The 72,089-nt window shown below is 39.9% G+C and overlaps 2 protein-coding genes across 2 annotated transcripts; both read left to right on the top strand.

The window, feature by feature from the left end:
* Nucleotides 1–9,671: 9,671 nt before the first annotated feature.
* LOC127663035 (stress-70 protein, mitochondrial) lies at nt 9,672–34,234 on the top strand. Its single transcript, XM_052154429.1, has 17 exons — nt 9,672–9,895; nt 13,636–13,694; nt 13,782–13,869; nt 14,632–14,813; nt 16,964–17,088; nt 17,172–17,245; nt 19,780–19,886; nt 21,732–21,894; nt 22,005–22,097; nt 22,220–22,429; nt 23,538–23,765; nt 24,511–24,615; nt 28,110–28,227; nt 28,595–28,689; nt 29,394–29,486; nt 29,581–29,721; nt 33,059–34,234. Exons 1-17 carry the CDS (start codon nt 9,812–9,814, stop codon nt 33,134–33,136), a joined length of 2,043 nt encoding a protein of 680 aa, XP_052010389.1. The 5' UTR covers nt 9,672–9,811; the 3' UTR covers nt 33,137–34,234.
* A 1,843-nt stretch (nt 34,235–36,077) lies between these two features.
* rhogd (ras homolog gene family, member Gd) lies at nt 36,078–42,820 on the top strand. Its single transcript, XM_052154452.1, has 2 exons — nt 36,078–36,308; nt 38,934–42,820. Exon 2 carries the CDS (start codon nt 38,959–38,961, stop codon nt 39,532–39,534), a length of 576 nt encoding a protein of 191 aa, XP_052010412.1. The 5' UTR covers nt 36,078–36,308; nt 38,934–38,958; the 3' UTR covers nt 39,535–42,820.
* The last annotated feature ends 29,269 nt before the right edge of the window (nt 42,821–72,089 follow it).

Below are 72,089 nucleotides of genomic sequence, written 5' to 3' on the forward strand. Positions count from 1 at the left end.
CGTTGAAGAGTTATAAGCCAAAATAACCATTTTTGCTTTCTCCTGACCGGTAGGGGGCAGTGTGGCGAAACGCTGCAGGTGACCTCAAGGCATGACGGCGATGACACATATCAAGGTTTGTCACAGTCCGTCAAAGTGTTGCAGAGATACAGCATGAAGTCCATTATGGCGTGCTCGCCATCAAATTGCTATTCAAATGGCTAATCAAATGGCTATTTCTCAGGAAAGATTTCAAACACAAAAACATTTTGGTGAAATCGGGCAAAAGGTGGAGGAGTAATGAATAGCAAGTTAATAATAATAAGTTTCCTTAAAATTCAAAACGGCTGAAAATCTTGTTGACTGTATGAGCTCAGGAATCAGAGGAAAAAAAGTATTTTGTCTCTAGGACATACAGTTCAAAAGTTATTAGCATTATTAGCAAGTTATTAAATTTGACCTGTTTGTGGCACTAAAATTTTTGAGTTACAGACTCCAAATTTGCTGTGGTATCACTTCAGACTGTCCTCTAGCTGTGTGCAAAATGTCATAACTTTCCTGCGAACGGTTCTGTGGGCTGCCATAGACTCCCATGGCAGGAAAAACAAAATAGAAGAAGAATAAGAACACCAATAATGATTACAATAGGAGTCTTCGCCCTTTCAGGGCTCGACCCCTAAAAACAGAACGAGCATGACTAGCTACTTCCTAGCAACGCCCTGGCAACCACCCACAACACTTTAGAATCATGGCTGTGCGTTTTGCACAAACAAGCAACACTCCCAGTTTTTTGCATCTACTTATAACTTGAGAGACAACTGAAATGTTGCTTATTTTATATTCTTCTGCTACTTCACTCTGTTTTTCTATGCCTTCAACTCTCTGTGTCTCTGCACTGAAGTGTGTCCACAGCTCACTCCTGGACCATCTGGAGGAGTGTGTCTGAAGCTCTGCCTGAATCAGGGTGTTATTGTGACTCTATTGAGGGTGACAAGGTGCTCTGACTCTTGTGCTGGGTCACTGTCAAACAGGCAGCTGGTGTTTCACAGATTCTCCTGCCAGACCAATCGAATTTCTTATGCTTGTTTACTCATTTGATCAGCATTCTCTGGTCACACAGAATTCATATTCTGAATATACAACATAATAAGCAAATGCCTAGACATGACCTCTGATGATGCACCACCACTTTGATAATGTATAATAATCACTCTTCTTATACAGTGTGTCTAGAGTCATTCCAATTATAAAGTCACAATGTAGTTTTCATGACAAAGAGTTAAAGGTTTAGTTCATGCCATCCCATTGTGTATGAAAATATATCTGCAGAACACAAATCGAGTTTTGAAGAATATCTCAGCTCTGTAGGTCCATACAATGCAAGTGAATGGTGGCCAGAATTCAGAAGGTCCAAAAATGACATAAAGGCAGCATTAAAAGTAATCCATAATGTAGATCTGTTTCTCACACACACCTAGTCACTTCAGAAGACATGGATTTAACTGGAGTCTTATGGGTTACTTTTATACTGCCTTTTGGCCCTGGTCACCATTCACTTGCATTGTATGGACCAACAGAGCAAATATATTCTTAAAAATCTTCAGAGGAAGAAAGAAAGTAATACGCATCTGTAAGGTGAGTAAATGATGTGAGAATGTTAATTTTTGGTTGCACTATCTCTTTAAGTAGGCTTTTTTTTTTTGCTACTGTACCTTTAACGCTTGTAAGTAAAACGATCTTCACTGTATTGTGTCAGATGTTAAAATCAGACTAAAATGCACACCGACTGATCTGATTCCTTTGCAAGTCATGATGTAAATGACATTTTCCTCTTGATTTGACCCCTTTAAAGCATTCATATGTTTGCTTTTATGTTATGAATAAGTATAAAACTACAAGTGAACTTTTTGCCTGACATCATTTACAGCAAGAAATAAATCAATGCATTAAATACAGCACAGAAACAGTCCTGCAGATCGATGAAAAGTACTAAATGATACCAGTAATGCTCCACAAAGCATCATACATACAGTCTGAAAAACGCTCTATGACAAATGGCTTTGATTCGTGACATTTTCAAGAGCATAGTCATAGTTAAAAGAAATAAAAGTTTTGAAAAATTTTGAAAAAGTTTCAAATGTTCAAAGAAAGAGAGAGAGAGAGGGAGGGAGAGAGAGAGGGCGAGAGAGAGAGGGAGAGAGAGAAAGAGAGAGAGAAGGAGACAGAGAGGGAGAGAGAGAGAGGGCGAGAGAGAGGGAGACAGAGAGAGGGAGAGAGGGCGAGAGAGAGAGGAGAGAGAGAGAGAGAGAGAGAGAGAGAGAGAGAGAGGCGAGAGAGAGAGAGAGAGAGGGAGAGAGAGGGCGAGAGAGAGGGAGACAGAGAGAAGGAGAGAGGGCGAGAGAGAGAGAGAGGGCGAGAGAGAGGGAGACAGAGAGAGGGAGAGAGGGCGAGAGAGAGAGGGAGAGAGAGAGAGAGAGCGAGTGAGAGAGAGGGCGAGAGAGAGAGGGGGAGAGAGAGAGAGAGAGGGAGAGAGAGAGCTCAGAGCCATGTATCTCAAACTATTGAACAGGTTATACTATTTATGTTCATTATTGTGATTGCCAAGATAAATGCCCTTGGATTTGACTGTAATAAATTACCTTTACTTAAATTACTGCTGCAAGAGGGCTGAATATTTTGTCCATGTATGGGACAGAGTGTCTGCTGAATCAAATGGGCTTTGAGATTTGAGACTCGCTGGATAATTAGTGGTGCTTGCCAAAGGCAAGGCATCACTATTGTTATTCGCAATAATTATTATTCTTCCACACAAAAGTTTGGCGCGTAACTTGTCCCGCAACTTTTGTCACACACCCCTGAGTGAGGCGTCAAATTATGTGGCCTATTGAGGAGAGGTGTGCTATGACTTTTATAAGCGATCGGGGGTACGGTATTTGCCCCAGGGGCAAAAAAGCGGCCGAAAAAATCCCATAGACTTAACATTGCGACAAACTTTGACGAGTCACAGCTCCAAGCGAGAATTTCGCAGAAACGTGTCATTTGCCACATTTGAAGAGGCTGGCAGGCTCTGTAAGAGCATACCTCAATATGGGGTAAAAGTTGCACCCCTGGGGGGCAGGAGCTGCCCAAAGTTGCCCCATTGACTTACAATGGTGTAGGACGGCCCATGAAATGAAATTGCATAGGGATTTTGTATTGAACATAGCTCTGGATCACAGTGTCATAGAGACAAGGGGGCGGGCTCATTTTACTCAGATGACCAATCAGTCTCTCAGGATCATTGTGAAGCTATCAAGCCACGCCCTAGCAACCATTTAGAGCACCTTAGCAACAAGTCCCATAGACTTCTAATGAAAGAGTTCAAAGGGATATCTCCGGATAGAAGTGTCATAGAAACACATAGGCGGTGGGCCGGACCTCGAAATTATGAATTTAATACTTACCTCACAGCTGTGTAAGTCTTTTTTTACTGAGGTCATGTAATAAAATCGTATAAGTACTACAGACATTGTTTCCAACTTTGTTGTTTGCACATTTGACGCAAAATGTCCTTACAATCTCTTACTTTTTTAAACCGGCAAATAAGCAGGAGTACTAATCATAACACTAGAAAACCTCCCGTTTCCTTGACAACCAATGTAAATAATGAACACAGATGACCAGGAAGCTGCGTTCTTGAAATTACAATTTTGCTGTAAATCATTAAAAATGTAAATTTAGTTCTGTAGTTCAGTAATACTGAGGTAAAAATGAGGTGTTTTATCCATTTAGCCTCAAATGTAAAAAGCCCTGTAACCCCCTTTCCCAGACAAGTTGGGCAAAGATTGTTCAATGTACAAATTTATGGGTGAACCTGCAAACCACAGAGAGTACAGTAGCTGAAAAAGCCGTATTGGCATTTAACTTAAATTCGAAGACGTCCAAGATGTGCCGGCTAATGTTGGATTTCACAGAGAATGCTACATGCTCTTCACCAACAAAGAACACATAAGAAGAGCACGTAAAGAAGATAGAAAATGCAGCTAACAACAGTGAAGGTTTGTATCAAATGTATAATTTTTATATAAAACGTTTCATTTATATACGTTTAACCCCTTACTAGTCAGCCCCAATTTTGGCAAGTGATGCATTCATGACATCCCCAAAATAAAAAGGTTGCTGCTCAGAAGTCATTCTGAATATACACATAACCAACATATATTTAGAAAGCCAACCCTTGAGAGTTTACATTTCAAGACTCAAAATTAACCAGACTGTTATTAATATTGAGATATATAAGCTCAAACATAGAAACAAAAACAACAAATATTAAGAATATATTTATAAAATGTATAAAAATATTATGTGAATTTAGGATTGCAACTTATAACCACAACTAAAACATGGGGATTTTTTAAAGACAATCATCCCGCACATCCTATTCAATATTCTATAATACAATCGAATATTCGAAAATCGTGACTCATCCCTAATTAATATAGTATTTCAGTGCAAGTGGATGACATGACAAGTAGCAAAAGGCAGTGCAATATGTGTGTAAGTGGGGTCAAATGTTCATAGCAAATTTAAAAATAAAAAAATAAACCAATGTAGCAGCATCATAGTGTAAACTACCAGTGTATTTGTGCAAGAGTCAATCAGCTGCCCTTAGGTTATTGGAGGGTGGGGGTGGAAGGAAGAGGCTCTCTATGATTCCCCTATAGAAAGTTAAGAGGATGGATTTGTGGGAGATGAGCCTTCCTCAACTGTGGGAGGAAGTGCAGAGGTTTTTGGACTTTCTTGGCCAGGTTCTGTTGGTGGTGTCGATAGATCAAGATGGGTCATCTGTGATGTGGATACTAAGCAACTCCGTGATCTTGACCTGCTCCATTCATGGTGCTGTTGATGTGATGATTGTCAACGATCACCTCTGTAGTCATTTGGGTGTGGAGAGATATGATGTTGTCCTGTCCGTGTCTGTGTGTTAGATAAACAACTGAATTATATTCAGATAAATAAACACAGAAAGCACACATTACTAGATATTTTTAAATCACATTTTTCAGCTTGACATTTGTATTAAGATGCTAACCATCTTAAACGAGCTTGACAAGACTACTGCAGTTCTGACCACAAATCATTTTGTTAAATAGCTCAAAAACAGCCATCTTTAAATAAAATATTTATTATACTACCATGCACAGAATTGTGCCATTGTATAAACTGTGACAATCAACCACAAATGGCTTATATAACTCCATGACTACCACTATAAAGTTGTATGTTTGTTTTGCTTTGCACTCTTTTTAGCTGATAATTAGTCTAGCTTACTTGTAGCCTAGGTAGCTTGCTATAAACCAATCCAACCTTGACATACCTGTCAAATTATTTCCTACTGTCTTCCCGTTTAAATATTTACCCGTAATTATCCCATATTTGAATACTCTTTTCTTAGTTCATTGTGTACGTACCGAATGATTTGGATTAGCCTAAGCAACATACCGTTAGACCTAGCTTTACTGCTCCAATACCAACATTCTTTCGTGGCTACTGTTCTCATCAACGACAACGCATATATTCACGACGAAGTATAGCTTGCAGTCTTAAATACAACTTATATGAAAAGCATTAAGATATAGGGGTGTATAATCATTGTAAAACAAATCTTAACTTTGACGTTGTCTTGCCGAGACACACCAGTCTCTCCAGGTTGGGTTGTGTACACTCATTTGGCTTCAGACTGAGGCGAGTCACGCGACGCCGGTTCAACGAATAACGTGATTGGCCAAATCAATTCAACAAGGTAACAACACCAGCGTTGATTGGATCTCACTCCGGCCAACGTTTGTGATCAGCTAGTGAAATTAAATCTATTTTTATACTTTAATGTGCAACAATTGGCGTTGGAAACAATCGGTAATCTTTTTGTGAATTATTCATACAGACAAATAAAAAAAATGAGCCAGACAGCTGCTGGGTAACTATCAAATCAAAAACTAAACGAGATAGACGGACTCGGCCCACCGCCTAACAAGGGTGGTCTCGTTTGACTCTGGGCAGCAAACAGCCAATCATGAATCACCTCAACACTTCCTATCCCCTCCCTAGCAACCATTGTCGAGCACCTTAGCAACCAAAATCCATAGAGGGATATCTTCCGTTCTGAATGTCACAGAGGCATGGGAGTTGGTTTATATCATTCATACTGACAAGCAGCCTTTGGAGATTCATGATTGGCAGCTACCAAGCCACTCCCTAGCAGCTAAACAGAGTACCCTAGCAACCGTTTAGCAATAACTATATCTCTGCACCAGAAAATCATAGAGACTTCTGGGTTGATTTATTTCAATCAGGATGGCAAGGACACTTGATAAGTATCACTATGGTAACTTCCTAGCAACCAGATGGGGTTACCCTAGCAACCGAGTAACAAATCACATATCTCTGCATCAGAAAAACGTAGAGACTTCTGGGTTGGTTTATTTCAATCAGGATGGCAAGGACACTTGATAAGTATCACTATGGTAACTGCCTAGCAACCACATGGGGTTACCCTAGCAACCGAGTAACAAATCACATATCTCTGCACCAGAAAATCGAAGAGATTTCTGGGTTGATTTATTTCAATCAGGATGGCAAGGAGACTTGATAAGTATCACTATGGTAACTGCCTAGCAACCAGATGGGGGTACCCTAGCAACCGAGTAACAAATCACATATCTCTGCATCAGAAAATCGAAGAGACTTCTGGGTTGATTTATTTTAATCAGGATGGCAAGGAGACTTGATAAGTATCACTATGGTAACTGCCTAGCAACCACATGGGGTTACCCTAGCAACCGAGTAACAAATCACATATCTCTGCACCAGAAAATCGAAGAGACTTCTGGGTTGATTTATTTTAATCAGGATGGCAAGGTGACTTGATAAGTATCACTATGGTAACTGCCTAGCAACCAGATGGGGGTACCCTAGCAACCGGGTAACAAATCACATATCTCTGCACCAAAAAATCATAGAGACTTCTGGGTTGACTGATTTTACTCAGGATAGCAAGGAGACTTGATAAATATCACTATGGTAACTGCCTAGCAACCAGATGGGGGTACCTTAGCAACCGAGTAAAAAAACACATATCTCAGCAGTTATAAAATGCTATTTGACGAGTTTTGCCATGGCAAGCACCACTCACATTTTCTTCAGGAAATGTACATTCTAGTTTTAAATGCAATGCAAATCGTGTCAAAATAAGTTATGTGGCTCCAGTCCATATGTAGTGTCTATTGTTGTGAGCTTTTGATTCTCCGGAGCTTAAACACGTTACTATATGGTTGTTAGGGTTACTATATGGTTGTTAGGGTGTTCTGGGTGGTTGCTTACCGGCACAAGTCAAAGGCCCATCCCCAAGTCTCTATGATATTCTGATATTCTGTTTGTATATGGGATTTATTTGTTTATTTTTGCTCATTTTATCATCTGCCAGCCGAAAATCACAAGTCTGATTTCTCAGAACAGTAACAGCGCACCTTTCCTCAACAAGCTGCACAATTTGAAGTATCATTAATTAATTTGTTTCCTGGCCTGAATCTCAGTCAACACCTGTTTATGGCCCAATGACACGATTCACTGAAGCGAACGCCCCCATTTGAGTGTCATATTCAAGAAAGAACAATCCCTGACCGCACTGAACAACCTGGCTTCACTGGGATATACATTTCCCATCTCATTTAGTTCATTTAAAGGGAAAATCTATTTCTATGTGATGTATTATTATCATGTTATCATGTTTGTAAATATGATTTTTGTGCGATAAAATTGCTTACTAACATTTTACATGTAAAGTTATAGCCAATTTTACAACTTCGTTGCCATGACGACGTGACCACCATAGTGTTAACCCTAAAACAACGATTTAAACAACTTTAAAGCTCAAATAATACACGAGTTTTCACAGAATAATTAATGTAAGTGCTTTTATAAAATTACAAGCTTCACTTTCCTGACTTTAAACCCACCAGAAATTGGCCCCATTGACTTCCATTGTAAGTGCCTCACTGTTACCTCGAGGGACGACTCAAAATAAATGTTTGTAGGCATGCTAATCGATAGAAAATAGCTTTGAAGTTCAGGGGTGCATCACTCCTGTCAGTCTTACATGGTCCAAATGACACAGGGCTCTCCGGAGTGCCACTAAATACAGCTATTTCCTGTTTCCTCTGTCCTCTGCCCAGCATGCATCTGTGCCCATGTCATCACACCCCCAGAGGTTGAATATCAGGTTTAAAAAATGTACATTTTTTCTTTTTCTTTTTTTTTTTTTTTTTTACATCATATCAATAGATAATCCTCCCACTTTACAGGGTCAGTTCAGTGGGGGCCTGAAATATGTAACACAGTGCATACATAATATTTGCATTTGAGTAAGAGAGAAATGAAGTATCCCTGAGGAAGGGAGTCTACTACTGTAAGAATGTAAGTATGGTCCTGCAGTATGCACCTATGAGAAAGAGTTATTTAAGATATATAAGAGTAGTAGAGAGAGAGAGAGAGAGAGAGAGAGAGAGAGAGAGAGAGAGAGAGAGAGTTTTCCATCCTTTCCAAACAAAGACAAAAATGAGAACACACTTCAAAGTCACAATCTACTGTAAATTCAGTAGGATGGCTCCCTCTGGAGGACCAATTGTTTCAAGATTTCTCCCTTTTAGAAAAAAATGATGTGAACTTCTAGAGTCCCTTTTTTTGATTGCAATGGGAATTTTATTTGACAAATCTAACCCAGGATTGCAAGACCCAAAAAATCTTTATGAATGCATAAAGAGGGCCAAAATGACCCCTATTGGTGTCAATGGATTTTTTTCAAGAAAATGTAACCTGTTTATATCTTTATCTTCAAGAATTAGATTGTTCACAATGTTTTAATGTTTATTTGTCCACTTTTAATGTTTAAAATTAAAAGATAAAATTCAGTAGTCTTTAAAATAATTGCAACATTTCCTAAACCGACTCTTTCTGAGCTTCTGAAAGGGGGCTTCCTTCCCCGAAGATAATGAAGATAATGCATATGAGTTATTTTGACCCCCTTTATGCAGTCTTGGGGTAGAGATAGAATTACTATTATTTATTTATTTTCATAAATATGAAAATGACATTGGTGAGGGTCAACAAATAAACATTTTGAGGCTTTCATGGAAGATCAAGGAAATACATATTATCAATTAGACCCATTTTTGCATTTTAGGGTTAAAATCGATATAACATAAATAAATTGAGTTTTCAGGAACATCATTCTAATTGTACTGTAGAATTTCTCAACATTTTGACATTGTCAACATTATTCGGCAATATTTTAATGTTTGCTTTTAGCAAACTGGACTAACTTATTATTATTGTGCGGTATTTTTTATATTTTTTATATAATATCTCAAATAAAATAAAATAAAATAAAAAAGAGAGACTTATTTGGGAGTGCTGTATGATGTAATGACCTTCACGAGTGCATCATTTGACACCCACGCACATGCCTGTTGTGTAGTTCATCCGTAACAAATACATATTTATATTCTGACCTCAAGTAAATATAAATTCTCACAAACATAACTTTTAAACACACATTAAATTATAATAACATTCAGGAACGGTATTATTTTAATTCATAGTTTAATTTTGAATTCTGATCAGGCGCCTTGTGACCACCTGTGGGGGTCCTTCTGATCGCCATGTGGTGTTGGATAATTCGAGAAGAGCGTCAGTGAGATTTCACCACCGCAGAGGCCTAATTTATCTGACATTCAGCTGCTTTATAAAGACTGACTGTTCAACACGTAGTTAAATAAGAATAATATTTAATCTGAAGATGTTGTCCGTAGCGAGAACAGCAGTCAGAAATGTGTCGTGCTCTCAGAAGAGTTCCGGCAGTGTGTCTGAACTCATCAAGAAGGTGAGTGATGCTGAATTACAACATACTGTGAGATCTACTGCATCCTTGATATGTGCTTGAGGTTCATACTAGTTTATCTTTACTTATAAAGGGACGATTGTTGTTTTATAATCCATGATCTGAGTGCATGTACATTTGGTATTGTGATCTGGTGTATGTTACATGGCTGCTGTAGTTGTTAGTAAGTTGGTTTCAAGACCGTTATAGTTTAACCCTTGTGCGACCTTCGGGACATTTTTGTCTTTTTCATATGTTCGACCATTTTGGCTGTGTTAATGCCAACGGCATACATTTTGTCAAAGGTGTGTATTTTTGGGGGAATTTTGCCATTTCAAACTCCGTTCCTAAAATACATCTATAATACATCTGCAATGCAATGTGGAAACAACATAGTTACTCTCAGGACCTTCAGGACAAAAACGACACCATTGAAACGGCAATATTTGACCCCAGTGCCATTAATATATAAACTCATGAATTCTATGATATTATGCTTTAAATCCGGAGCACTGTCTTACAAAAATGTTATATTGTCCACCAGATGGCGCCATTTTTCTCATGTGTAGCCTGTGGAGCAAAAACATGCTTTTTCCCTATTTTCTGTTTGCTGTATTATAGAGCACTGCAGGCCAATTGAATAAATGATGCAGCTAAAATTGTGGGGCTGTGTTGGTATGGATTTCAGAGGGTGTTGTGTATGTGTATTAAGAAATTTGTTGATGTAATAAAACAACAGTGGCATTATGTAAACAAACTGGCATTTAAAGGGTTAAAATTCTGAAAATGTATTTATATTTGGTTGTTAAGATCAGGACTGATGTTGGTTAAAATTGACGCACACGGGTTAAAATATTTCATATAGTTATTTCTGCCCCCAATTTGTCACTTTAAACCTGTCAGAATAACAAGAACTGAGTTAATTTGGAAAGGCCTCTTTGCTGTTCACGTGGTTAAACTGCTCTCTGGTTGTGTTGTTGTGTAAGTGATTTGTTACAAGCTTAATTTCACTGAAGATTTTGCACCAGCTGTGGAGGTCATTCATTGGTGGATTTAGGCAGAGTGGGTTTGTATGACCTTCATGAACTGTCCCTGAAACATTCCCTCTCCCTGTAACATGGGATGCTTAACTGTCCACTGCCTGAACCTTGCACTTAGTCTCACCGGAAATGAACAGCCACAAGCTTTCAGCTGGACTGCGACGCCTCTCACTGACCTCTGTCAGTATCATCTTGGTCATAGGATGGACTATTCTCGCTTAAAATGGAAAACATAGACAGTATGTGTTTCTTGTCACAGTCTCCTTTGGCTTTCTTACTGTGGACCTAAAGACAGTGTGTGTGTGTGTGTGTGTGTGTGTGTGTTGAAAGCTATTTGGTTTGTTAAATGAAGCTGAACATTGTCTTTGTGTTTGTTTTTGAGTCGCCACAGTATACAATAGACTGGAATGTCTTAAGGTCAATATGAGGTCAAAAATGGCAAAAAAGATTTCATTCAAAGGTGTACACTACAGTCACAAAGCACAACTGTCTCTAACAAGGACAGAAAGAGATGTGGAAGACCAGATGTGCAACTAAACAAGAGGATAAGTACATCAGAGTCTCTAGTTTGAGAAATAGACGCCTCACATGTCCTCCGCTGACAGCTTCATTGAATTCTACCCGCTCAACACCAGTTTCATGTACAACAGTAAAGAGAAGACTCAGGAAGTCTTATGGGAAGAATTGCAAAGAAAAAGCCACTTTTCAAACCGAAAAACAAAAAGAAAACGTTTGAGTGGGCAAAGAAACACAGACATTGGACAACAGATAATTGGAAAAGAGTGCACAGTGATCCGAGAAGCAGGAAAGATAACTCAATATCCGGATGAGTGGTCTGATAAGAGGCAGAGCGGTTATTACTGAGAAATATGTCAAATCGCTAAAGGTGGTGCCATTGACCAATCAGAATAGATTATTCCAGAGAGCAGCGCAGTAAGATAAATTAATGCTTACCAAGATTAATAAGTGCCTTTAAAAGTCATTGTTCGTTTATGATGTTGAATGCGTTTACTAATGATAATAGAATCTTCTAGTAGAGTGTTACTTGTTTACCCAATGTAATTGTACTGCTGACTTGTAACCTAGCCTCCGAATATACAATATATACATATATTTCTACCTTGAAGTAGAGGTCTTCACGGGTCCACCCGAACCTGAGGACCGGTATTAAATGGCCAGCCAGGTCCGGGTCGGGTCCCCTTCTTGTACTTGGTGTCTCAGGTCTGTTAACATCTGCAGTGATGCGACGACTTTACCAATTGGCAATTGGCTGTTCTATTTATAAGGCGGGACTTGTATTGGTGTTTGACAGATGACGTAAACTGAAGTGCATTATTGGCATCGGTGCATTTTTTGAGATATTGTGGTTGGGAGTTTGTTCGCTTTGTATTTCTAAAATCTATGGTCAGACACGTCTCGGAGAGCACAGATGACGACAGTTTAGGGATGCTAATGTCAGCGGCTGTGGCACTGAACGAGCAATCGTTGTTCTAGTTCAAAAGGGCAAACAGTGGAAGTTATCGCATTATGCGAGATACAAAAAAGTTGCATTGATCATCTGCCACCGTGACCGCAATTGGACTTTGAAGCTGAAATAATGAGTGGATTATACATGCTCTTTCAATCAGCAAGTAAATTAGCTTGTTAATAGCAATTCGCTGTGGGATCTGTGCCAATCAGGTTCAATCGGGTCTGTGTGTCCCGGCCGAGTCTGGGTCCAGATTTCAACTAATAGGTTGGTCCGAGTCTGTTCCGGCTAGTGCATTTCTCGGTTCTGTCCGTGTCCAAATGTTCAAATAATAGATTGGTCCGAGTCGTTTCGGCTAGTGCATTTCTCGGTTCTGTCCGTGTCCAAACGTTCAAATAATAGATTGGTCCGAGTCGGTTCCGGCTAGTGCATTTCTCGGTTCTGTCCGTGTCCAAACGTTCAAATAATAGATTGGTCCGAGTCGGTTCCGGCTAGTGCATTTCTCGGTTCTGTCCGTGTCCAAACGTTCAAATAATAGATTGGTCCGAGTCGGTTCCGGCTAGTGCATTTCTCGGTTCTGTCCGTGTCCAAACGTTCAAATAATAGATTGGTCCGAGTCGGTTCCGGCTAGTGCATTTCTCGGTTCTGTCCGTGTCCAAACGTTCAAATAATAGATTGGTCCGAGTCGGTTCCGGCTAGTGCATTTCTCGGTTCTGTCCGTGTCCAAACGTTCAAATAATAGATTGGTCCGAGTCGGTTCCGGCTAGTGCATTTCTCGGTTCTGTCCGTGTCCAAACGTTCAAATAATAGATTGGTCCGAGTCGGTTCCGGCTAGTGCATTTCTCGGTTCTGTCCGTGTCCAAACGTTCAAATAATAGATTGGTCCGAGTAGGTTCCGGCTAGTGCATTTCTCGGTTCTGTCCGTGTCCAAACGTTCAAATAATAGATTGGTCCGAGTCGGTTCCGGCTAGTGCATTTCTCGGTTCTGTCCGTGTCCAAACGTTCAAATAATAGATTGGTCTGGATCGGTTCCAGATAGCACATTTCCGGGTCTCTTCAGGTTCAGGGACACATTTTTGAACCTCTAACTTGAAGTACCACGTAAATGGCTCATTAGGCTATGTGGATATGGTTATTCAGCACCATAGTATTTATCATGTGCCATGGTGTTACCTTCTGCTCCCATCACAGTACCATTTCATCGATAACCTAAAGGCTGATTTCTGTTCCCTCAGGCATGTTGGAATGGATTGACACAACAAACTCTCCAGACGGCAGCCAGACGCCATTATGCGTAAATTACTTCTACATCTGTACATTAGTTATGATTTGTGATTTGATTAGATGATTGTGTGAGATGCTCAATGTGTTTATTTCTCAGTTCGGAGGCGATCAAGGGGGCAGTCATTGGAATCGACCTGGGAACCACAAACTCTTGTGTGGCTGTCATGGAAGGCAAACAAGCAAAGGTAAACTATTTTGACAACATATTGTATAAGCGTAATGCAACTGAAAACTAAAAAGAATATACTAAACTGAGAAGGGGGCATCACCATATATAGTGTGTGTGTACACATATGGGATTTTATTCATTTTGGACCCTTGTAGCCTCAAAGCTGTTTTACGTGCAACCAAAATCCCAATAATAACCAGGAAAATGAAGATTCGGTGCATAATGTGGACTTTTATCCATTCATATACCTTTGCATGCCATATTCTTTATGTAAGCTATGCATATGCTCCTGAATTAGGCAAATAATGCATATTATTAATGAATTCATATTTTAATTGCATGTAAAACAAAAAGTGTTATTCACGTTTTGAATAAATTCGGCACGCTATAATTTTGATTACCGAACAATTTTAACGTATCAGATTTGCCTTTGCATTCATGCACAAGAAAGTAAATGTTTCCGCAGTTGGAGTACACCTAAAGGGAATGCTGTAATTGACACTTTCGTGATTATATAATTGCGACAACTGTGATTTTGTATTCTCGATTCATTTTTCAATTAAGCGTGCAGCCCTATTCCAAACGAAGCTCAAGAAAGATATAGCTTTACGTGTTGCCGGTCAACACGAGAAGTGATACAAACAGTGAAGTATCCCAGTAAATATCAGCACTCTTTACCAATTTAATCAGAGGACTGGAACTGACTGTTTTGTAATAAGACATGTCATTTATTGCATTAATGTAATGTGTGAATGTGGACAATGTGCTCTTGTAACAGGTCCTGGAAAACGCTGAGGGTGCACGGACGACCCCATCCGTGTTGGCCTTTACTGCTGACGGCGAGAGGCTTGTTGGAATGCCGGCCAAACGTCAAGCTGTGACAAACCCCAACAACACCCTCTACGCTACTAAACGTCTGATCGGACGGCGCTACGATGACGCTGAAGTTCAGAAAGATTTGTAAGATACTCGCTTTACTTTCATGAAGTGAAAGTACTACTAACGTTGTGTTTGGTACTGACAAACTGTCTTTTATCATTTGTCATGATGTGAAGTGTACCAGTCTTAAAACCATTTGAAGCTAAATAATTATGCCTTTTAGATAAGCCTCGACTACACATGAGCAACTTTTGCAGAGTTAATTAGACCCGTTACTGGCATCATTATTTGATACAAGTATGTTTACATGCCATCAAATTCATTGACTAGCTGTAATTAAAAGTTCTTAATCTCTTGCCATTTTCCAGTGGACTTTTTTTAATAACGAGATTAAACTTGCAGATTCTGGCTTTATTGCAAGAGGAACTTAAGTGTACATTGTCAGTGCATTATTAGACCATACATACACTCACCTAAAGGATTATTAGGAACACCTGTTCAATTTCTCATTAATGCAATTATCTAATCAACCAATCACAGGGCAGTTGCTTCAATGCATTTAGGGGTGTGGTCCTGGTCAAGACAATCTCCTGAACTCCAAACTGAATGTCAGAATGGGAATGAAAGGTGATTTAAGCAATTTTGAGCATGGCATGGTTGTTGGTGCCAGACGGGCCGGTCTGAGTATTTCACAATCTGCTCAGTTACTGGGATTTTCACACACAACCATTTCTAGGGTTTACAAAGAATGGTGTGAAAAGGGAAAAACATCCAGTATGCGGCAGTCCTGTGGGCCAAAATGCCTTGTTGATGCTAGAGGTCAGAGGAGAATGGGCCGACTGATTCAAGCTGATAGAAGAGCAACTTTGCCTGAAATAACCACTCGTTACAACCGAGGTATGCAGCAAAGCATTTGTGAAGCCACAACACACACAACCTTGAGGCGGATGGGCTACAACAGCAGAAGACCCCACCGGGTACCACTCATCTCCACTACAAATAGGAAAAAGAGGCTACAATTTGCAAGAGCTCACCAAAATTGGACAGTTGAAGACTGGAAAAATGTTGCCTGGTCTGATGAGTCTCGATTTCTGTTGAGACATTCAGATGGTAGAGTCAGAATTTGGTGTAAACAGAATGAGAACATGGATCCATCATGCCTTGTTACCACTGTGCAGGCTGGTGGTGGTGGTGTAATGGTGTGGGGATGTTTTCTTGGCACACTTTAGGCCCCTTAGTGCCAATTGGGCATCGTTTAAATGCCACGGCCTACCTGAGCATTGTTTCTGACCATGTCCATCCCTTTATGGCCACCATGTACCCATCCTCTGATGGCTACTTCCAGCAGGATAATGCACCATGTCACAAAGCTCGAATCATTTCAAATTGGTTTCTTGAACATGACAATGAGTTCACTGTACTAAAATGGCCCCCACAGTCACCAGATCTCAGCCCAATAGAGCATCTTTGGGATGTGGTGGAACAGGAGCTTCGTGCCCTGGATGTGCATCCCACAAATCTCCATCAACTGCAAGATGCTATCCTATCAATATGGGCCAACATTTCTAAAGAATGCTTTCAGCACCTTGTTGAATCAATGCCACGTAGAATTAAGGCAGTTCTGAAGGCGAAAGGGGGTCAAACACAGTATTAGTATGGTGTTCCTAATAATCCTTTAGGTGAGTGTATAAAACATATTGAATGTTGAAGTTTGATATGCTGAAGTTTTAAATCTCAAAACTATTATTTTCTCTGGCTGCTGTTCAGTCTCTATTGCGCACATGGTGGGTCTCATGTGCGGTTTGTCTGGTTCAGATGACAGTGAGTGAGCGTTTTCGGGCGATGTGAAGAGATGCAGTACGGCAGCTTGCCCGTATCTCTCCCACGCCTGGTTCACCACTTGCGGGTGAAGTCTCCATTCTCTGTACAGTAAATCCGCTCCTGTGTTTATTATGCCTGGGACATGTGTAGCGTGGAAATGAATTGGCTTGCACTGCTCCACACAATCGTTTCTGTGCTGTCGAGCATGCATCTCCTTAAAATTTATGTATGACAATTTTAGCCTCGGGAAGTGATAAAAAACATGAATGAAGTTCTAGGAATTTAAGAAATAAGGACTCTGCGTTAACTGCTTTTTAATAAAATTATTGCGTTAAACTGTCTACTATAAATACTACTATAAATCTATGCATTTTGGGGGGGTTTGTGATGAGCTGTGCTGTAATTCACAGGAAAAATGTGCCTTATAAGATCGTGCGTGCTTCTAACGGTGACGCCTGGCTCGAAGCTCATGGCAAACTGTACTCGCCCAGTCAGGCCGGAGCCTTCATTCTGATGAAGATGAAGGAGACGGCAGGTGAGTCCTACAAAAATGAAGATTTTTCATATATTAGGAAAAACTGCAGCAACTTCTTTTAAACCTTCTTTTCTTTCCTTCAGAGGGCTACTTGGGTCATACAGTGAAGAACGCTGTCATTACGGTGCCTGCATACTTCAACGACTCCCAGAGACAGGTTAGCACGACTTTAATTAATTTCTCTATTTTTGTGTATTTTTTTTTATACTAAGTTTTAGATCTTCTGCTGAGATCTAACATAAAACAAAGGCAACGTGAGTAAACACAGAATACAGTTTTAAAATAAATATTTTTTTATTGAAGCAAAAAATGTTATGCAACACCTATATCACCCATGTGAAAAACTAACTGCCCCCTTAAACTTAATAGCTGGTTGTGCCACCTTTAGCAACAACAACTGCAACCAAACGCTTCCGATAACTGGAGATCAGTCTTTCACAACGCTGTGGGGGAATTTTGTCCCATTCTTCTTTACAGAACTGCTTTAGTTCAGCCACATTGGAGGGTTTTTGAGCATGAACTGCCCGTTTAAGGTCCTGCCACAGCATCTCAATCGGGTTCAAGTCAGGACTTTGACTAGGCCACTCCAAAACTTCAATTTAGCTTCTTTTGAGCCTTTCAGAGGTGGACTTACTCTTGTCTTGTGCATAATCCGGTTGCGCTTGAGCTTCAACTCACGGACTGATGACCGGATGTTCTCCTTTAGGATTTTCTGGTAGAAAGCAGAATTCATGTTTCCCTCAATTATTGCAATTCGCTCTGGCCCTGAAGCTGCAAAGCATCCCCACACATCCCACTACCACCACCATGCTTGGTATGATTTCTTTTTGTGGATTTCTGTGTTTGATTTATGCCAAATGTAACGGGACCCCTGTCTTCCAAACAGATCCACTTTCGACTCATCAGTCCACAGAACATTCTCCCAAAAGGTTTGAGGATCATCAAGGTGTGTTTTGGTCAAATTCAGACGAGCCTTAATGTTCTCCTGGGTTAGCAGCGGTTTTCACCTCGCCACTCTTCCATGCTTTTCACACAGACCCAGTTGGTATTGGATAATTTCTTTTTTTCTTCTCACTTGGAGTCGCAAGTTCGAATCCAGGGCATGCCGAGTGACTCCAGTCATCCTTCCTAAGCAACCAATTGGCACAGTTGCTAGGGTGGGTAGAGTCACATGGGGTAACCTCCTCATGGTCCCTATAATGTAGTTCTCGCTCTCTGTGTGGCGAGTTGTGCGTGGATGCGATGGAGAATAGCGTGAAGCCTCCACACACGGCCTCAAGGACGCAGTGGTGGTGGCGTAGTGGGCAAAAGCACATAACTGTTGATCATAAGGTCGCTGGTTCGATCCCCACAGCCACCACCATTGTGTCCTTGAGTAAGGCACTTAACTCCAGGTTGCTCCGGGGGGATTGTCCCTGTAATAAGTGCACTGTAAGTCGCTTTGGATAAAAGCATCTGCCAAATGCATATATGATATATGCACAAGCCACGTGATAAGATGCGCGGATTGGCGGTCTCACGGAGGTAACTGAGATTCGTCCTCCGCCACCCGGATTGAGCAGAGTCACTACGCCACCACGAGGACATCATTTAAAAACTGTATTTAGTGTTTACTCCGATTGCCTTTGTGTTATGTTAGATTTAGTTTTTGATTTTTGAAACGATTTAGTATGATATATATACACTCACCTAGAACTTTATTAGGAACAGTATGGTCCTAAAAATAGTTCCCATTATGGTCTTCTGCTGTCGTAGCCCATTCGCCTCAAGGTTCGATGTGTTTGCATTCTTAGATGCTGTTCTGCACACTCCAAATGTACAGAGTGGTTATCTGAGTTACTGTAGCCTTTCTGTCAGCTCAAACCTGTCTGGCCATTCTCCGTTGACCTTTTTCATCAACAATGTGTTTCTGTCCACAGAACTGCCGCTGACTGTATGTTTTTTGTTTTTGGCACCATTCTGAGTAAACTCTAGAGACTATAGTGTCTGTTGTGCATGAAAATCCAAGGAGATCAGCAGTTATACCAGTCAAACCAGCCTGTCTGCCACCAACAATCATGCCACCAATTTTCCCTATTGTGATGGTTGATGTGAACATTAACTGAAACTCCTGACCCATATTTGCATGATTTTATGCAGTGCATTGCTGCCACATGATTGGCTGATTAGATAATCAAATGAATAAGTAGGTGTACAGGTGTTCCTAATAAAGTTCTAGGTGAGTGTATATACACAAAAACAGAAGAAATCGGGATGGGGCAAATACTTTTTCACAGCACTGTATGAACCGAAAACTTGTGTTTTCCAGGTTAAGAGTCATGGAAATAAATAAAACGTCAAAAAGTAATTGACTAATTGCTACTGTGAATATAAATCGTCTAATTATGCACAGCTTTAATATTTAATTGGCTTGACTTTGAGTAAAACTTGCTCTCAAGCCATTGAGCGGTTCAACTTGTTAGCAAATGTTCTTTTTGATTCTGTTCAAACGGTTCTCAAATGTGTCTGATTCACTTGGGAATCAATCTGAATCCAAATGATTCAAATGTCTAGAAATGTCAATGAGACGTCATGGAATTGCATCTGAAGCTAGAATACCTCTTGTTATTGTTTTGTGGTGGACACTTTAAACTAGATGTCATTGGTCAGATGGCACTCTCTTTAATATGTGGTGTGTTTTGTTTTTTACAGGCGACGAAAGACGCGGGTCAGATTGCAGGATTAAATGTGCTGCGTGTGATAAATGAACCGACTGCTGCTGCTTTAGCCTATGGACTTGACAAGACTCAGGACAAAATGTGAGTATTATTTACTCTCATTCAATTATTTCATCATTTATTAGAGGTAGACCGATATTTCTGTTTTATAGATTTATCTGTGCCAATAGTTGCTTTTTGGAACAATCAGGAATTGGCAAAAATCAATGCTGATAATATTATTATTATTATTCCTCTTGAGTTCTTCTGTGGCCTCTATAGGGTCACAAATCAATCTCAGACACCTCATGGGGATTTGCTCTAAATAACTCTTTCATCATTGACCATATTCATCCATATTTTAATCCTTCAATGCATATTTTGATGATTTAATCGAGCGTTTTAAATTGGAGCGAGTGCACGCAAAGTAAACTGTGAATATATGGAAACCTTGAGCCTTATTCTTCATTAAACCTCATCTGGTGAAGTCTATTATAATACTAAACACTTCATCAGTTGTGTGTGTAATATATAGGCAATAAAAAGCTTAATTTGGTACTATAAATACTTTTTATAGTTTTGTAAATGAGTCAAGTCTCTGTCATTTCAAAATAAGAGTCCCTGGTGTATTTGGGTCTTGCTTCTATTTAAAAGTCCCGTATTATGCAATAAATCTAATTTCTTCTGGTAATTAATGGGATTTTGGATTTTTTTTCCCTCTTTATTTTAGACTATTGCTACTTTTATGTCTGTCTGTCAAAGGAACGAAAGACTAAGAACATTTTCAAACATTCAATAAGGTGTGGGCGATAGGACCAAAATCACAATATGAAGAATTTAATATCATGATAATTATATATATATCACAATATGGTTAATTTTGTATAACAAAATAAATTTTATATATATATATAATTAAATCATTTTGTAATGCCTATTTTTGTATATTCCAGTCAGTGAATTAAATACTTTTTCTATGAAAACTACTTCCTCTGAATGTTTGTCTTCAAGTTCAAAATAAAGAGAAAATTATATAAAAATAAAAATGCTAAATTTCACATTGACACCTTTCAGTCTGATGTTGTTGGCTAGTATTGTTATTATAAACTTTCCTCAAACTCTTCTCAAAGGAAACGATACACAAGTAAAAACAATTACCAAACAAATACTTCATTAGGCTCTTAATGATTTAAGTAACTCTTTAGAGAATATATGAATAACTGAAGGCAAACATGGCCAGATTGTTTCCAAAACTGAAGGTATTGAACAGAATTTTATTAAGGCCGATCATGTGTAGTTTAAATCAGTGTCGATTGTGCGTAACCACGCTACAGACAATAAGCCAAAATGTACACCGTCGTCACATTTTCTGCCTGTGTGTCGCCCATCGATTTTAAAAACTAAAATCAGCTGATGGTAAAGAGATACTTCATCCAAAAATGTTAATTCTCCCATCATTTACTCACCCTCATGACATCCCAGATGTGTGAGACTTTTCTTTCTTCTGCAGAACACAAATTAAGATTTTAGAAGAATGTTTCAGCTCTGTAGGTCCTTACAATGCAAGTGAATGGTGACCAGACCTTTTGTAGCCCCAAAAAGCACATAAATGAAACATGAGTAATCCATAAGACTCCAGTGTTTAATCCATGTCTTCAGAAGTGATACTGAAGGTGTGAGTGAGAAACAGATCAAAATAAAAAAACTAAATCTCCATTTTCACTTTTACATCTGAAAGTGAAGGCCTGGTTCACAATGATTCCTAAATTATTAAGAGTCTGATAAAAGAGTAACAATATCTGTTATGAAGTAGGAAACAAACAAACATATTTACTGTAGAAGAACAGGTATTTAATTGCGAGTAAATTATTGTATTGCATGTTGGTGTTCTTCAGTTTCAGACAATGTTTTGTATCTTGACACATGATGGTTTTCATGTCATAACAGAATTGCGGTTTATGATCTTGGTGGTGGGACGTTTGATATCTCTGTCCTGGAGATCCAGAAGGGGGTGTTTGAGGTGAAGTCCACCAATGGAGACACATTTCTGGGTGGAGAAGATTTCGATCAGCACTTGCTCAGACATATCGTCAAAGAGTTCAAGAGGGAGGCGAGTGTCCCGATAGTACACCTAAATAGTTGCAATTCTGTTATTAATCAAAAATGTCAACCTGATTTGTCCTATTTGTGTGGTCTCAAGCGACGTGTCTGTCATTGCAGTCTGGTGTAGATCTGACTAAAGACAACATGGCACTGCAGAGGGTTAGAGAGGCGGCGGAGAAAGCCAAATGTGAGCTGTCTTCCTCTCTCCAGGTAAGTGCGTCTTTCAATCATCTTCTCAGCTCTGTTTGATTCTCTGCTTTTGCATTGTGGCCATTTTCAATAATGAAACGGTCTGTCATCAGCTATTCAGAAAATATATGATATACCCACAGACTGATATCAACCTGCCGTACCTGACGATGGACGCGTCTGGCCCCAAACACTTAAACATGAAGCTCACTCGCTCTCAGTTTGAAGGCATCGTGGCCGATCTCATCCGCAGGACGGTCGCACCCTGTCAGAAAGCCATGCAGGATGCTGAGGTTTCCAAGAGTGACATCGGTGAAGTGCTGCTGGTCGGTGGAATGTCCCGAATGCCCAAGGTAAGAGCTAGATTCACGTGGAGTGGTGGAGTAGTGAGCTAAAGCACTGATCTGGTAATCAGAAGGTTGCTGGTTCGAGCCCAACAGCCACCACCATTGTGTCCTTGAGTAAGGCACTTAACTCCAGGTTGCTCCGGGGGGATTGTCCCTGTAATAAGTGCACTGTAAGTCGCTTTAGATAAAAGCGTCTGCCAAATGCATAAATGTAAACGTTAATACAGCCTATATGAAAAATACATGAAAGGGACATGATCGTTGCAACACATGGTGGTAAAATTAATTTACATGCTTCATTACACGTTTTAGTGCAGTTTCTGTGTGAAATGTCCAGCAGGGGGCGCCAAAAGCGAGTGAAATTGTGCCGTAATCAGACGAGGTTTTAAGGTGAATGTTAGTTGTTGGTTTTAAGGAGTAAAATGTATCTCCCTAACTTAAAACTTTAACCTAAACCTTACCAATAGTGATCTAAAATCTAAGAGGTGAACAAAACAGACATCCTTAACCGATAGTGTCCCAAAAGCAAATGCGATATGAAAAGCACATTTTCTGAAGCAACCAAGTAATTTTGTGTCACTTCTATGACGCTTTCTTCTCACGTGTCAGCTTGTGTGGTTGGCTGGGCTTAAACCACGGACGTCCAAGTCCAAAGTTCATCACACTATCAGATGAGCTACCGTGCAAGCTAATAACGTTGAAATGAGTGTGTTAATGTAGGTGGTTCTGTAATGCAAGCATTAAAATGAGGCTGTATAGCAAGTATTTTTATATGATGCTTAATAGCAGAGCAGTGTGTGATAATGGTGAAAAATAAGTGTTTAGAACATCATAATCAGTGATACTCGTGATTTTCATGAAATTTAATAAAACACACAGTTGTTGTAGTTTCTCTAGTGTTCATTTAACCAGGAAACTGCAACGAAACTTGAATTCGGCATGTTAGTTTGCTAAAATGTTGTTATAGTAACGTTCATTCTATGAGGCTAGGTTGTGTAAATAATGCTAGAGAACAAAAAGTGAACTGGTGCTTGATTGGAACAATCCAGAACTGAGCAACTCTTTCTAAAGAAAGATGAAGTGTCTTCATTTGCATCTTCTTTTCCCTCATCAGGTCCAGCAGACGGTTCAGGATCTGTTTGGTCGAGCTCCCAGTAAATCTGTGAATCCGGATGAGGCCGTGGCTATTGGAGCGGCCATCCAGGGCGGCGTTCTCGCGGGAGACGTCACAGACGTGCTCTTGCTGGATGTTACGCCGCTGTCTCTAGGTATCGAGACTCTGGGAGGAGTCTTCACCAAACTCATCAACAGAAACACAACCATTCCTACCAAGAAAAGCCAGGTATGGAAATTCGAGATTGAATAAAGAATCATAAAATGCCTGGGTAGCTCGGCAGGTAAAGACGTTGACTACCTCACCTGGAGTCGCGAGTTCGAATCCAGGGCGTGCCGAGTGACTCCAGTCATCCTTCCTAAGCAACCAATTGGCACAGTCGCTAGGACGGGTAGAGTCACATGGGGTAACCTCCTCGTGGTCGCTATAATGTGGTTCTCGCTCTCGGTGGCGCACGTTGTGCGTTGATGCCGCGGAGAATAGCGTGAAGCCTCCACACATGCTAGGTCTCTGCGGTAACGTGCTCCACAAGCCACGTGATAAGATGTGCGGATTGACGGTCTCACGGAGGTAACTGAGATTCATCCTCCGCCACCCGGATTGAGGCGAGTCACTACGCCACCACGAGGACTTAGCGCGTTGGGAATTGGGCATTCCAAATTGGGGAGAAAAGGGAAGAAAAAAATAGAATCATAAAATGCAATGACATTATTTGTCCTGCTTGTTTGTATTTTGTTTATATTGATAGCTGAGATGTTGTTTAGTTGCTGCAAAGCTGCTTTGGGAGGAAATCATCAACAACAACAACAACTGTTTGAGTATATTTAGTTACTTGTGTTGGTTTTGGCTGTTTGGTTGAAATGATGCTTTTTGATACATTTATTAGAAAACAAAATACTGAATGAAAGAAAAAAGTATCAGTAGGTTTATATGTTTGTGTTGGTGATGTGGTGGTCTCTTGTCTGTTTGTCAGGTGTTCTCCACCGCTGCTGATGGACAGACCCAAGTAGAGATCAAAGTGTGTCAGGGCGAGCGAGAGATGGCTGGAGACAACAAGCTTCTGGGACAGTTCACACTGGTACATGTTCAGATTGAATGAACTATTCAGATGTTGTGTATAAGGGATGGGACAATACTGTATATCGGATTTCAATATATTACAAATTTAAAAAATTACTAACCATATCTATTAATGATATTTAATTAATATTTATTAATAAATGAACCGGAACACATGTGCGAGTCTGAGATGCACGTTGAACTCTTAAAGTGCCAGTACCAATTTGGCACGCGTTATGCAAATTAATTTAAAATCAATGTTGTTACTTGTAAATTGTACACATTATTTCAAACATTGACAGCTCATATCATTATTATATATATATATATATATATATATATATATATATATATATATATATATATATATATATATATATATATATATATATATATATATATATATAGGGCTGTCAATCGATTACAATTTTTAATCAAATTAATTACATGGTGTCCCGATTAATTAATCGCATATACAAATATTTGCTGACAAAGCCACTCCTATAACAATAATTCACTATATAATGATTATAAATATTTATATCAATATATAATTATATACAGTGTGGACACATTCCCAAAAAAAGTGAGGGGCAGATTAATCTACGGCATTACAGAAGGAGCAAAGTGGATCTATTTCAGGGAGCATGTTTCTTAAATAAAGATTGACTCGGTGTAACAGTTTAAAGTACACCTCCTTAACCTTGTTGGTAATTAAATATTTGTGAGGTAAAGACCGTACGACCTGCGTCAGACATGTTGTTTCTCATCTTAAAAATAAAATGTTTTGGTCACTGTGTCAAGTTAAATATAGTTCTCAATCTTTAAACGCATATTGAGATCCCTTAGTTCGCATTTGAACCCTTAGTAATGCACATCTGTGTTGTGGGTTGTTTTCTTTACTGTATAAACTGTGTGTTGCTCATACAGCTGAAATTGCACTTACTGCCCTCTGGAGTAAACGGGTGGTACTACAAGCATGCGATTTAAATGCGTAAAATTTGTTAACTCAACAGCCCTAATATATACACTCACCTAAAGGATTATTAGGAACACCTGTTCAATTTCTCATTAATGCAATTATCTAATCAACCAATCACATGGCAGTTGCTTCAATGCATTTAGGGGTGTGGTCCTGGTCAAGACAATCTCCTGAACTCCAAACTGAATGTCAGAATGGGAAAGAAAGGTGATTTAAGCAATTTTGAGCGTGGCATGGTTGTTGGTGCCAGACGGGCCGGTCTGAGTATTTCACAATCTGCTCAGTTACTGGGATTTTCACGCACAACCATTTCTAGGGTTTACAAAGAATGGTGTGAAAAGGGAAAAACATCCAGTATGCGGCAGTCCTGTGGGCTGAAAATGCCTTGTTGATGCTAGAGGTCAGAGGAGAATGGGCCGACTGATTCAAGCTGATAGAAGAGCAACTTTGCCTGAAATAACCACTCGCTACAACCGAGGTATGCAGCAAAGCATTTGTGAAGCCACAACACGCACAACCTTGAGGCGGATGGGCTACAACAGCAGAAGACCCCACCGGGTACCACTCATCTCCACTACAAATAGGAAAAAGAGGCTACAATTTGCAAGAGCTCACCAAAATTGGACAGTTGAAGACTGGAAAAATGTTGCCTGGTCTGATGAGTCTCGATTTCTGTTGAGACATTCAGATGGTAGAGTCAGAATTTGGCGTAAACAGAATGAGAACATGGATCCATCATGCCTTGTTACCACTGTGCAGGCTGGTGGTGGTGGTGTAATGGTGTGGGGATGTTTTCTTGGCACACTTTAGGCCCCTTAGTGCCAATTGGGCATCATTTAAATGCCACGGCCTACCTGAGCATTGTTTCTGACCATGTCCATCCCTTTATGGCCACCATGTACCCATCCTCTGATGGCTACTTCCAGCAGGATAATGCACCATGTCACAAAGCTCGAATCATTTCAAATTGGTTTCTTGAACATGACAATGAGTTCACTGTACTAAAATGGCCCCCACAGTCACCAGATCTCAACCCAATAGAGCATCTTTGGGATGTGGTGGAACGGAGCTTCGTGCCCTGGATGTGCATCCCACAAATCTCCATCAACTGCAAGATGCTATCCTATCAATATGGGCCAACATTTCTAAAGAATGCTTTCAGCACCTTGTTGAATCAATGCCACGTAGAATTAAGGCAGTTCTGAAGGCGAAAGGGGGTCAAACACAGTATTAGTATGGTGTTCCTAATAATCCTTTAGGTGAGTGTGTATATACACACACACACACACCAGTCATTCACAACTTTAAAACCACCTGCCTAATATTGTGTAGGTCCCCCTTGTGCCTCTAAAACAGCAACAACCCTCGTATCAGAATTGCATGAGATAATATTCTTCTCACCACAATTGTACAGAGGGGTTATCTGAGTTACTGTAGACTTTATCAGTTCAAATCAGTCTGGCCATTCTCTGTTGATCTCTCTCATCAACAAGCCGGTTCCATCCACAGAACTGCCGCTCACTGGATGTTTTTTGTTTTTGGCACCATTTATGAGTGTTAAAATCACAGGAGATCAGTAAACTCTTTGTAGGCTTTGGATTTTCAAGACACAGTTATTTCGGGATGACCAGAGCAACATTTCAGATGCGATGATTGGTCCGATGACCTGTTTGATGCACAACTTTTATTCCTAACAAATTCAAACGTTTATTGGTAAATGTGTTTCCATCATAGTTTATGCGCATTTCTTCTTATCAAATAACAAATGTGTCCACCTCAAGCGAGCATATACATATTTAATGCACATTTTCAAAAAAAGTTATTCGCATCTTTGTGTTTCCATCCAGCAGTTTTTATGCAATATCCCAAAATTCGCATAACAAATGTTCATGGAAACAGCTACTGATCACCGATATTTCTTTTAAGTGCTTCTTGTCACACTTATGCTAGTAATGTATTGAAGTTGTATGTTAATGCCCCACACTGTAAAATTAAATTTACTGTATTTGTGAAATGCTAACATTTATTAGAGTTGAAAATGGTAATGAATAGTTTTGTTATCAATATCAAAGCTCATTGTGACATACTGTAAACACCATGAGAGCAGCACACATTGCCGATATACGGTCAGAAATAAGAGAGATATTCTTTACAAGCTTCAAAACTGCTCTTGTGAGAAATCATTAGCATCTATTTGTTTGCAGTCTTTGCCGTTGTTGAAGTAACTTAAATCACTAATTATTTAGCAACTGTGTGAAGCGTTGGTGGTATTTACTCTGACTCCTCATTATGCATCTTATTACAGGACTACTTGCCGAATAAGTGCACGTGTAGAGATCACACAGTGATCCGAGAAGCAGGAAATATGACTCGCAAGGATTATTTTTAACGCAATGTTTTCGCCATCTGTTTGCATGATTACTGAATTGATCAATCGGTTTAATAATAGCAGTTATTCAAGTGATGCATCCTGAATGTCCTTCCTTGAAAATGACTCACTGTGTTATTAATGGTGTGTTTGAATTGAACAGGTGGGCCTCCCTCCTGCTCCTCGCGGAGTTCCACAGATTGAAGTCTCCTTCGATATCGACGCTAATGGAATCGTGCACGTCTCGGCTAAAGACAAGGGAACCGGCCGCGAACAGCAGAGTAAGTCCAGATAAAACTTGAAGTGACAAGTCTTTGTGAAAAACATCAGAGACGGTTCACTGGGAAGGAAATGGGCAGAAAGAAGCCTTGGCTTTGATGTCAATATCAAAAGAGAAAGTTGATGAGCCTCTTTCTTTTGCTATCCTAAATATGCACGATGATGTGGCTAGTTGCATTGAATTATTATCTTTTAACCTTGTTATTCCTTGACATCCGTTTGTGCACTGTCACCGGGGTTTGAAAGCTGTGTGTATATATATATATATATATATATATATATATATATATATATATATATATATATATATATATATATATATACATATATATATATATATATTAATCATACATATTCATTTTCATCCAGTTGTCATCCAGTCGTCTGGCGGTCTCAGCAAAGACGACATCGAGAACATGATTAAGAATGCCGAGAAGTACGCAGAGGAGGACAGGAGACGGAAGGTAGGGTTTCATTTAATGATTTAAAAGCTTAGGGGCCTGGATGGCTCGGCGAGTATTGGCGCTAACTACCACACCTAGAGTCGCGAGTTTGAATCCAGGGCGTGCTGAGAGACTCCAGCCAGATCTCCTAAGCAACCAAATTGGCCCAGTTGCTAGGGAGGGTAGTCACATGGGGTAACCTCCTGGAGGTCGCTACAATGTGGTTCTCGCTCTCGGTGGGGCATGTGGTGAGTTTTGCGTGGATGCCGCGGAGAGTAGCGTGATGCCTCCACATGTGCTATGTCTCTGCGGTAACGCGCTCAACAAGCCACGTGGTGAGATGCGTGAATTGACGGTCTCCAACTGAGATTCGTCCTCCGCCACCCGGATTGAGACAAGTCACTACACCACCACGAGGACTTGGAGCGCATTGGGAATTGGGCAAAACATTTTCAAAGCTTTTAACAGAGAAATAACAGTGTTTGCGTCATGATATGTGATGTCACTATTTCAACTGGAGTTAAACTGGATCTTATTAGTGACGGATGTCACTCGCTCTGTTCTAAAACCTAGTGAGCTGACTATGAAGAAAGCATCACATGAGGATTGCCATTTGTACCTGTAGAGAGTTTGTTTGGCCAATTTGCCTTACAAGTCTTCAGCCTACATGAGAACGGAGCCCAATACCCATTGCAACACCTTAACCAGTTTATTTGGATTTGTAGGACCGCGTGGAATCCGTCAACATGGCTGAGGGCATCGTTCAAGACACCGAGTCCAAGATGGAGGAGTTTAAGGATCAGCTGCCAGCTGATGAGGTATGAAGTCATGTGAAAATGTTCAATCTTGAGAGCTGATTCTCTATGCAGTATCACTACAAAGATATTAATGATTTGTAATTGGTTCCTGTAGTGTAATAAACTGAAAGAGGAGATCGCGAAAGTACGAGAGCTGCTTGCACGGAAAGACGCAGAAACTGGAGAGAACATCAAACAAGCTGCTACAAACCTCCAGCAGGCCTCGCTCAAGCTCTTCGAGATGGCATATAAGAAGGTGAACGCAATGATTTGACTGTTTTGCACATGCTTTTCTGATAATGAACACTTCAGGGGCATTTGAAAATGTGTGAACTTAAATGCCTAAACTGTCAAATATACCTCAGTTTCATGAAAAGTATTCATGTGAAAGTCAGAGATGTGTAAAGTGAATGTAAACAGTGAGACAAAAAGTGGATTTGTGTCGAAATGTCGAACTTGAGGTGTAAAAACAGGCTAATAGATCTGCTGCTGTGGAGAGTGTCGATAATATTGATCAAACAACGATAAGAAAACCCCTCGCTGCTCCTGTGTGGATAACTTCAGTAGTTTAAAGTATTCATGTATTATAATCATAAAGTGAAGGCCAGTCATTTCATTAGTCTTGTTACATTTGATTACGTTTTGCAATTTCTGAATGTTTATTTGCATACTTTATTCTGTTAATTTGTATCTTTGTTCTTTTTTACTGATTGTTTACTATAACTTTCACTCTTTGACCTGTTGCTCTTTTGCTTTTTCCTTTATTTTATCTGTTATACTTTCAGTCTTTCTTGCCTCTATCTATTATTCTCTCTTTCTTCTATTTGATCTAAGTGTTTTACTTCATTTCTTCCTTTCGTCTGTCTGTCTAGTGTGTGTGTGTGTGTGTGTGTGTGTGTGTGTGTGTGTGTGTGTGTGTGTGTGTGTGTGTGTGTGTGTGTGTGTGTGTGTGTGTGTGTGTGTGTGTGTGTGTGTGTGTGTGTGTGTGTGTGTGTGTGTGTGTGTGTGTGTGTGTGTGTGTGTATCTATTCTGTCTGTTTATCTGTCCATCTTCAGTATATATCTGTCTGACTGTCTGTCTGTCTATCTACAGTGTCTGTCTGTCTGTCTATCTATCATATATAAATCTATCTCTACAGTGTCTGTCTGTCTGTCTATCTCTAGTGTCTGTATTTCTACAGTGTCTGTCTATCTATCTCTACAGTGTATGTCTGTCTATCTCTACAGTGTCTGTCTATCTATCTCTACAGTGTCTGTCTATCTATCTCTACAGTGTCTGTCTATCTATCTCTACAGTGTCTGTCTATCTGTCTCTACAGTGTCTGTCTATCTATCTCTACAGTGTCTGTCTGTCTATCTATCTCTACAGTGTCTGTCTGTCTACAGTGTCTGTCTATCTATCTCTACAGTGTCTGTCTATCTATCTCTACAGTGTCTGTCTGTCTGTCTACACTGTCTGTCTGTCTATCTCTGCAGTGTCTGTCTGTCTATCTCTGCAGTGTCTGTCTATCTCTGCAGTGTCTGTCTGTCTATCTCTGCAGTGTCTGTCTGTCTCTGCAGTGTCTGTCTGTCTGTCTCTGCAGTGTCTGTCTGTCTGTCTGTCTGTCTCTGCAGTGTCTGTCTGTCTGTCTATCTCTGCAGTGTCTGTCTGTCTGTCTCTCTACAGTGTCTGTCTATCTATCTCTGCAGTGTCTGTCTATCTCTGCAGTGTCTGTCTGTCTATCTCTGCAGTGTCTGTCTGTCTGTCTATCTCTACAGTGTCTGTCTGTCTACACTGTCTGTCTGTCTGTCTGTCTATCTCTGCAGTGTCTGTCTGTCTGTCTATCTCTGCAGTGTCTGTCTATCTATCTCTACAGTGTCTGTCTATCTATCTCTACAGTGTCTGTCTATCTCTGCAGTGTCTGTCTGTCTATCTCTACAGTGTCTGTCTGTCTACACTGTCTGTCTGTCTGTCTATCTCTGCAGTGTCTGTCTATCTCTGCAGTGTCTGTCTATCTCTGCAGTGTCTGTCTGTCTATCTCTGCAGTGTCTGTCTGTCTGTCTATCTCTACAGTGTCTGTCTGTCTGTCTATCTCTACAGTGTCTGTCTATCTCTGCAGTGTCTGTCTGTCTATCTCTGCAGTGTCTGTCTGTCTATCTCTGCAGTGTCTGTCTGTCTGTCTATCTCTGCAGTGTCTGTCTGTCTGTCTATCTCTGCAGTGTCTGTCTGTCTGTCTATCTCTACAGTGTCTGTCTGTCTATCTCTACAGTGTCTGTCTATCTCTACAGTGTCTGTCTGTCTATCTCTACAGTGTCTGTCTGTCTATGGTGTCTGTCTGTCTATCTCTACAGTGTCTGTCTGTCTATCTGTCTATCTCTACAGTGTCTGTCTGTCTGTCTGTCTATCTCTACACTGTCTGTCTGTCTGTCTATCTATCTCTACAGTGTCTGTCTGTCTATCTCTACAGTGTCTGACTGTCTGTCTGTCTGTCTATCTCTACAGTGTCTGTCTGTCTACAGTGTCTGTCTGTCTGTCTATCTCTACAGTGTCTGTCTATCTATTTCTACAGTGTCTGTCTGTCTCTACAGTGTCTGTCTATCTCTACAGTGTCTGTCTATCTCTACAGTGTCTGTCTATCTGTCTCTACAGTGTCTGTCTATCTCTACAGTGTCTGTCTGTCTACAGTGTCTGTCTGTCTGTCTGTCTGTCTATCTCTACAGTGTCTGACTGTCTGTCTGTCTGTCTATCTCTACAGTGTCTGTCTGTCTACAGTGTCTGTCTGTCTGTCTATCTCTACAGTGTCTGTCTATCTATTTCTACAGTGTCTGTCTGTCTCTACAGTGTCTGTCTATCTCTACAGTGTCTGTCTATCTCTACAGTGTCTGTCTATCTGTCTCTACAGTGTCTGTCTATCTCTACAGTGTCTGTCTGTCTATCTCTACAGTGTCTGACTGTCTGTCTGTCTGTCTATCTCTACAGTGTCTGTCTGTCTACAGTGTCTGTCTGTCTGTCTATCTCTACAGTGTCTGTCTATCTATTTCTACAGTGTCTGTCTGTCTCTACAGTGTCTGTCTATCTCTACAGTGTCTGTCTATCTCTACAGTGTCTGTCTATCTGTCTCTACAGTGTCTGTCTGTCTATCTATCTCTACAGTGTCTGTCTGTCTATGGTGTCTGTCTGTCTGTCTACAGTGTCTGTCTGTCTGTCTGTCTATGTCTACAGTGTCTGTCTGTCTGTCTATCTCTACAGTGTCTGTCTGTCTACAGTGTCTGTCTGTCTATCTCTACAGTGTCTGTCTGTCTACACTGTCTGTCTGTCTGTCTATCATATATCAATCTATCTCTACAGTGTCTGTCTATATATATGTGTATATGTGTCTGTCTATTATCATCAAATTGCCCCCATTCGTATTTTATTTAGGATTTTGACATTTCAACTGAATTATACCCAAATGAATCAGAATTGAATCCAAATGGCAAATCCGTGTCGCTGTCAGTTGAAAATATTTTAGTTTTACTATAAATAACAAATGGCAGCTTAATTGATGAGCTCATGTATGACAAGTAACCGTGTAGATCTCCTAGTACTCGTCTCATGAGATGTTGTTTCACAGATGGCGTCTGAGAGAGAAGGCAGCGGTGGCTCGAGCTCAGGAGGAGAAACAGGAGAGAAAAAGGAAGGACAGCAGTAAAGTCTGCGATGTTGGAGTTTGTTGTGGAACTGAAGGGTTTGGGAGCAGAAACCTTGTTGCCCCGAGCAACATACACAACTTATTCTCACATATACTGTGTTTTTGGCAGTAAAATCTACAGTACATCTATTCTAATGTCTCATCCACCTTCCTTTGACTAGTAGTTCATATTCATTCACTGTGTCTGCTCAACATAATCGACATCAATCTCGAAGCGGCAAAATGTGCAATTAAGCATTTGATTTTCCATCTTGGGTTTAAAAGTCAGCGTTTGTACGTGTGGACTGATGATTTACATACTCATCGTAGACATGATGACCCTTTAGTCAGTTTGGCATACATTCCTGAATGTGTTGTACAGAATCACGTCTTTATGAAGCATGTAGAATACTGCTTGCGTTTTGTTTTTGAACCTCCCAAATGTTTTATTTCGTGAACTATTTATGTTAATAGTGGAAGTGAATGGGACTTTATGCATGACTAAAATGGCTTTAGGATATCTATATCTACAGTGAGTATGTAAAATGTCAGGTTTCACAAAGAAAAGTCACTGTTTTATATAAATAAATAATAATAATGTGTGATCCGTCAACATATTCTGTTATGCTTGGAAATTGATTGTATGTTTCAGTGTATGAGCATAAAGCTGTATGATAAATATGAGTCACTGAATGGCTGATGTGGAATTACAAGATTAATCTATTTTTCGTTTATTTTCTCTCTCTCTCTGCTGATCATACTGGCATCTCATATTAAGCAAGTTTGTTAAGCTCAAATCTACATCATTAATGTAGTTCTTGGACAGATCTGTGCTAATGTGCATTTTGTGACATTGAGGATGTCTTTCCTGAAGGATCCTTGTCAGATAATCTTTGCTGTTTGACTCGGACATAATGGCACAAAATTAGCACAAAAAGCCCGTATACTCCATACATATGATGCCATGTTCATAGAAGAAGAAAGACATGTAACCACAGATGCTCTGTACAAAGGCTGATGACTTTAGAAAATGTTAAATGTGAAACATAAATTCAGTGATGTAATATTCCAATGCAGTCTTTTATAATAAAATGATTAAAGTGTTTGAACTTGTTTAAGGCTTTTTGTTTTCTTAAACATCGTATTTTTTTTAGCTTTCAGAATTTGGGTGGTATGTCATATGTAATAGTGGGGGTATATACACCGATCAGCCACAACATTAAAACCATCTGCCTAATAGTGTGTAGGTCCTCCCTCATGCCGCCAAACAGAGCCTCTGTTGACCTCTCCCATCAAGCTCGCTGGATGTTTTTTGTTTTTGGCATGCACAACGGTCTCTAGAATTTACTCTGAATGGTGCCAAAAACATCCAGTGAGCAGCATTTCTGCAGACGGAAACACCTTGTTGATGAGAGAGGTCAACAGAGAATGTCCAGACTGGTTCGAGCTGACAGAAAGGCTACGGTAACTCGGATACCACCTTTGTGCAGTTGTAATGAGCAGAATAGCATCTCAGAATGCACAACACGTCGCTTGAGGCAGATGGGCTACAACAGCAGAAGACCACGTCAGGTTTCACTTCTGTCAGCCAAGAGCTGAAAGCTGAGGCTGCAGTGGGCACCGGCTCACCAAAGGGTAAAGACTGGAGTAACACCGTCTGGTCTGATGAATGTCGATTTCTTCTGAGGTACACAGATGGTAGGCATACTTGTCTTTTTCGATCATGTTAATGCCAACGGCATACATTTTGCCAAAGGCGTGTATTTAGGGGGTCATTTTGAAATTTCAACCTCAGTTCCTATAATACATATACATTCCTATAATACACTGTGTAGACAAAATAGTTATACTCAGGACCTTCAGGAAAAGAAATGTCCCCATTGAAACCCATTAAACCGGCATTATTTGATCCCAGTGCCATAAAATCAGGAATTCTATTCTATATTTCATTCTGGAGCCCTGGATTCAAAATTGTAATTTTTTTTATATTTTCCACCAGATGGCGCCATTCTTCTCATGTTTAGCCTATGGAGCAAACACATGCTTTTCCCCTATTTTCGGTTTGCTGTATTATAGAGCACTGCAGACCAAATTATGCAGCTAAGTGTGTGTGTGTGTGTGAAATAAACAACAGTGGCATTATGTAAAACTGGCCTTTAAAGGGTTATAATCCTGAAAATGAATGGATATTTGGTAGTTATGATCAGGACTGATGTTGGTTATAAAATCTAAGTCAGTGAAAGTGGTAAATAATATTAATATATAATATTTTTATGAACATTTTTGTCCTCTAAGGTCCTGAGTGTGATTTTTTTTTTATCTGACACCACAAAAAATAATAATAATACATCAAAATCAATGTTGTTGCTAATCATTGACACATCCCAGACTGTGATAATAATAATAATTTAAAAACAATTGTAAGTAAGCGATCAGTTATGGAAAATAATTCATGTTTTGTTTTTTTTTCCTAAAAAACAACAGCGGCGCTATATAAACAAACTGGCATTTGAAGGGTTAAAAATCCTGAAAATAAATATATATTTGGTAGTTATGATCAGGACTGATATTGGCTAAAAAATAACTAATTGAAAGTGAAAAATAATATTAATATATAATATTATAACTGTTTTTTTGACGCGGACATTTTTGTCCTTCAAGGACCTCTGAGTAACTTTTTGAAATTGACGCAAAAGTGTTAAATACATATTTACGTGAATAATTTAGTAATATACAGTTATTATTCAAGTTATCGTGGCCCTCTCCTGTTATCGCATAAATTAAAGCTGAAGTAATTCCTGCGACACTAGCGCCACCAATCGGAATTGCAAAAATAAACCTCAATACGCCCCCCATCTGCCATTGGTCAAACACAGAGATAGTCCCGCCCTCGACTCACGCCATTGGTTAACTAACGTTGTTGGGGCGGGTCACTCTTAACAAACAGAGCCGAAGAAAGACAGTGCTTAGTTTTCGAGAAAATCAACCAAATTATTAATAGTTGTCTCCGCATATCAAGCTTGGATAGCGTAAAGTATCATGATACAGAAAATGTTACATACATCATCTTTAAACCAGTAGACGAGTGAGGAACTCTTACTTTGAAATTTAATTTGGCGTGCCCTCTTTATGATCACGCTGTCTGCTTTCACACGGACGCAAGAAGGAGAGGCGCGACAGGATTTCAGAGGCGGTGAGAGTTTCTCGAAACTACTTAAAAAAATGATAACTGCCGTTTTAGGGCTGAAATGGAGAGTCGTGTTTGTCCTGCTGTTCGTTTAATATGTAAAGCGTATGTTGTGGTTGTGAAACGTTACAGGAAATAGTTGTCATTGGGCGCGCGCAGAAACTCCATGTCAAATCTGCTCATTAGACGAGGCGTGAGTGCTAACAGCAGCTAATCAATGTCACTGTCTGTAAAAGCTGTTTCCAAAAATAAGGAAGTTGCAAGTTTCCCAACCTGATTGATTGTTAGCAATACGTGCTGATGTGGTACTTTCGAGACTTAAATATGAATGAAGTGCGTCTTATGAACTTTATCTGCCTGTTTGCTAGCATTAGCAGCTTCCGCAATAACAGTCTGCGTGCCCTATAGAGAGCTGATGAAACTCCACTAACTTGAAACTTTGATAAGTTGAGTAAAGTTAGTTGCTGGCAGGTTTTAAGGCAAGCTAGTGATCTGGTCGCTGTCGTTCTCGAGCTGCCCTTGTCAAAAGACAACAAGGAATGTTTACAGGATTCTATTTGGAATTTCTGTCGTCATTTTGAATTAATTCAAAATTATAGAAAAAAGGCTCCAAAATTATCAGTGTCTCTGGATGCTTAATTTACCATGTATAGGTGTTTTTGAGTAAAATGAACATATTCTATAAAGTACTGACAACATTTCTCCCAAATTCCAAATAATTATATTGTCATTTAGAGCATTTATTTGCAGAAAACTGGTCAAAATAACAAAAGAGATGATGTGTTTTCATTCCTCAAATAATGCAAAGAAAATAAGTTCATATTAGGAAGTGTTCAGAAATCAATATTTGGTGGAATGATCCTCATTTTCAATCACAGCTTTCATGCGTCTTGGCATGCTCTCTACCAGTCTTACGCATTGCTGTTGGTGACTTTATGCCACTCCTGGTGCAAAAATTCAAGCATCTTGGCTTTGTTTGATGGTTTGTGGCCATCCATCTTCCTCTTGATCACATTCCAGAGGTTTTCAATGGGTCCAGGTCTGAAGATTGGGCTGGCCATGATAGGTTCTTGATCTGTTGGTCCTCCATCCACACCTTGATTGACCTGTATGTGTGGCATGGAGCATTGTTCTGCTAGAAAATCCAATCCTCAGAGTTGGGGAACATTGTCAGAGCAGAAGGAAGCAAGTTTTCTTCCGGGATAACCTTGTGGCTTGACTCACGCGTCCTTCACAAAGACGGATCTGCCCGATTCCAGCCTTGCTGAAGCACCACCGATCATCTACCTGGTCGTCTAATGGTTAGACGGAGACCTGAAGAGGGCATACAAGTTACGTTGTCTCGCACCAACTATGAAATTTGGTGGAGGATCGTGATGATTGCATTATTTGATATCTGAAAACAGTTAATCTATAACATTCTGCAAATAAATGCTCTAAATGACAATATTTGTATGTGGAATTTGGGAGAAATTTTGTCAGTGCTTTAAAGAATAAATTAATAATTTTTTTTCATTTTACTCCACACACACCTATAAAGAATAAATCCGGAGAAACTGATGATTTTGCTGTGGTCTCTTAATTATTTAATTATTGTATATACATATACATACATACATACGTGTATGTGTTAATTAACATCGTCACAAATGCTGTCAACTGAGCTTAACTTGTATAGAAACCAGAATATACTTTAAACATATTTGCAAATTCATGCATTACATTTTTATATATATATATATATATATATATATATATATTATTTTGTTTTTAATTGTCCCTCCTGTTCTTTAAAAAACAAAATGGAGGTTACAGTGAGGCACTTACAATGGAAGTCAATGGGGCCAAATATTAGAGGGTTTAAAAGCAGAAATGTGAGGTTTATAATTTTTTTAAACGCTTGCATTAATTATTCTGTTAAATGTCCTGTACTATCAAAGTTGTCAAATTGTTTAAATTGTAATTTTTCTGGTGGTTTATGATTTCCAGCGTTGAATCTTCATGGCCACCAAGTTGTTAAATTGTCTATAACTGTACAAAGAAATGGTTTGCAAGTGATTTTATCACACTAAAATCATGTCTGTATGAATATCTTGTGTCTATGCATTGACTTCCATTGTAAGTGCCTCACTGTAACCACGACTTTTGCTCGAAATTTTAGTCAAAAGTAACTTTTTGTTGTGATCAACATTATGCCACTAATGCTGTCGAGTACCCGGAATATTCCTTGAAATTAAGTACCGAAACATTTACCATGGTAACCAAATTTCTCTTAAACATCACCACAGTTATTGTGAATACTGTCAAATCATAATAAAACTGGGATCTTCTTCAAACAGTGTGGAAGCTTGTTTTTGTCACGTTGAATGTATTTTATTAAAATAGTTTCCCGATGACAATCATGCAAATACCAAGTGACCACAGTTTAGAAACGATAGCTGTAGTGCTGTAGGTAATTTGACAGAAACTGTGGTTACTATTGTCATTTTTGCTCTTGTATGCAGGATCTGAACTAATTTTAGTCTGTTTTCTAGTAGGGTCCTCTGTGGTTAAAATGTTCTCTCAGGTCCAATTAATTTTAGAGCAATGTTTTTATCATCTGTCTTAAAGCAGCATTGTACTTGGTTGTAGGTGCCGCTGCCCGTGTGGACGAAGAATGCAGACCATAAAGTGTGTAGTGGTGGGTGACGGGGCAGTCGGCAAAACATGCCTTCTCATTTCCTACACGACAAACGCCTTTCCCGAGGAGTACATCCCCACTGTGTTTGACAACTATAGCGCTCAGATGAGCGTTGACGGCCGTACAGTAAGCCTTAACCTTTGGGACACAGCAGGGCAGGAAGAGTACGACCGCCTGCGCACACTCTCTTACCCGCAAACGAACGTCTTCATCATTTGCTTCTCCATCGGAAGCCCCTCCTCCTGTGCTAACGTTCGCCACAAGTGGCACCCGGAGGTGTCCCACCACTGCCCGAGTGTACCCATCCTTCTGGTGGGCACCAAGAGGGATCTACGCTCCGACAAGGAAACGGTTAAGAAGCTGAAGGAGCAAGGGCTCGCGCCAACGACCCAGCAGCAGGGCAGCGCGCTGGCCAAACAGATCGGCGCAGTCAAGTACATGGAATGTTCTGCGCTTCTCCAGGAGGGCGTACGGGAGGTGTTCGTAGAGGCCGTTCGTGCTGTGCTCTACCCTGTGACCAAAAAGAATGCGAAGAAGTGCGTGCTTTTATAGTCTGTGCATTGAGAACTGTCAGCGGATATGAACTTGACCGCAGTCGAAAACCAGCCGCGCTGTGTCTTTCTCCATCTCTTCTTATTTACGCCTCTTTAATCGCTCTTTCAGGTCTCTTTGGCTCATTTGCGGGCTTGTTGACGCCTTGTTTCTTCATGTTATTTTAAATCAGTAAGCCGAAGTTCCTCACCTGTTTTTCTAATGATTAATAACAATGTTTTAGCAGAACCACTCAATGAAAGATGCATTCGCAAACAAATTAACGGTGTTGTGTTTCGCAATGCTTTGCATTCCGATAAGTGTGCAATATAACGAAGACTGTTGTGTGACCAAGGCTCATTTATGCAACGAGTTTGTCTTAATGCCTCTAATGAGGAAAACTCATCAGAATGTGTTTATAGTCCCTCTGCGGGACGTTTCCCAGCCAAATCTGATGTGCCTTTTGAAATGCAATTTAAATTTGAATTTTTCTAACGTACATTTTGTATTTTAACCATATCTGTGCAGTATCGCCAAAGCAATATTTGATTGAGTTTTATTAATAGTAGAATATTTGGGTTGTACTGGCCAACGGGTGACTCTTATTATGAAATGTCTAGGTTTTATTTCGCACCAAAACCAAAAGATTTTTTCCCCATAATGAAATGCACATTTTAGGCCCGTTTAATATTTTAAATTGTGGCAATAATTTAATGAATATAAAGTACATTTTAATCCTAAAATTTTAAACGTGTATAATAAAGTTATAGAAATAATCTTGTGGCAACACTTTACAATAAAGTCGTATTTATTAGCATTAGTAAATGCATTAGGGATCACAAACTAACATTTAACAATTTTTACTATTAATTACAGCGTTTACTAAAGGAGTATTCCAGGTTCAACACAAGTTAAGCTGAATCAACAGCATTTGTTACCGTTGATTACCACTAAAAATTATTTCGACTCATCCTGCCATCCTGTAAATCATTGTAACGATGAGGCAACTTACAATGGAAGTCAATGGGGGCCAATCAGTAATCGTTAAGATACTCACTTTTTAAAAAATATGGCCATAAGACCTAAATATTATGCTTTTTAATGATGATTTTTGTTCAATAAACTGATCGCTTACTTGCCTTTTCTGTTTAAAGTTATATCTAATTTTACAGCTTTGTTGCCATGACAACGTAACAGGGCGTAATCCCTAAAACAACAGTGAACATTTTAATTTAAGCAACTTTACAGCTCAAATAATACACGAGTTTCAACAGAGGAATTAATGTATGTGCTTTTAGAAAATAATAAGCTTCACATTTCTGCCTTTTAAACCCTCCAAAAATTGCCCCATTGACTTGCATTGTAAGAGCCCCACTGTAACGTCGATTTTTGCTACTTTTTAGTTTTTTTTTTTAAGAAAAGCCGGGACGAGTTGAAATGGTATTTTGTTGTATTTAGCATTATCCCACAAATGCTGTCAATTGAGCTCATCTTGAATTAAACCCGATATATTGCTTTAAACTCACTAAATGTTAATATATAAAAATACAATTGTTCATGGTTGTTCACAATGCATAAACAAATTTTAGCATATACAACTTTTACGTTAAAAACATTTTAGGACGTGTTGAAATGAACATTTATCATGATTAATAAGTACTTTAAATGTTGTTCATTGTTGGTTCATGTTAACTGCATGTTAGCTAACAGCCTTATTGTGAAGTGTTACCTGTTTTAAATAAAAACGACAGAGTAGTACAAAAATACGATTATTTTACAATTTAAATATAGTTGTTGTTGTTGTTGTATTACAGGAATGAGAATATGCCTAATTGTCTTAAAATAATGCCACTGTTAAAATCTTGGACATTTCTCATGGGATTTACCTTTAATCATGTGACCTCAGTGTGGGAGTCATTCTGAGAATTGTTCCTTGTGGAAACATCTCAACAAAAGGCTTTTATTAATGGCTACATCTCACTGTGACGCTAAACAAGTATTAGTCATGCCTGTATTATCAACCTGTTCAATTTGGGTTAGCCCGTATTTCCTGGTTAGATTTTCTACATAAAGAGATTGTCTGTCAGGTTGACCTGCATGCCTTACCGGAGTTCACAACAAAGCCTTTGACCAGCAGTTTGCCTTATTTTCTGTTGTCATGTCAGTTTGATTCAGCTTTTAGTAAATGCCTCACTCTTTGCTGCATTGCGTCACTGTGTGACATAAAATATGGTTAAAAAACACCTCCTAGACCAAAGAATGAGCTGCAGGCATGCGTGACTGTCGTTGCGCTAATCTACTGCGTCCATAGTACAAACCCATAACTATTTCGACAATTTCGCCAAATTTAGTCTGTCACATGATTTCTTTCAACAACATTGGCAGATGTTTAATTCTACCAAGATCTGATTATCTTGATCTAAACATGGGGAAAACCAAGTTAAACCACATTAAGTATACGTCAATATTACCGCACTCGCACAATGTTCTCAATATTCGAGTCTGTTTCCAATATTATTGTTGTAAATTTCCACTTATCTCAACAGTTAAAAAGATAATCGCACGCCGTTTGAGATGCATGTTATGATACGCCTGTTTTACTCCATTTTACCGAACAATGACTTTACCGGTTAATGTGTGATTTGTGTTCTTCATCTTAAAGTGGTGGTCAAACATTTTGCAAAACTGACATTACTGAATAGCAGCGTGGTATGAAAACAGACGCTGTTGAAACCTGTGACTCCGTTTCACTCACACCCAACGTTTAATAACTGATGCAGTCAAACTTCTAAAATACCTTGCGTTTTAAATGTGTGCTCTTCTTCTTTGTCTGTCAAATGTGACCAATGACTGCCTTTGAATAGAAAGATTTATTGCTATAACTGGACTTGTATATGTCAGCCGTTTGAGTCACACCTGATATGAATCGCAACAATGTTTGCATCTGTTGGAGAGATCATTTCTTGTTTTGAAATGAGCTTGAATGAATTCCATGTTGCCGAACTGAATTAAACATTGTGTTGTTGTTGAGATATGTAAGCTGTTATCTTTAGTAGGTGTGACGTGTGCGAGGGTGAGTGCACGTGTGATTGTGACATGTACTGGTGAGCTGGTTTCTATTTTATCACTTCAATGTAAGCGGACAGTAAGGCCTCATGCTGCATACTGTCTGCGTTTTATGGTATGTGGTACTACATTTATACACTGGGAACTTGATTTTGTCGAAATTGCATTTTTATAACCAAAATAAATTGTATAAATGAACTAACCGTGAAATTTATTTTAAATTATGCTGAATAAATGTTTACATGTCTTCTCTGTGGTTCAGTTACTTTATTAGGGTCATTCTGTGAAGTGGGTCGTCTCTGTAAGGTTTCAAATATCTGAAAAATAATGTGTATGTGCGTTAAAGAATTTAACTTAAGCTTTCCCTTGGAGAAAAATTTATTGTCAAAGTTTTTCGTTCCGTCGCAAAATATTCTGTTTCCTCACAATTAGTATTGCGCTTCCTCGCAATAGTTTGCATTCCCTCAAATTAGTTTAGCATTATACTTTGCATTCCCTCACAATAGTTTGCTTTTCCTCTAAATGTGTTTTGCGTTCTCTCATAATAAGGTTTGCGCTCCCTCGTAATAGTTTTGCGCTCTCGTAATAGTTTTTCCGCTCTCATAATAGTTTGCGCTCCCTCGTAATAGTTTTTGCGCTCTCGTAATAGTTTGTGCTCTCGTAATAGTTTGCGCTCTCGTAATAGTTTGCGCTCCCTCGCAATAAGTTTTCCGCTCCCTTGCAATAGTTTGCGTTTCCTGAATGGTTTTTTTCCCTCACAATAGGTTTTGCATTCCCTTATAATAGTTTCCTTTTTGCGCTCCCTCGCAATAGTTTCACTCATTTACAATAAGGTTTGTGTTCCCTCAAATTAGTTTTGCGTAATAGTTTTGCGCTCCCTCGTAATAGTTTTGCGCTCCCTCGGAATAAGTTTTGCGCTCCCTCGGAATAAGTTTTGCGCTCCCTCGGAATAAGTTTTGCGCTCCCTCGGAATAAGTTTTGCGCTCCCTCGGAATAAGTTTTCTGCTCCCTCGTAATAAGTTTTCTGCTCCCTTGCAATAGTTTGCGTTTCCTGAAAATGTTTTTTTCCCTCACAATAGGTTTTGCATTCCCTTATAATAGTTTGCTTTTTGCGCTCCCTTGCAATAGTTTCACTCATTTACAATAAGGTTTGTGTTCCCTCAAATTAGTTTTGCGTGTAAGTTTGCGTTCTCTCGTAATAGTTTGCGTTCTCTCGTAATAGTTTGCGTTTCCCAAAAATGTTTTTTTCCTTCACAATAGGTTTTGCATTCCCTCATATTAGTTTTCCATTCCCTTATAATAGTTTGCTTTTTACGCTCCCTCGCAATAGTTTCGCTCCTTTACAATAAGGTTTGTGTTCCCTCTCAATAAGCGTTGCGTTCCTTCACAGTAAGTTTCAAGTTTCTTCGCAGTAGTTTGCGTTCCCTCACAATATGTTTTGCGTTCTTTTACTAGTTTCAATAAAAATAATATTTCAGTAAAACAAACATGGTTAATGTTACTATAGTAACATGGTTAATTTGTGGTACATGTATTAAGTTCTTACCAAAACAAACAATGGTTACATACTTACTGCATTTACTACTTAATGTAGTAAAACCATGGTTCATTTTGAGGTTAATTCTCATGTGTTTTTGGTGGAAATCATGGTTTTTAAAACCGTACTTGTACCACAAATTGACCATGCCAGCAAAACCATTCTTAACCATGCAACCATGTTTTGGAGAATGATTGTGGTTTTTATTACCATAGTTTGGGTTTTCTTTCATTATTACTATGGTTTTACAATGAGTATCATGCTATATACTGTTGTAAAGCCATGATACATTTCGAGCTTAACAGGGTTTTATTACAAATGCCATAGTTCAACTATGGTTACTTTAGTAAAAGCATGGTTGATTTTCGAAAGGGATGGATTTCGAGGCAATACAAACTATTGTGAAGGAACCTTTTGTGTGTGAATGCAAAAGTATTTCAGAAAATAAAAACTTTTGCATGCCTTTGAAAACATAACCGGGTTGACATTTTCCATTTCATTTGTACATTGCATTACTTGTAGGGTTATGAGACTACAAGGTGTTCATTAGAAAGCGAATTTAACGCTGACATTTATACAAAAATACAGTTTTCAACCATTTTTAACTGTTTACTATACAAAATCATGTTTGCCATGGCAATGTAAGATTGTCCCCTAGTGACTAACCTAACAAAATATTAGCGATAACGTCAGAAGAAATTGTTACGAGAGGGTCGGGAGGAAGAATTAATTAAAAGTAATTTTGTTTATGAAATTGTACATTTAATTCGTTACAATGGTAACTTGATTGACGCATAACCTGGAGACACAAGGTCTTTCAGAAAAACTTATCTCCACTAAAACATAAAAATAGACATTTAGAGAATAAATAAGCATTTATTTTCATTTTCATTCATTGTTGAAATATATTATTTTATGTTTTAATGACATGCGTGTGTGTGCCATATCACACTTGGGTACTTTGGATATTAGACATCAGTGTCTGCTGAAACAGAAAGTAGAGACGTGTCAGTAAGCAGGGTGGCATTGTTGCTGACATGTTAATGTGCATCACATGTCCTTACTTAAGACAGTTTCCGCTGCTGCTGTGCACAAGCCACAACAAAGGGCTGATAAATAACCAGACACACTGCTAGCAACTTAGAAATGCACAGTTCACCAGCATGTTGCAGGTGCGAACTGAATGATTCCTCCATTGCAATGACATATCTATGTTTCTTTCTCACACTAGCTGCAGACTGCACTCCAAAACAGCAGAGAATATTTCTATTTGAAAGGAGTTTCCACACCTTTCCAGGTGTACCATGACTGTTTATTTGGGGGAAAAGTACTATAATGCTATTTCAATGCTGCACTTTGTATATTTTAAGTGAATGTCGTGTAACAATGTTTTCCTCTAGATGGCACTGAAGTCCATCACTTACATAATATTACATCTGGGTGGTCTGCCTTAAACATTGATTATGTTTGGAAGGTATATAGCATGTATAATGTGTATAGTATGTAAGTCTTTGCATAAAATACCCAGATGACATGTTACATTTGCTAAATTGTGCACTGAGCTGAAATTGGAAATATTTCACAGACACATTGGCATAAAAAATACATCTTATCAGACAGTACTGTACATCCACATAATGAAACTCATGCAACACACATTTGTCCCCATTAAAAACATACATAAATCTAGTGAATTGCAATTTTATATATATATAATGCATATGTAACGGGAGCCAGCCGGTATTTAGCTGTGCAATGTGTAAACCTCACTCTCCTGACCTCAAGAGGTGCACTAGCGACTGATGCTAGAGGCTGTAGCCTTTAGCATCCTTGTTAGAGCACCCACCTCCTACGCTGGAGAAGCCGGTTCGAGTCCCGTTTGGAGCGGGGTGAGCAGGATTGGTTACAATGGTGCCGTGACCCGGATGGGAGTGAGGTTTAGGTGGGGTGAGTGTAACGGGAGCCAGCTGGTAGATAGCTGTGCAGTGTGTAAACCTCACTCTCCTGACCTCAAGAGGTGCACTAGCGACTGATGCTAGAGGCTGTAGCCTTTAGCATCCTTGTTAGAGCACCCACCTCCTACGCTGGAGAAGCCGGTTCGAGTCCCGTTTGGAGCGGGGTGAGCAGGACCGTTTACAGGTATGTACAGTGAATACAATACATATGCATATATATGCACACATACACACATGTATCCATATAAATATAGAGTACCTCAATTAAGAATTTGGTTTAAAACCGTTACCGCCAATGGAACAAATTATCTTTTATATATGTTCTTTTTAGCCAGCGGTATACGCAGCCTACGCCCCAAAGGGAGGGCCTCAAAGCAGGAATTGATGGGATGGGTCTGATCTGAATATACTGCAATTGCCTTTTTTTTTTTTTTTTTTTTTTTTTCATAAAGTGTGAAAAAAACAAGCTCTGTTTCTGGCCAGTGATCTTATTTGCTTCGTTAATTACTCGTATTAATATATTTTTCTCTCATTTTTAAATTACCATACCACGAAACAATGTTATATACTTATGTTATATACAGTGTTAAAATACGCTCGATCATCGATCTGTAATCAATGCTAAAATTTCTTAATTTTCTGAGTAGGCTCCACATTTTTCTGGAATGAGAATTTGTCATCAATGATTGTACCTAAATATTACAAATTTGAGACTTGCTCTACCTTTACACCATTTATAATAACTTGTTCATATGACATGCCAGCCGTACCTGTCCTTTTTTGATTCCCACAGCATATACTGTAAATACTTGATATACTATAAATCATGAACGTCATGAACCTTTCTTGGGGTTACAAACTTTGACAATCTGAACTAATCTAATAGGTCAAAAAAGGTCAAATTATCTGATATTTTGAAGACTTGGTAATGTTGACACAGTCATGCGGGTCTTAAGGTGTCCTCTATGATTAATGTTTTAAAACAAAACAAAACAACATTGCTATTATATGTTTTTAAAGAAATAATAATGCCAATAATCTTGATTTTTGCAATACAATTATATCACCTCGACATTTTTAATCCTCATTTTATGCCCCACAAGAAAATATAAAAATGACTTATAATGTTCATCGTTGAAGAAGTGTATTCAGGTCACTTTATGTATAAATTGAATAGCCAACATCTTAAATAAATTAGTAGGTCTGGACAAATGAGCATTGCATTATTGAAAATGTAACATCATTCTGTAAATATATATATATGTGAGTTTTATTGGTATGTGCGAGTTATAAAATTGCAGCTGTACAGATACTGTAGGAGTGGCATGAGACACCTGTAATGAATACCTTGTATGTCTTTTGACACATCCACTCCAGATCACACACTCAACTGCATAAAGCCAGACGTGTGGAGGCTGGTTATGATGATGCAATATTTCACACAAAAGCTGTTCATCTTATTAAGATTTTGCAGTTGTGTTTTCACATTGTTGTGCAGATTGAAGGATTGAATCCTGGCATAAAATTTGTTTAGCCTGCGATGTAGTTGTGACTCACCCCAGAGAGACAGCTGGCCCAGAGAATCTAGATAAGTGACAAACTAGAACATTCCCGTTATAATCAACAAAGGCATCTAAACGGCAAGTGTTCTACATGACGCAACAAACTAGAACATTCCTGTTTTAATAACAATGCTTTCAACTTTCTCAAACTTCATTTATGCGTCATGATACAACAAACTAGCGTTCCTGTTATAATCAAAGAGCTCTCCACATTGCAAATGCGCAACATTAGATTCACTAAAAATCTTCCAGATCTGTCTCAAATACACAGTATGCCAAAAAGTTAAAAAGAACTTGATGTAGTGAGACAAACTATAAATACCCCACCATGGAGTGCAAATGTAAGAATACAAAAGCTAACAGACAGTGTCTCATAGTTTTCCCTATGATCATCTTCAGTGCTTTGCTGTTGTAGGTTAGGAAGAGCTAACAAAACTTATTAAAGCATCAAAAGCAACAACATGTATGCTAGATCCAGTACCTACTAAGCTCCTGAAAGGGGTCTTTCCAGTCATCTCTGAAACTCTTCTTAATTTTAATTACTTCCTATTCTTAGGGCACGTCTCAAGACACTTTAAGCTGGCAGTTATCAAACCCCTTTATCAAGAAGCCACAGCTTGATCCTGGAGAGTTGGCTAATCATAGGCCAAATATAAATACCCCCCTATGGAGTGCAAATGTAAGAGTACAAAAGCTATTTCGAGGTGCAATAGTGTCTCTAGCTACAGACAGGCTCCAAAAGCTGCCAGGTCTGCATATTTGAGCAAACTCTTAGAAAAGAACCACAACAATCCTAGGTGTTTATTCAGGACTGTGGCTAAGTTGACAAGAAACAAAGTCTCGACTGAACCAGATAATCGATCGCAGCACAGCAGTAATTTAGTACTTTATGAATTTCTTTACTAATAAAATTTAAACCATCAGAAACAAAATTACAATTATGCAACTGTCTCCCACAGCACCTCAGAAGACAGTGTCTCATAGTATTCCCTACGATCATCTTCAGTGCTTTGCTGTTGTAGGTCAGGAAGAGCTAACTTATTAAAACTTATTAAAGCATCAAAAGCAACAACATGTATGCTAGATCCAATTCCTACTAAGCTCCTGAAAGGGGTCTTTCCAGTCATCTCTGAAACTCTTCTTAATTTTAGTTACTTCTTGCTATTCTTAGGGCACGTCCCAAGACACTTTAAGCTGGAAGTTATCAAACTCCTTTATCAAGAAGCCACAGCTTGATCCTGGAGAGTTGGTTAAACATAGACCAATCTCAAATCTCCCATTTATGTCAAAAATACTAGAAAAGGTAGTGTTCTCCAACTATGTTAATTTTTAAAGAAATTGTATCTGTGATGAATTTAGGTCAGGATTTAGGCCCCATCATAGTATAGAAACAGCACTTATCATCATCTTGTGCTTCTTAGTGCTGCCTTCGAAACCATAGATCACAACATTCTCTTAGACAGGCATCTGATGACTTCTTGGTTTAGGTCTTATTTATCCGACCGCTACCACTTTTTTCTATGTAATCGGAGAATTGTCTGATCAAGCAAAGTTAAGTATGGAGTGCCACTGGGCTCAGTTTTAGGGCCTCTACTTTTCTCCTTATGTATGCTTTCCTTGGTCAAGTCAAGTGTCAATTGGTTTTTATTGTCGTTTCAACCATATACAGTTAGTACGGTACACAGCAAAACGAGACAACGTTCCTCCAGGACCATGGTGCTACATAAAAACAACAAAGGACCAACATAGGACCACATGAGACTTCACAACAAAATAAAATACCTATATAAACTACCTATATATACCTATATAAAGTGCACGTGCAAACATGTGCAAAAAGTACAGGACAGTACAACAAATTACTGACAATGAACAGGACAATAGACAGTGCAGCGCCGACCAGTACTCAGTAGTGCAAAAAGATGACAGTTTCTAAAAATGTAAACATAACATACTATGAGATAGTGTTCTATGCACATAGCAGTTATTGATGTTGCAGACAGTTATAAAGTGACAGTAATTAAAGTGCAACTCAGGACACGTGTGTGTCAAACCAGTCTCTGAGTATTGAGGAGTCTGATGGCTTGGGGGAAGAAGCTGTTACACAGTCTGGCCGTGAGGGCCCGAATGCTTCGGTACCTCTTGCCAGACGGGAGGAGGGTAAAGAGTTTGTGTGAGGGGTGTGTGGGGTCGTCCACAATGCTGGTTGCTTTGCGGATACAGTGTTTTTTGTAAATGTCTTTGATGGAGGGAAGAGAGACCCCAATGATCTTCTCAGCTGTCCTCACTATCCTCTGCAGGGCTTTGTGGTCCGAAACTGTGCAAGTCCCAAACCAGGCAGTGATGCAGCTGCTCAGGATGCTCTCAATAGTCCCTCTATAGAATGTAGTGAGGATGGGGGTTGGGAGATGTGCTTTCCTCAGCCTTCGAAGAAAGTAGAGACGCTGCTGGGCTTTCTTGGTGATAGAGCTGGTGTTGAGGGACCAGGTGAGGTTCTCCGCCAAGTGAACACCAAGGAATTTGGTGCTTTTGACGATCTCCACAGAGAAGCCGTCGATGTTCAGCGGAGTGTGTTCACCTTGTGCTCAAAGTCAACAACCATCTCTTTTGTTTTGTCGACATTCAGGGACAGGTTGTTGGCTCTACACCAGTTCGTCAGCCGCTGCACCTCCTCTCTGTATGCTGACTCGTTGTTCTTGCTGATGAGACCCACCACGGTCGTGTCATCGGCGAACTTGATGATGTGATTCGAGCTGTGCATTGCTGCACAGTCGTGAGTCAGCAGAGTGAACAGCAGTGGACTGAGCACACAGCCCTGGGGGGCCCCAGTGCTCAGTGTGGTGGTGGTGGTGGAGATGCTGTTCCCGATCCGGACTGACTGAGGTCTCCCAGTCAGGAAGTCCAGGATCCAGTTGCAGAGGGAGGTGTCCAGGCCCAGCAGGTTCAGCTTTCCAATCAGGTGCTGGGGAATGATTGTGTTGAATGCTGAGCTGAAATCTATGAACAGCATTCGAACGTATGAGTCCTTATTGTCTAGGTGGGTGAGGGCCAGATGGAGGGTTGTGGTGATGGCATCGTCCGTTGAGCGGTTTGAACGATCACGCAAACTGCAGTGGGTCTAGTGAGGGGGCAGCTGGGTCTTAATCTGCCTCATGACGAGCCTCTTGAAGCACTTCATGATGATGGGTGTAAGTGCGATGGGACGGTAGTCGTTGAGGCAGGACACTGAAGACTTCTTTGGCATGGGGATGATGGTGGTGGCCTTGAAGCACGTTGGAACAATGGCGCTGCTCAGAGAGATGTTGAAGATGTCGGTAAGAACATCTGCTAGCTGGTCTGCACATCCTCTGAGCACTCTTCCAGGAATGTTGTCTGGTCCAGCAGCCTTCCGTGGGTTGACTCTACGTAGAGTTTTCCTCACATCTGCCGTGGTAAGACAGAGCACCTGGTTGTTGGGAGGAGGGGTGGACTTCCTCGCCATCACGTCGTTCTGCACTTCAAACCGAGCGTAGAAATCGTTCAGCGCATCTGGAAGGGAGGCATCTTTGTCACAGGCAACTGATGTTGTCCTGTAGTTGGTGATGGCCTGGATGCCCTGCCACATGCGCCGCGTGTCACCGCTGTCCTGGAAGTGACTGTGGATTCTCTGGGCGTGTGCGCGCTTTGCCTCTCTGATTGCCCGTGACAGTTTGTCCCTAGCTGTTCTTAGGGCTGCCTTATCGCCTGCTCTGAAGGCGGAGTCTCGGGACCTCAGCAGCGTGCGCACCTCCGCAGTCATCCACGGCTTCTGGTTGGAGCGTGTGGTGATGGTCTTGGAGAAAGTGACATCATCAATGCACTTGCTGATGTAGCTGGTCACTGATGCTGTGTATTCCTCCAAGTTGGTAGAATCGCCATATGTTGCAGCCTCCTGAACATGTGCCAGTCAGTACACTCAAAACAGTCCTGAAGAGCAGAGATGGCTCCTGCTGGCCAGGTTTTCACCTGCTTCTGAAGCGGTTTTGTGCGTCTGACGAGCGGTCTGTATGCTGGAATTAACGTAACAGAGATGTGGTCTGAGTAGTCGAGGTGGGGCGGGGCTCCACCCGGTGCAGCGCCTGGGATGTTTGTGTAAACAAGATCAAGCGCGTTAGCCCCTCTCGTTGCAAAGTCCACATACTGATGGAATTTAGGGAGCACTGTCTTGAGATTTGCATGGTTGAAATCTCCGGCGACAATAAACAGTCCGTCGGGGTGAGTGTTCTGCAGTTCAGCTCATAGCCCCATACAGTTCACAGAGCGCTTCCTTAGCGTTAGCGCTGGGGAATGTAAACTCCAGTTATGCAAACAGTGGTGAATTCCGTGGTAGATAAAAGCGTCTGCATCTAACAGTCACAAGCTCCAACAGCGATGAACAGTAACTAGAGACTAGCATAGAGTTCTTGCACCATTCCGTGTTGATGTAAACACACAAGCCACCACCGCAAGTCTTACCGCAGAGAGCTGTATTTCTGTCGGCACGAAACGAGGCAAGCCCGTCTAGCTGAATGGCGGCATCCGGAACTCTGTCGCTGAGCCACGTCTCCGTGAAAACAAAGACGCAGCAGTCTCTAAACTCACGCTGCGTAGCCTGCTGGAGTAGGATATAGTCCAGTTTATTGTCCAGGGAGCAAACATTTGAGAGCAGGATAGACGGGAGAGCCGGCCGGCTAGGGTTTGTTTTTAGCCTAGCATGGACCCCCGCCCTCTTTCCACGCTTCCGCTTTCTCGCACACCGCTTACGACATCCTCTCCCCCGGCCACCGGCATCAGGCGACGCCGAGGGCTGGAGGCCTGGTCTCCGCAGCAAGCCGAGTACGCGTAGCGCCTTCTGCAGGTCATCATGCAGCTTGGTTTTTGCATGAGTCTTATATTTCAGTAGTGTCTGGCGATGGTAGACACGAACACCGGTTGCTCCGATGTCAATGTGTTGCAAAAGTCGGGCTTTTTTAACAAAAATAGCACCATTGTGGATCCGGAGTGGCCGCTGCGTGCTACCGCGCCGCAATCTTGGATCAAATAATGCTGAGACATTATCAGGAACCGTGGAAACATTCCACAGGGAGACATTATCAGGAACCGTGGAAATAGTTTTCACTGTTACACCAACGATACCCAACTTTATATTTCTACATAACCTGACAAAATTTCACAATACTCTTAAGTTAGCAGAGTATATCAGTATCAAAGATTGGATGGCTAGAAATGTCCTTCTACTCAATTCTGACAAAACAGCCATACTAACTATAGCACCAAAACCTCTATAACCAATATAAGCTGCTAAAATATAATTTTACTCTCAGTGGAGTACTTTTACATCGTCTTCTATAGTTTCAAATGTTTGTAGAACAGCATTTTTCCACCTCAGCAATATTACTAAGTTACGACACATGCTCTTGTGTTTCTGATGCCGAAATGCTAATTTATGGGTTCATAAACTCCAGACTAGATTATTGTAATGCATTACTGGGTGGATTTCCTGCAGGTTCAATAAATAAAGTTCAGTTGGTTCAAAATGCAGCAGCCAGAGTGCTGACTAAAACCAAGAAATATGATCATATCAGCCCCAATTTATTGCCTGTTCATTGGCTTCTTGTTAAGTTTCATATTAATCAGAAAATTCTGTTAATTGCTTTCAAAGCTCTGAATAGCTCCTCAGTATTTAAGCAACCTTCTTTCATGCTATAATCCATCGCATTTACTACGATCGCAAAATTCCTGCCGGTTAACAATACAGAGACTATCAAAATCCACAAAAGGAGGTGGATCCTTTTCCTATTTGGCTCCTAAATTCCTAGCAGTGTTCGTGACTCAGACACACCTTCAGTGTAAGTCTAGACCAGTGGTTCCCAAACTTTTTACAATGGCGTACCCCTCCAAACATTCAATATCCTTTCGTGTACCCCCTCTCTAATATCTAGTATTTTGAGAATATGTATATTTAACACAATTATCTTTGTAAAGCAACTCTATTATATTAAACATGTTATTTTGTACATGATTGTAAAGGGATCAATGGAAAGGAGGCGGCGAGAACTGGCTTTCAACATAAATAATGGTTTAATAACAAACTAAAACAGAAGACAAACTCACATGACGGACATGTCCGTAAACGATATCTCTCTCCCGCACGATCCTCTGCAGTCGACCTTTATCCCTCTTGATTAGCCTAATACAGGACCGGGTGTGTAGGATCACGACCCGGCCCCGCCCTCCACCCTGCCACAATGAAATATTAATCATATACATATTGAATAAATCATGCTTACTGATTGAGATATGATATAACTGCTTAACTTAAACTCCCCCCTCATCACGTCATGGTATGCATGAATAGCGTTCGATTCTGTGCCTGGAATCGCGCATCACTGCAGGTACGGCATTGCTGCCTGACTTCAAGCAATGAGGGTAAGTATCTGTGCAATTGCGTGGTCATCTCAAGGTGCTTTTCTATGTCACATTTGACAATTAGCAAAGTTGAGCTCATCTGCTGAAAAAAACATCACGTAACAATGTAAAAAGAGGTCTTTTGCATGCAAGCAAATGTGAGTGAAAATTACTGTGTGTTAATGTGGAAAATGATTTGGCCACACCCGATGTCGGTCATCAAAGCTGATGAACTTATACCATCAGAATCAAAACTCACTATGCATGTAAACTTAAGTACAAATTACGTTTTAAACTGTGAAAAAATTCATAAAACCCAGACAAACTAAAATCGTGGACGACTGACATGTGCACAGTGCACATGTCAGGACGACTGAACCGTGAAGTATTTTACTTGCTATCACTAAGCTATGTCACCTAGCAGGGTGCTGGGCTGATGAAAAAAGATACTTGTGTGATGCACGACGCGTGAGTAGATGCATTTTTTTAACTGCAAAAGATAGGGTCATTTCATTAAATATTTATCTGATATTTATGACACAACCATTTTGGTGTTTCGACACTAGAGGGCACACAAAATTGTTGCCTGTGAGAAATACATGCACTGGGTTTTAATGTTATTTTAGACTGTGAGGAAATTAAAAGAACGGTAAATCTCAGAAATGTATTCGTGTACCCCATTGTCACCTCACGTACCCCCAGGGGGTACGCATACCGCAGTTTGGGAAACACTGGTCTAGACTAAAGACTTATCTCTTCAGACAGGCATACACCTAATTTATCCCTCAACTCATGGTTATGTTGTCATTAGTCAGTTCTGCCAGAACCGAAAACACTTCTCATATTTTATAAATCTGCTATAAAGTGAATAGCATCTACATTATATTTACACAATTTGTTTCCCTGTCTCAACTTCTGGATACATATTCCCGAGGCTACCAGTGCCTGCCAGATCGAGCTACAGTCCTGCTTGGTGTCGGATTCCCAACGCTATGTGTCGCTGAGTGATGACTACTGCAGGCTATGCCAGCCAGACATCACTTCAGTCTACTATAACAGATTTCACAGTGGATAAACTGCTGCCAACTCAAACAGTAAAACATGGGATGCTTAACTGTCCACTTCCTGAACCTTACACATAGGCTCACTGGAAATGAACAGCCATAAGCTTCCAGCCAGTCTGCGACGCCTTTCACTGACCTCTGTCAGTATCATCTTGGTCATAGGATGGACTATTCTCTCTAAAAATGGAAAACATAGACAGTATGTTTTGTGTTTCTTGTCACAGTCTCCTTTGGCTTTCTTAATGTGGGCAAAAAGAGTACACCCATTTCCCCCAGGCCCCATTTCCAGCAGCCATCATTTCAACACCTTATCCTTGAGTAATCATGCTAAATCATGCTAAATTTGTTTTTAAATGAAGCTGAACATTGTCTTTGTGTTTGTTTTTGAGTTGCCAAAGTATGCAATAGACTGGCATGGCTTAAAGTCAAAAATGGCAAAAAAGGAAACTTGTCAGTCAATCATTGTTTTGAGGAATGAAGGTGATGCAATGCTTAAAATTGCCACACAAAAAAACTGAAGATTTCTTCCAAAGGTGTACAATACAGTCTTCAAAGACAAAAGAAGACAAAGGACAACTGTCTCTAACAAGGACAGAAAGAGATGTGGAAGACCAGATGTGCAACTAAACAAGAGGATAAGTACATCAGAGTCTCTAGTTTGAGAAATAGACGCCTCACATGTCCTCCGCTGACAGCTTCATTGAATTCTACCCGCTCAACACCGGTTTCATGTACAACAGTAAAGAGAAGACTCAGGAGGTCTTATGGGAAGAAATGCAAAGAAAAGACACTTTTGAAACAGAAACACAAAAAGAAAAGGTTTGAGTGAGCAAAGAAACACAGACATTGGACAACAGATAATTGGAAAAGAGTGTTACGGATCTTTTGTGAGTCTGCTTCACGGATGGAGTTGGGAAGGTCATTCCACCAATGCGGTACGATGAAGCTGAAAGTCCGGGAAAGTGTTTTGGTGCCTCTTTGTGTTGGTACAACAAGGAGACGTTCCTTAGCCGACCGCTGGCGTCTGGCGGGAGTGTAGATCTGCAGAAATTATTTTAGGTATGCTGGAGAAGACCCAGTGACTGTTTTGTATGCCAGCATCAGGGCCTTGAATTTGATACGTGCATCAACCGGCAGCCAGTGGAGAGAGACAAGGAGTGGTGTAACATGTGCTCTCTTTAGTTCATTAAAGACCAGACGTGCTGCTGCATTCTGGATCATTTGGAGAGGTCTAATAGCACATGCAGGAAGGCCTGCAATGAGAGCGTTACAGTAGTCCAGTCTAGTTATGACAAGTGACAGAACGAGCAGTTGTGTGGCATGTTCAGAGAGGAAGGGTCTTATCTTCCTGATGTTGTAGAGTGTAAATCTACATGATCTTGCGGCCTTTGATATGTGGTCCTTGAAATTTAGTTTATCAACGGTTACCCCTTGATTTCTGACCGGTTTTGAAGGCGTTACTGTAGTCGATCCCAGCTGCACAGTGTTGGCTGGAAAGACAAGGAGTTCGGTTTTGGCTGGATTGAGTTGTAGGTGGTGTTCCTTCATCCAGGCCGAGATGTCTGCCAGGCAGGCAGAGATTCGAGCAGTCATGGTGGTGTCGTTGTGCTGGAAAGACAAGTAGAGATGTGTGTCATCGGTGTAGCAGTGGTAAGAGAAACCATGCGCCTGAATGATCGGTCCCAGTGATGTTGTGTATATAGAGAAGAGAAGTGGCCCAAGCACCGAACCCTGAGGTACCCCATAAGTAACTGATGTGGCTCAGATATCTCAACTCTCCGGGCTACCTTGAAGGACCTACCTGAGAGATAGTTGTAAAAAAAACGTTCTATACTGCAAGTGTGCAACATAATGCAACAAACCATAACATTTCCATTATAATAAAACACATGCGTACACTTCAAATGTGCGGCATGACACAACAAAATATAATGTTCCCATTATTATCAACAAAGCTTTCTACACTGCAAGCGATGCAACAAACTAGAATGTTCCTGTTATATTCAGTCAAGCTGTGTTCACCGCAAGCATGCAAGGCATCAAATTTGAATGCTTGCCATATTGACAGAGTAATTGATTATAAATGGAAGCTTTCTAGTTTGTCGCATCACGTCGCTTGTTGTGTAGCTTCCATCTCCACTGCAGTCTCAATATGACTCTCTGCATTGCAGCTTTGTGGGCTTCCCTGAGTTTCAACTCAAGAGAAGCATTCATAGTGCTTCAAAAATGTTGCCCACTACATATTCCTACACAGAAACAGTGTGGCCCTGCATTCAGATGAGATTATTAAAAATAAAAGCCAGAGCAAAAGTGAATCACAGTGTGTGTGCTGACGTGAAAAGATGGAGCTAACTCTATATTTCCTCATTTGCTTTGAAAGACTGTGATGTGTTGGGAGTTGATTACAGAAACACTGTTAATTGATGTTATATTTGTGTTCCTATTGACTAGTAGCGGAGCATGTGTTGTGCAGGAGGGGTGCATGAGCAATAGCTTTACTCTGATGAGCTGAGACAGTGAAAAAGACACACATCAGGTGTATTCACAGCTCATATACAGTAAAACAAAAAACAGTCATTTGTGGCTCATTAAAAAGTTTTACTCCTAAAGAAATAAATGGTAAAAATAGTACTATAATAAAGCAGGTTTATTTTGTGGTCCCCCAATGTCTGTGATGAAACAGCCATACTTTGGGTGTAAGGTGTGAAAATATGATTTTTTTGGAAATTTCAGCCGTGATCTTTTCAAATGTGTTTCTTCTGGGTTATTCAATCTTGCTGATTGAATAGGGTGTTAAAGAAAGTGTTAAGCACATATGGAAACTATGGTCTCAATTTAAAGTGACTGTTGCTCAGTAGCGGGTTGGCCACAAATCACAGGGTTGGTGGTTCGAATCCTGGCCCACATGACTCCACTCCGAAGTGTCCTTGGGAAAGTCACTGAACCCCAAGTTGCTCCCAATGGCAGGCTAGCACCTTACATAGCAGCTCTGCCGCCATTGGTGTGTGAATGGGTGAATGAGTCGCAGTGTAAAGCGCTTTGAATACCGTTCAGGTTAAAAAGGCGCTCTATAAGTGCAGACCATTTACCATTTGTTAACTTGCTGGGTCTCCAGTCGGCTCTAATGGTTTATTGAAATGACCCCGCCAACTGTAACGATTCACTAAAATTAATTTGACTTCTCAACGCTTTATAATGAATAGGTGAATCCTTAATATCAACTGGTTAGTTTACATGACACGTCCGATAGTACTGATTCATTAAAATGAACTGTAATTCCCAATTTGCCATTAGCTTTACCCTGTGGTGACGTAGTTTCCAATTCTTGTGAAAAAGGCTAATATGTGACAAAATGCACTGTTTTGTGATGCTACACTGTTACTTGTCAGTGTGATGCTCCTGTTCTACCCACTCTGTACGTGACTCGAACTGGTGTCTCCGGCATAGGAAGCGGGTCCGCTAACAAGGAGGCTAAAGGCTACAGCCCCTAGCATCAGACGCTAGTGCACCTCTTGAGGTCAGGAGAGTGAGGTTTATACTCATTGCACATCTATCTATCAGCTGGCTCCCGTTACATCATCAAAAATTGTACGTTAGTGGAAAAGCTACTGTTGTGATAACAGCTGAACTACTGTCACACGACAGAAAAATATTGTTCAGTTACTAGCGTCGCTAGTTTTAGCTCATTGGAAGGGCATATTTTTCAATATGTCCACTAGGTATTTGTAGTAGGAAAATTAGATTTACAGTAATGTATCTAAGAGGCTTTTAAAAGCAAATACAGGAAAGAATCTAAAGTGGCGAGGATTGCATGGCTGGCGCTCGCATGTCGATGATTGCCTGCCTCTCTCATTTCCCTGTTCTGAACATGAGCAGCTGTTCGTCATTATGGCGATAAGCTCTGCTGTTTTGCTCTGGCCTCAGCTGAGCACAGTTGGGAGGGAGCAATTAGCTCAAGATTCACAAGTGTACCATCTCCTGTGTGTGTCAACAGCATGGGAGGCGAGCGTAATGAACACAGCAAGAGACAAGCGCTCAGCAGGACTACGGAAGAACAAGTTACGAGTTGGAAAGCATTGTAAGCATTATACTTACAATTTCATCATTATCCTTAGATTAAACATGGCTTTACTGACATATTGAATAATTTAATTAATTCCAATAAAACATGACTATTATTAAACAGGGTCCACAATCATGGCATGGCAGCCCATTTGGCATTTAATCATGTGTAGGATATAGTCATAATAACTCTTGGAGAGAGTTAGCATGTTGATGTGGGTAGGATATTGGTGTTGACGGACTAGATCTGCCACGCTGCTGCTGCTGCTGCAGAGCAAGTATAGAGACTTTCTACTGCTAGAAAATACACTGACATACTGAGTTAAGCATGTGGACATGCTGCTGCTCAAATAGACATTACAAAAAATCCCCATGTAGCAGATCTAGACAAGTGCTGCTGGGGTGGAGAAAGGAAAGCTCGCAGTGCGGCGCAAAACTGAGCAATTCAAATGCTACACAAAGAGAGAGATTTGATTGGCTACCCAAGTACATAAAGGACCAGTCAGCTTACACTATGCTTGCCGATTGTCTCAACATGTCACGTGAGCGAGCCGATTGGCTAACAGACAACAAGCTCAAAGGTCCTACCAGTTTGCGCCGCATAGAGTTTCATAGCTGAACTTTGGTTATATATCAACAATTCAATTTTCACGAGTTAAAACTGTAATTCTTAATCAGGATGGAATTACTACTAGTGAAAGTGACAATTTTAATATCAGTACAAATTTTTTTTATTCTTGTTATAAATATGATGTAATTAGTCGCAGATAAACAGAGGCCTCAGGGTCGGTATTAAGATGCAATCTTTGGAGGCATTTTGTTTGAAGTCGAAAAAAATGAAATATCAACTACTAAAAAACATAATTCTTGGTGTTCGTAATTGCATTTGCACTAATAGAATTTTACAATGATCTGTCATTCACTCCTACCTGGAAAGTAACATAAGATATATATCTTATATAGCGGGGCGGCTGTGGCTCAGGTGGTAGAGCGGGTCGGCCACTAATCGCAGTGTTGGCGGTTTGATTCCCGGCCCACACGACTCCACATGCCGAAGTGTCCTTGGGCAAGACACTGAACCCCAAGTTGCTGGCTAGGCTAGCACCTTGCATGCAGCTCTGCCTCCATTGGTGTATGAATGTGTGTGTGTGAATGGGTGAATGAGTCACAGTGTAAAGCGCTTTGAATACCGCTAAGGCTTAAAAAGGTCTATATAAGTGCAGACCACTTACCATATATATGATAATTTCCTACTAGTTGAAATTCCAATTTCACATATCGGTTATATAATTATTATATCAATAAATACATTGTTACTAGTACAAATATATATTCCTTGTATCAACGATTGAATTACAGCTAGTAAATTGACATCTATAAATGTATTTCAACATGTTAGATTTAGTATTTTACGATATCTGAAAGTGTATTTGCTATATAAATAAATTGGAGAGTAATTAAAATTAATCTTAAAAGGCTTCCTTTCTAGTGATAATCACATAACATATATCTAACATTAACATTGCCTCTAGTGGAAACCACATTTCAGATGGCAAAAATTAGCATTTTCACTCGTTTGCACTACAGTAACAATATAATTATTGATATATTGGGAATTTTTTTTACTATTTTCAAGGCCTGTAAGAATCACGGAGTCAATAAACATTTTCTAGTTGCTAGAAAAGTTGCTCTGCTCAGAAAGATTTAACCACCTAGATATTGTGTAATCGAGTAAAACTTTCAGCCATAATAATGCTCCAGCTTTTTTAGCATCGCTTATCTGTCTTTTTTCATCTTTTAATCTTTAATCTCTGCCATTTTTCAGCGTGCATAATTTTTATTTTTTATTTTAGCGCAATTCAACTGCGTTCGTTTTTCCATGTGCATCTGCTTTCTATTTTATTATGTTTAAACTGCGTGTATTTTACAGTGTGCACCCGTTTTCTCTGTTACATGGATTATTGTATCGATCTCAAAGCACCGCTTCGCAAGAACAACCATAACAACAAACAATTCTGTGAGGGACTCGCCGCACGGGAACAAACAACAACTACAAACAATTGCGGTAAGTCATGGCATCCGCTCATGTTATTGCTTCCTGCATTACATGCCACATGTTTACTATAGCTTCTTCCATCAGCAGTGAGGCATTTACATGTGATAAATGTAAGGAATTAGTCAGGCTGATGGAGAAGGTTAATGAGTTAGAGACACGCATTCGAATGCTAGTGGAGGTCAGTGAGAAAGAGAAGCCGGTAGATACTGTTACTGATGCGGGTAGTACAGCGTGCTGTAGCCCTTCAGCAGGGCATTTGGGTGACGTCTCGGTAGTATACTCAGCAAAGCGACACCCCTCTCCTGTTCCTGTTAGGGTTTCCAATCAATGGATGTCAATCAAGGTGTGGATGGAGGACCACCGGATCAAGACTCTATCATAGCCAGCCCAATCTCAAGACCTGAATCCCATTGAAAACATCCGTAATGTGATCAAGAGGAAGATGGATGACCACAAGCCATCAAACAAAGCCGAGCTGCTTGAATTTTTGCGCCAGGAGTGGCATAAAGTCACCCAACAGCAATGTCGAAAGACTGGTAGAGACCATGAGTATTAGCAGTGCTCTCTACATTTTTTCCAGAGCTGTAAAGTAGTGTTTTATTAATTTTATTAGTGTTTTGTTTTTATCAATCATCAATTTAGAATGTTTTTTGTGTGTAATTTAATTGCTCAATGTTGCAACCCTTATTGAAATAGTTGAAAATAGTATATTTTTTTAGACGAAATTACATAAGATAATTTGATTGTTATAGTCTTTAGTCTTTGAAGTTAGTCCATTCACAAAATACAATATGAACTGTGTTGATAAATTACTTTATATATTAATGGTACACATTTTTCCCCCTCTTTGTTTTTTGGACAGGCACACCTTTGTTTTAAAAACTCATTCATGTACCAAACCTTCGAATAACTGGTTACCATCTTACCAACTATAAACACCTTTAACAATAGGAGATGTCACAACTATGCGCTGATATTGGGGAACTCGTCACTTGATCTTGTCACTCGTCACTTGTCTGTGACGCACACTGTGCAGAAATGAAAGAGACATGATCAATTAAATGAGAGCCTCTGACATTTCTTACTGATTCCCTGTCATGGGAATGATTGTCATGATTATGAGAGCAAAATTCCAAACTATTTGTTGTTGTCTGTGTCTGTGAAGGGAGTCAGTAGTGTCATTAACTCAGCAGGAAGTTGAGTCAGTGAGGTTGATGGCGTTCACCCGCTGACAGGCCCTAACTGTGTGCCATCCTGCTCCCTAGTTCCCTATGTTGTGAATCAGTGTATCGTTTAACGTGTATAACTTGTATTGAAACCAGAATATTCCTTCAAAGAAATAGTTCACCCAAAAATGAAAATTCTCTAATAGCATGCTCACCCTCATGCCATCCCAGATGTGTATGACTTTCTTTCATCTGCTGAACACAAATGAAGATTTTTAGAAGAATATTTCAGCTCTGTTGATCCTCACAAGTGAATGGTGACCAGAACTTTGAAGCTCCAAAATTCAAATAAAGGCAGTGTAAATGTAATGCATAAGACTCCAGTGGTTTAATCCATGTCTTCAGAAGTGATATGATAGGTGTGGGTGAGAAACAGATCAGCATTTAAATCTTTTTTTACTATAAATCTCCACTTTCACTTTCACATCCACATTCTTCATTTGTTTTTTTGGTGATTTGCATTATTTGGGCATATCACCACCTACTGGCTGAGGCTGGTCAAAGGTGGAGCTTAACCATTTAAAAATACTGTAAAAAAGGACTGAAATATTGATCTGTTTCTCACACCTATCATATCACTTCTGAAGACATGGATTAAACCACTGGAGTTGTAATGATTACTTTTCTGCAGCCTTTATGTGAGTTTTGGAGCTTCAAAGGTCTGGTCACCATTCACTTGCCTTGTATGGACCTACAGAGCTGAGATATCCTTTTAAAATCTTAATTTCTGTTCTGTTGAAGAAAGAAAGTCACACATCTGGGATGGCTTGAGGGTGCATAAATGATGAGAGAATGTTCAATTTTTGGTGAACTGTCCCTTTAAAAGTTTGCAAGATTTTTTCTGATAATCATTCGTGCTGAATTATAATTAGAAACTAAATCTTTAAAAACAAAAAAAAAAAAATATATATATATATATATATATATATATATATATATATATATATATATATAAAAATAAGGCTTTGACTTCATACATATTTAAAGTATTCTGAAGCTATACGATAACTTTGTATGAGGAAAAGACTGAAATTTAAGTCATTATTCACTGATAATCATGACATCCAGCCTAGCTGTCCTTGGTGCCTTCACGAGTCCATGATCGAAGTGATGTCACTAGTTCACAAACCAGAGTCTTACTGCAGAGGAAGATTCATTTGTAAATTATTATTATTTATTAATTAATATTATTTTGTTATGTTTCCCACACGTTTCTATCGTATGACTTAGCCTTTGAATATAGCACACAACTATAATAACCTTGATATATTAACTTTTATATGTTATATGCATCATATACTTGCAAAAGGAAGAAAATGTGTTTGTTACCCCATTGTTTACTTATTATAGTTTATAGATCAAGTAATAGTCATGATGTGGAAATGGTTATGTATGCAAATGGTTATATATTACCTTGGATTTTATCACTGGTTTCCTTTCGGGCTTTCATTTTTCCCACAGTGGATGTATCTAGCAATACATCGCTAGGCAGGGGGTGTCATCATCACAGATTATAGAGTAACTATACAAAAGGCTTTGCTGTTCTCTGTCACTAAAATAGATTGTGTAAGTGTTCGGCCCACGCATAGCCACCAGAATAAATGCGTCCACACTGTCGGCAGTTAATACAGAATACCTGCCTGCTTACGGCAACGATTGGCATGCTAAATGTGACAACAGTGTTCAATTTGATTTCACAAATTTGAGTGGAGGCATTTTATCATTGTTATAATACTCTACCAAGCTCATCAGGAATGGATTGCTCGGTAAGGTGCAATGAAAAATGGGGACATTTCAGGTTCAATGTTCAATAGGTTATTGAAATGTCATGTTACTTATTAAAAAAGGGACCAATCGGATTGTATGCATTTTGACCACTGTAAGAAATTATTTTGGTTAAAATTAAAAATAAATAAATAAATAAATTATATATATATATATATATATATATATATATATATATATATATATTTGATAATAAAATAAAATAAATAATAATTTGAATTAATTTGTCTAGTAAACTAAAAATGAGCCAAATAAATTAAGTCAATCAATAAATTCAACTTTTATGCCATTTAAGTCAGAGCAACTGACATTTATAACAGTGAGCACATACAACATCAAGTCTGGTGGTGAAGGTTGAACATTCAGGCTTTTGAGCATGCTCAGTTTGATCACTGACCCTCCAACACCCCCCTCATTGAAACGTTGTGCACCTCTGTGAAATGGACGTTTAAATGTCACTGTTGTAAGTCTACCAAGCCAGACTGTACCACAGAAAATCAGGAAATATGTGGGACTTTAAATCTTTAATTTCGACTCGTATCTTTAATGATGTTAAGTCATGGAAAGGTCTTGAAAGTCCATGTGTCAAAATCAGAGGGCACCTTGTAAGGCTGATCCATAGACTGTAAAAAAAGGATGGACGACGCCCCTTCGCTCTTTTCCATTGGTGAGAACTGAAGCCGCCAGTGTCCCGATATGGCGCTGACATCTTGGGACTTGAGTCTGCGCAGTTGCGATTTCAGGACCAGACCTGCGCAGTAGTGAGCAGGAAGTAAAGCCGCGAAATCAAGGCCCCGCCCTCATTCTCGCTGAATCAATCGCAAGCACACGCCCCTGCACTTTTGACTTTTGACTTATGACGGTGTGAAATAATTAATTATAGAAATTTAGATATAAAATTTAAAGCTCCAATCTCCTCAGTCCTCCGAAGATCCCGAAAAAAAAGTCAGTTGGTGCTTCAGTGACTACTTCGCTCAGAGAACCTGTCAATCACAGCTGTCAATCATGATGTCACAGCACCGTTTTTATAGCATCAAATAACTAAAAACAAACTTATTTTGAAAACAAACACTTGAAATGACATCAACGTGATAGAAACGACAGTAAATGACAGAAACTATCTTTGGAAAGATATGTGAAGTGTAATTTAATTGTTTAGTTGGTCTCACGTCCCGCTGAATAACATGGGGAGGCGGGGTTTATGACCTATACTAGGACCAGTCACCGGGGGGTGATCGAGACGCTTTGGCTTCACTTTTGAGGGCTTGTGCGGCACACTTGGGGCTGAGCATTGTGTCTGCTACTGAGCATGCCCACTGGAGAAGCATTGTGGCTGAAGACACTACCCACAATCCCCTGCTCTTGAAGTTATTTATGTGTGTTTGGGCAAAGCGTGCCGACTTATGACTTCAAATTTTTTTAAATAATCTGATTTGAATTAATATATGTTTTTGCTCTTTATGTGTTTTTGCTGTAAAAAGTTGTGTTTTGTTTAAAGTCACCATCAGGGTAATTTGTGTTCGCTTTGATCAAGTATCTTTATTAATAAAGTTGAGTCAACTTCTAAATGTGAGAAGTCATATTTACCTACACTACCATTTAATTTAAACCAACTATTTGGTCTCTTGGTACAGATGATACGTGATCTTATATTGAAATATAGATCTACTTAAAAAATACATATATTATATTGTTTACAAAAATATTGAAAATGATGGACAGCTGTACATGAATATAAACATTGAGGAACTATTACAGCTGACTCTACAGCATGGGGGTCGTGACCTTTGAGCATCTTCATCATTACATGGAATACAGTGAAGAATGTAAACATTTAGCATCTAAAACACATTTTAAATAGCATAATAATATTATATAATAATGATAATAATTATTATTATAATGCTTTTTTACCTAACTGTTTGCGTATCTCAAATGGACTCCAAAAGGTCTTCACTCACTTGTTTCCCTGCTAGGTGCAAATCTACACTATAATGCACTGACAGGGATTCATTTGACTGCTTTTTACCGGCTTGTTATTGTTGTCTGTGCGGGAATTCCCGCATTATGAAGGCCAAACTTTCAATACAATCCAGTGCCAAATTCAGAACCTGTTTAAAATACATAACAATATAACTTCAAAAAATAAATAGCTAGTATGCGCCTCTGAAGGGCAAAACTGGCCCAACCAAGGAATAAGTGAAGGAAGACGAATGAAAAGCTCCTATAGCGAGTAGCCCCCTCTGTTGGTCAAAATAAACAGCACACGGTAGGTTTTGCTGCTCGGGCTTTCTTGCAATAATATTTAACTATGAATGCTGTCTTGAATGCTCGGGAAAAGCGTGGACATTTCCAGAGACAGCTACAGTCGGGGATAGGCCACCGAAAACCAGGACTGTCCATGAAGAATGGGGACGCCCTATTGGGGTCACCCTATTGCCTGAAGAAAGCTGAGGACTGATATAACCCCACTGTGTAGATGGAAGAGGTTATTTAGATGTAGGTCTCAGTATTTAAACATTTTCCGCTACTTGCATGTGCAAAAGTCTGTGGATTGATGCTTGGGATTTCTAGAAGGTTACCATCATGTTGCTATTCAGTGGCTAAGGTGTTTTGAGTGGGTTATAGCATGTTGCTTTGCGGTTGCTAGGACGTTGCTAGGTGGTTGCTAATGTATTCTAGCTGGCTAAAGAGTTGTATAATCTCTGTATTCTGTATTCTAGTGGCAACTGATTTAGAGCGTGGCACTAGCAATGGCACGTCGTGGTTTTGATTCTCAGGGAATGCACGTACTAATTAAAATAGCTTGAATGCACTGAAAATTACTTTTCAAATTCATAAAAGTAAAGGTAAAAATTGTATTTCTAATATGGAGATATGGCTCGGGTCCCTCATTCAATACAAGTCTTTATACTACAGGGCTGTTGAATGCTTGATTCTGATTGGTTGAGAACGTTCTAAGGTGTGCAATTATTTTCAGGGAAACGCACGGCTAAAGTAGTTCCAGGCAGGTCTTGACCGCATTACAGTTCCATATCACTTCGCGTAGTCAACTGTAATAACGGAAAATAGGATACAATTCATAACAAGAAGTGACAGCGACAAATCCACTTCAACTTCAAGAGGAAAAAAAATGACAGACTATTTTGATTTTCCGGAAGTAAATTTTAATATTTATGGTGAACATAAACATTTTAACAACTGGGCGACCGCAGTATTGGATAGCAGATGAAAAAACAAATAAACGGAAGAGGACATCAAAGGCAGCCGGCAACAACAAAAGACATAAAACAATCAGCGAAGAACAGCTAGACCGACTCGAGGGCGAAAAACATGAAGAAAACACCAAAAAAAAAAAACAACAGCTTGGGCTGTCAATGTGTTTAACGTGCAGTTTAATTTTAATAAATAAATTCGTTCGAATTAACGAATGAATTATAACGTATGAATTAATAAATAAATTAAATAATATGACGCACATGATTTTCTGTCTCATTATTGCAACCTCTGTCTCTCTAATAACTACACTAATAACTGCATTAGTCTGCTGTCAGTGGCTCAAACCTCCGTTACTAACTCTAAATGACGTTTTGGAATTAGCAACGGAGGCATGGGATTAGATGCGTAAGAAATTAGTCCTACATACAAGAGCGTTTTAATGACAAAAACTTGACAAACGTCTAGAATCACATCATCTGAACAATGTTTCGAGGTGTGGTAACTGTAGTATAAGCGGAATAATTGACTCCGGGCCGTTGAATTATTAGAAAAATAATGCACACCCGAGGTGTAACGGCCACTCCGCTTCGCGTCGTGACCGCATTACCACCCCGGGTGTGCATTATTTTTCTAATAATTCAACGGCCCGTCGTCAATTATTCCTTACATGTTACTGAAACAATTTTACAAGTACACGTACACAAATGCGAGTGCTTGGCCAATGCATTGCCAGTGCGCGGTCCGTTTGAACATACATACATAACGTGCGTTCTTGCGTTACTGTGGCGGATACAAATCTCAGTACTCAAAGGGGTGATAGAATTACCTTTAAAAGTCTTTATTAAATCAAATGTGTTATTATTCAGGTACATTGCTATAAATATACTGACTTTAACTTGCTCAGGAATATTATCTACAAACTGTTGCTCCACCATGACGGCCGTTGACTTGAAAGAGAAAAATGTCTGCAATAGCGCCCCTTGTGGCAACATTAAGAATGCAACATGTACTTGCGCTCTGAATTGCAGTTTGTCAGACTAAAGATAGTTTGCAAGTTTAAAGTAACAGTTTTAAAGAAAATTCTGTCATTATTTACTCACTCTCGTGTCATTCTAAACCTGTATGACTTCCTTTCTTCCGTGGGACACAAATGGCTGAATTTGGCTGAATGTTAACGCCAATGACCTTTCACTATCGTTCCATATTTCTTCCATACAATATAAGTAAATTGAGGCTAACATTCTGTCAAACATCTTCTTTTGGTGTTTGGAACGACATGAATGTACGTAAATGTTTACAGAGTTGTATTTTGGGTAAACGGTCCCTTTAGAAACACATCACGAGATCTCTACAATCTGTTGATTTTGTTGCACTCCATCACGCTTTTTTTAAACGTTTGAACACAAGTCATTTGAACGCCCCTTTGTAAGAGTCTCTGATCAGTGTCAGATGGACAAACCCAATTTATACAGGGCTTCTTCCATAAGGTCAACTATCCAGTCGACTAGATGATTTTTAAAATATGCGGTTGTGCACTCATTAGTTGATAGTGAGGATGGTGTGATGGAGGGAGATGTGTTTATTTGTGGTGTTGTGGAGGTTGCAGAGGTGAGGACACCGCTGGGTTCTGAAGTTTAATGAATGCTGTGGTTTCGGGCGGGTGCGAGTGAGTGGGCAGGAGGGTGAATTTAATTAATACCACCTCGGGAGCTTGACCTTCTGTTCAAAGCCCTGTTGAGAGCCACATGCAGCTTCTTTCCAGGCAACGAGACTAAAATATTGATAGAAGTAAAGAACGATTCACAAAAGGAGGCGGCCTTGAAAACAAAAAGCAATAAACGAATCATTCATATGAGCTTGCCACAGGCTTTAAAAAACACTTACATAAACCTGCAAGACAAAAGCCAACGTGATCTCATTAGTATTTGCAGATATTTATACATAAGGTGTGGTTCTTTTGTACGTTTGCATAGACACTGAAATTTACACTATCGATGTACTGACAGCATCTGAAATGGAAACTCTTTTACGTCTGTACAGCTAATGTGCCCAAATTACAGTATTTTTTAGTCCCTTTAGGGTGTCATTTATGGGTCAATGATGTGATGCTTTTTATTATTCAAAAGGAAATTAAAATGCAATTCACACAAAACAATGATGAATAGGTTTTTAAAAGGTGTATTTTTGTCAATGGCTCTTAAAACATAAATATGCCATTAAAATGGTCTTTCTTGGACAAAATCTGTCCCACTATGGAATTGTGTCTGAATACTGAACTTGTTTACCTGCAGTGGTGTCCTCGTTAAGGTTCCAGGTAGGGCGGTTCTAGGTGGGGCCAGTGCCCCTGTGTCAATAGGCCTGCCCCCCTGAATTTAAGTTCAATATTTATTAAATATCCACTTATGGTTCATAAGAGATCGGAGGGTGGTGCAGGAGAGAGAGATCGTTTATGGGAAGCTGACCGTCTTATGTGTGTGTTTGTGTCTTTTGTTTAAGTTTCTCATTAAACTATTATTTATATTGTCAAGCCGGTTCTCGCCTCCTCCTTTCCCTTAATCTCCTTTACACTGGTGCCGAAGACCCGGGAAGGAGGAGGGATACCATCCACTCCAACGGACCGACCGCAAGGGGAGAAGGGGCTCCTAACCGACTGCCTGGAGCGGTCAGGGCCACTGCCATGGCTGGAGGAGTCCCCTACCAGCCGCTGAAATGCGCCGGGGTCTGAGACCGCTGTCAGGGGTGGGGGAGACCCCTTCTGTTCCCCCAGAACGCGGCGGGGCGTTCTGTCCATCAGGGGCTGGAGGACTGCCTCCGATCCGCCCGGGGATGTGCGGCTGTCATCCGTTAGAGGGTGGAGGAGTGGCCGAGGACCAATTATTTCTGTTTCCCTCCCCTTGTCACCTCCCTCATCCAGGTAGATGGGGATGACCTGCCGGCAGAGGGGCGGAAGGCATGCCCCTCCCCAGGGAAAGGGGGGTGTACGTCATGCCGGGGGCTCTCTGGCCAGAGAGAACGAGGGAGGTAGAGAGAGAGAGAGATCATTTACGGGACGTAATGTGTGTTTGTGTCTTTGTTTTAAGTTTTTTATTAAAATATTATGTATATTGTCAATCCAGTTCTCACCTCCTCCTTGCCCATTATTCCCTTTACACTGGTGCCTTGACCCGGATTTTGGTCTTCCCGTATATCTCTCTCCTGCACCACCCTCCGCGGTCGGCCTTTATCCCTCTCTGAGGATTGATTTGCCTGATAAGGGACCGGTTGTGTAGAATAACTACCCGGCCCCGCCCTCCGCCCTGTTACAAATACCTACTTGTATTTGCAGTTTATTTATTGGTATTTTGTCCAATACTGTCAATTTCCTGCTCAGCAAAAGCATGCACTTTGTAAACACTATTTAGTGCTGTTTTACATATAAAAAATATTATTCGAAGTATCAAACACATTGTTGGCCTACTGTTGCGCTGCTCTCAGGCAAATTAAAAAATGTTGGCCCTTTAATGTTGAACATTTGCTGTATTTGTGAATGTGACAGAAAGCTTAAACAACTTTAGCCTACCTAGTCATTACAAATAATGTAAAAATAGTTTTTTTATGAAACCGGGGCTATAATTTATTATCCTGTAACTGTATTTCCACTTACATTCATCTCCGCAAATTCTGTGGGATGGTGCACACGGAGATGGTGCACGTGTTTCCCGCTTGAGCCGATACTTTTTTGCGACAAACAGACTGGGTAACCAACAACATTAATGGTGCCTTGTGGGTCTTTAACATACCAAAGTAATCGCAGACAGCAGACTTCAATGGCTTTGGTGGTAAATGGAAGTGTAAGTTAAGTTACTTTTATAGCACAATTTCCCACATTATTATCATGAAACTCGATCTGGATCTGATTTTCTTTGTTATTGAATGCACCTGAGCCCAACTCGTTAGAGATCGCTCTTATTTGGCATGCAATCATTATAAAATATGTTTTGTATGTGTATATGTCAGGTATTTATTTCTGGAACAACATACAGCAAATGGTCTACACTTATATAGCACCTTTTTAACCTTAGCTGTTTTTAAAGCACTTTACACTGCGTCTCATTCACCCATTCACACACCCATTCACACACACATTCACACACACATTCATGGCAGAGCTGCCATGCAAGGCGCTAGCCTGCCATTGGGAGCAACTTGTGGTTCAGTGTGTGTGTGTGGTTCAAGGACACTTCGGCATGTGGAGTCGTGTGGGCCGGGAATGTAACCACCAACCCTGCGATTAGTGGCTGACCCGCTCTACCACCTGAGCCACAGCCGTCCCCCCAACACTTATGTTATTTACAATGAGGTATTTTTCCATTGCACTGAACAATGCAAAACAAGGCAAATGTAGTGCAACAAACAATGTAACGACTCTGATGAAACAGCACGCAGGAACAGATGTGAAGAAACAGCCGCTAGTGTTATTAAGGGGCAAACTGCACCTGCAATGGCAGATGTATTATGAATATAATTAAAAACATGAAATCAGAACCCTTATAAACCACCCCACTAAAGCCCAAATAAATATCTTACATTCAGTGAGAAAGGCTATGTGGCAGGACGGAGGCATAATTAGCATAATACGGGATCGGGTGCGTAGGATCAC

Source organism: Xyrauchen texanus, chromosome 23 (genome assembly GCF_025860055.1).
Source record: "Xyrauchen texanus isolate HMW12.3.18 chromosome 23, RBS_HiC_50CHRs, whole genome shotgun sequence".
Taxonomy (NCBI): Eukaryota; Metazoa; Chordata; class Actinopteri; order Cypriniformes; family Catostomidae; genus Xyrauchen; species Xyrauchen texanus.

Bases quoted from the DNA above. Each gene is read 5' to 3' on its own strand.
- rhogd (XM_052154452.1), top strand. From the start codon at position 38,959: ATGCAGACCATAAAGTGTGTAGTGGTGGGTGACGGGGCAGTCGGCAAA.
- LOC127663035 (XM_052154429.1), top strand. From the start codon at position 9,812: ATGTTGTCCGTAGCGAGAACAGCAGTCAGAAATGTGTCGTGCTCTCAG. The intron at 17,089-17,171 runs GTGAGTCCTACA...TCTTTCCTTCAG, and splicing joins GAAGATGAAGGAGACGGCAG to AGGGCTACTTGGGTCATACA. The intron at 17,246-19,779 runs GTTAGCACGACT...TGTTTTTTACAG, and splicing joins TCAACGACTCCCAGAGACAG to GCGACGAAAGACGCGGGTCA.